Here is a 72,089-nt window from a genome sequence, read left to right as displayed (position 1 = left end):
TCTTATCTTCTTTTTTCTTTTTCTTTTTCAAAACCTTTATATTTATTACCAATCGCCATGTTATTCTGCTACAAACTTGATTTCCTTCAGGCAAATTTTGTGGGGCTAGATTATTCTTTAGACCATCATCAGCATCATCATCAACATCAGCAGCCTCGGATTGGTGAATCTTGTGGTGATAACAACAATGGGATGGTTGATTATATGTTGAATAATCCTCAACAACACCAGCATATATCATCTTCATCAGGGTTTTACACTACTCCAGCATCTTTCGATAAACTGAGCTTCGCTGATGTGATGCAATTTGCAGATTTCGGTCCTAAATTAGCTTTAAACCAAACAAGGATCCCTGAAGACGAGACTGGGATCGATCCTTCTGGTTATTTCCTAAGGTTTCCTGTTTTAAACGACAAGTTAGAGGCTGAGTCTTTAATGGTTCCTCCATCTGGGATTGAAAACGTTGAGGAATTGGTGGAAGATAAGCATGGAGAAGATGAAGCTAGGGTTTCTGATAATGCTGCGGTGCAACTTCGTTTCTTTGGAGAAGATGATGTTCATAACAAAAACCCCATAGTACCTACAGATGCTGCTAAGAACAAGAGAAAGAGGCCAAGAACGATCAAAACCAGTGAAGAAGTTGAAAGCCAGAGGATGACTCACATAGCTGTTGAAAGGAATCGAAGGAAGCAAATGAACGAGCATCTTCGAGTGTTGAGATCCCTCATGCCTGGCTCTTACGTTCAAAGGGTAATCTCAAACTCAAATCCTTTATTTCATATCAATCAATCTCTAGTACTGTTCTTCCATTGATGTTGAGGTAAAATATTAATTCAGGGAGATCAAGCCTCCATTATTGGTGGAGCCATAGAGTTTGTGAGAGAATTAGAGCAACTCCTTCAATGTCTAGAATCTCAGAAAAGAAGAAGATTGTATGGAGAAGCTTCACGGCAGATGGGAGATACATCAATGGCGGCTATTCAGCAGCAGCAGCAACAACAACAACAGCCGGTGTTTCCTCCGATGTCTACTCTCCCGAACGATCAAATGAAGGTAATGGAGTACGAAACCGGACTCCGCGAAGAAACAGCCGAAAACAAATCATGCTTGGCGGATGTTGAAGTGAAGCTTTTAGGGTTTGATGCAATGATCAAGATCTTGTGTAGGAGAAGACCAGGCCAACTGGTTAAAACCATAGCAGCTCTCGAAGATTTGCAGCTCAATATCCTTCATACCAACATCACCACCATTGAACAAACAGTTCTATATTCCTTCAACGTTAAGGTATACAATTGATCATATCTTTATCTTTCTTAATTTTTATCAAAAAAAAAAAAGAGGAGAGAGAATAAAGAGAATTATGTGGATATGCAGGTTACGGGTGAATCTGGGTTCAGCGCTGAAGACATTGCGAGCTCAGTTCAACAAATATTCAGTTTCATTCATGCAAATAGCAGCATGTAATGTAATGAAATCCAGGAAGATAAGTTGAAGGGAAATGAGTTCTCTGTTGGATCTTTTCAAATTTGAATAGCCTTTTTTTTCAACGGATTTATATATTAGATTTGCTATAGAAACATGTAAAATAGTTGTCAGTAAACTTTCAGCATAATTTACTACTTTTGATATTTAATTTCCCTTGTAAAAGTAAAAATTAACTTTAATAATTAACAAGTCTTTTATTTGAAGATTTGCTTATTTTCAATTTTTTTATATTATTACGATTTCATTTCGGAGTTTTTAAAAATTTAAATGCATAATGATATTTTTATTTTTATTTTTGTCAATTTAGCTCATACATTTGTTTTAGATAAATTTGGCTATTAATTTTTCAAAAAAAGTTAAATGGTAACTTTTTTAATGGAAATGTTGACTAAAACATTTTTTTTAATAATATTGGCATGGCAACCTCATAGTAGTCCACGTGTACTTTATGCTGACATGATAGTATTTGTTTTATACGACACGTCAACAAATAATTTAAAATTTATAAAAATATGCAAATAAATAAAATAAATTCAATTTTCAAAAAATATAAAAATTTCATAATTGTTTTTTTTAAATAGCATGGAGTAATCATGAATTGTCATGTGGGCAGCTATGTGTAAAAGTTTAATGTTTTTATCTGTATTTCAATTTAAAACAACAATTTGATTTTCTTTAAAAGGTTGATAGTCAAATTAAACTCTTCTTAAAAGGTTAAGAATCAAAATTTAACAAAATAAAAATAAAAATTAAATTGACAAAAAATATAAAAATTAACGACTTTATGCAAAGTTTAAATCATTAGTTTATTAGCAAAAATCTAATAGGATGGTATGAAGCATAACAAATCTAAAAGACAAGGGACGAATGAAAAAGAAAAGCAAGCGATAATAATAATCTAAAAAATATTAGTTGGTTTTCAATAATAGAAGACTTGAAATTTACTAAGAAAGAAGTTTGGGTATTGGTAATGATGAGCATTGGAAGCATTATGGATTATGGTTATGATTTTGATGAAGGCATGTGATATATGTAGGGATGCATGGAGCTGTTGTTGTGGAAAGGGAAAGAAGATAGAGGAAAAGTGAGACAGATTCTGAGTTGAAATTAAAATGTTTGGCAATGGTTGATGTGTACATATAATGTGTAATGGTGTATATGAAGGATGATTAAGAGGTGAGAAGGTCAACGAGGGGTCCCCTACCTTTGTTGTATTCTAGTACTTACTGGGTTGACTTGTCAGAAATCAAGATTTTGTTGTATTATTGGACTGATTACATTCATCACTTATTGCCATCCCCTTCTCGGGTCCCTCACCTTTCTAATTTTTTTTTTATCTATCTGGTTTTCTGAAAGGTTCATTTCACCTATTCCATCCCTTTTTTCTTTTGTTTTTTCTTCTTAAATTTTGATTTTCTTTTTACCTTTTTAAACTGACTTCAAACTTATAATTTTGCGCATAAATTTAGTACTTTATACGGGATTAATGTTAGATTCATGTTTTTTCTTTAAGGTGATAACATCTTCTTTCATTTAGGGATAACTCGTAACTTTCAATGGCATATAGTCCGGTGTGCCTTGTTTTCTTGCTAGTTTTCTTTTGCTACACTAGAACAAAAATGGGTATTATCAATGTTAAAAGTTGTTACTAAATATTATAGTACTGCTGCTAAAATTTTATTGTACCGATAATGGAACGCCCCAAAAATCCCTTATATATTTATTTTTGTATATTTATGACATAAATATTTGTTAGCTCTAGTGGTTATGTGTTCTGGGAGTGATTGGGAGGTCCTAAGTTCAAGTCTAGTCAATAGGCTTAAAAATAAATATTAGTAAAATATGTTAGAATGGATCTGTTGGTCTGGTAGTTAAGTGAAGTGCAATTGAGCAGGAAGTTTGGAGTTTGAGTCCTTGCGCAAACATGGGATTTATTTTTACTGCTTGTGCCATGAGGGTGTTGTAGTTTGACCGAAATTCTGAAGAGTTTGAGTGAGGTTTGAATTCGATGGTTGAGGGGATTATGGTGGACGGTTGGGGATTGTGTCGTCTGGCCTTTCTTTTCTCCTCTTTTTGTTTATTGTCGACTACTACTGAAAATTTTCTTCTCTCCCTGCTTTGGTTTTTCTAGTAGTCCATTTCCTTCTCAAATCCTTATTGCTGCAATTTGTCATCTTCGTTTTGCCTTTGCGCGTTGGTGGTAAGTTTTGTAACTGTGGTGTTATTTGGTTTATGGATTTTTGGTGATAGGTTGACTGTTTCATTGATGAAGGTTAAGACTGTTTCATTGATGAAGGTTAAGGACTAGAACGATTTGGTTAGCATTAGAGCGGTGTGGTTCTGTCGTTACTCGTTTAGTAGGTAAGGTGATTATGTTTGGTGAATTAGGGGAAGCTTTTCTATTCTTTTAAGCTTTGAAGATGTGAATTGTTGTCTTATTGGGTCTTTCAGATTTGTTAGCAGCGAATTGTGGGAGTGGTGACCTATCTCGTTTGGATCCATAGTTGGGGGTTGCTCAGTTTTGAAGGTAAGTAACGAATGGATTGAACGAATCATTGTCAATATTTTAGTTTCGAGTTAACTAGGAATTAGGACTGATTGTGGGGTTTGGTTGTTGACCATAGGTGCTGGGGATCTCGGAAGTGTTTTTACATCTCAAACAAACCAGGTGTGTAATCACATCACTGAAAACGCTAGTCGGAAAAAAAAAAGCCGAAAAATAGAATTGATGACACCACACGAGCCTGGGACCGCTCGTGTGATAGGCCGTGTGATTGAACATGGGCATGTGATCGACAAGGCTAGCCATGTGCAATTCATGGGCCAGGTCGAATTGGGTCGTATGGGGCCCACGTGCCCATGTGGCCTATACGGGTGAACCACATAGGCATGTAGAAATATTAGGCCAAGTCGTGTGGGCCACACGGATGTGTGGGCTCACATGGGCATTCAACATGGGTTGTGGGCTCATTTTTACTGTTTGACTGCTAATGTTGTACGGGTCACCCGAGTCGACTGTGGACCTACTGTAGGGTTGGTAAGCTTACTTAGACTCCTAATTGACTGAAGTGACTGTATGACTGATACAATTATGGATGTTATTAAGCATGATAATGTCTCATTGGTTTGATACTATATGCCCTGATTTTATGCATGATATTATGTTTTAGCATGTCATATATGTATATTGCATTGCATTGGGGTGGGGTTATATTGTTCGAAGGAAGTGTACTGAAAGGCCTCGAGCCGGAATTACTGGTAGCTCAGCTGCAAACTACTGTCTAGTGCCGCATTCGGTGCTACTTGGAGTGTAGGAATGGGTGGGTTGATTATATCCCCACATGGAATGTAGGGTTGGACGGAGTTAGAATGTAGAGGCTGGCTGGGTAGGATTTGATACTGCATATTTGTTACTGTACTGAGTATTGGTATTGTAATGGGCCAAGGCCTAAATGCATGACTGCTTCTGTATTGTAATGGGTTAAGGCCCTAACTGAAACTGAAACTGTTGTCGAAATAGGCTTAGGCCCAGACTATGATTGCATATTGTCTGCTTGTTTATGCAGGGATTACATACTGAGTTTTCGTAAACTCACCCTTCTAATTCATCTGTTCAGGTAATCCCCAGACTTAGGCAGATCGAAGCGGCGGAGGACTCAGCTATGGCAACACGACTCCTTTTTATTGTTTCGTATTTAATTAGGTTTGTTTTTTTAATGCTTTATTTGGGGTATTTTTCTTTATTAATGGCCGCTATGAGTTTTTGCGTAAAATTTAGATTTAATACTGTTTTATGTTTTATATCTGCTAGAGGTAGATAAAATACAGGTTTTTAAAATAAATGCATGTGTTTTAGCAAAATACCCACAAGAACACAAACTATTTTAAAAAGCTTTCGTAACGTATAACATTTTGCAAACTAACGATTGAATAAAAATCACTATTTTAGGATTAATAAAAGATAACGACAAGATCTAAACAAAAAATATTTTAAGCAAAGTTACAGTTTTTCAACACGAGCATCAGTTTTCAAACAAACTATCATGTGACATCGCCAAATTCGGCCATAACGTCTAGGCTAAGTTTATGGTGTTACATTTAGTGGTATCAAAGTCAGGTTGCAAAACTCGGTTGTGGATTTATGTTTTAAATTTAGGTTTTTAAAATACTGATTTTTGAATGATTTGAAACATTTTTACTGAATGTATGGTACACCGAGTCTCCGGCGTCGATCTTGTAAGTTCTCTGAAGCCTTTATATGTTTTAAACTAAAATTAACTTGATACTGAAACTACTATAGATAGCACAAATTGAGACTACTATAGGTAGATTGTACGGAAAACACTCAAGTTAGTGTATACTAATAGTATAGTAAAACTGATAGACACTGATAGACACTACGTTAGGCGAAAACAAACTTTACACTTCTAATACTGCCTCTTATAAGATATCTGTTAATAAATAATGAAATTGTAAACTGATGCATAAAACCGTTAATACAGATTAAACGCAAATAGACAATGAGCAAAAAAGGTACTCGCGGATTGGGTACAAGAGGCCGTGGTAGAGGCCGTAGAGGTGTTCGAGCTGGGTTTTCGTCATCTGGCAATCTACCTAATTTGGAAACTAGTGAGACACCGGCTTCACCTGTGATCGAAACTGGGTTTCATGATCGTGCGACTAGGGACGATGCACTGTCCCAAGTAATGTTAAGGATTTTAGAGAAGGTCGCTGGGCCCAATACTGGAGTTGGAGACCGTGGGTCGGTTACGGAACGACTCCGATCTAACGAAGCTGAGCTTTTTAGGGGCATTACTGGAGTTGCCCCTAATGTGGCTCAGTACTGGATAGAGGTCACAGAGAAGATTATGGATGATCTGGACTGCACTCCTGAGCAGGAATTAAAGGGTGCTGTATCGCTGCTACAAGATAAGGCATATTGGCTCTCGGTTAAGGAGGGCACTCAGCCCAATCTACTGACCTGAGAGTTCTTTAAGACCGCTTTTCAGGGGAAATATGTGGGGGCCAGTTATGTGGATGCCCGTAAGAGAGAGTTCTTGAATTTGACTTAGGGGGATAGATCGATGGCCGAGTATAAGGCCAAATTTCTGAGATTGAGTCGCTGTGTGCGAGGTATGGTGGTGACTGAGTATAAGCGATGTGTTCACTTCGAGGATGGCCTTAGGGATAATCTAGGGTCCTGATAGCTCCACAAAAGGAGGGAGACTTTGTTGTATTGGTTGATAAGCGAAGATCGCCGAGAAAGTGAAGCGCACTGAGTGCCAGAATTGTGATAGAGAGAGGTAGAAATAAGAGGGATTCAGAGCCCTTGAGTTCTATTCAGAGGCCTAAGAAAAAGGCTAAAGTTGATGGGCTGATCAGAGTTGGGGCTCCCATTGCTGCTACTAGACAGCCATTGTGTACTGGCTGTGGTAGGCACCATCAGGGCAAGTGTTGGAAAAGAACTAAGGCATGTTTGAGGTGCGGTTCTCTAGAGCACCGTATTAGAGAGTGTCCATGAAGGTCTGATGAGATGCAAGCTCTGGGTAATAATATTGCATAACCACCAATAGTAGTTCATCAGCCACCGAGAGGCCGAGGTCAGGCCAGATGTGGTAATGGTTTGGGCCGTGGTCAGAGAGCACTAGGCAGAGGTACTGGACATACTGAGGTGAGGTAGCCGGCTCTAGTTTATGTTGCGTGTCACCGAGATGATGGTGATGCTCTAGACGTCATTACGGGTACGTTCTTTATTTATAATGTACGTTATACTGCACTGATAGATATAGGATCCACTCACTCTTACATAGCTTATACTGTGTCTGGGAACTTGGGTATCCTGGTTGAGAGCACTACGAGTGAGGTTACTGTACTGAGTCCGTTGGGGTAGTCAATAAGGGTTAACAAACTGTTTAGAGATGTTCTTCTAGAGGTTCAAGGAGCTATCTTTTTGGCTGATCTGATGGAACTGCCTTTTAGATAATTTAATCTGATACTAGGAATAAACTGGTTGGTTAAACACTAAGTGAGCTTAGATTGTGCCACGAAAAAGGTTGTACTAAAAACTGCAGAAGACAGCGAGGCAGTCATAATTGGGGAGCATCGGAACTATTTATTAAATGTGATTTCTGCATTGAGGGCTGAAAAGTTGGTTCGTAAGGTATGTGAGGCGTATCTGGCTTACATCAGTGTTTCAAATTCAGGGGATTCTTCGGTTAAGGATATTAGGACAGTTAAGAAGTTTTCAGATGTTTTTCCTGAAGAGCTACCTAGGTTACCTCCGAATCGTGAAGTAGAGTTTGGGATTGAGCTCCTTCCTGGTACAACTCCGGTGTCCATCGCCCCTTATAGAATGGCACCGAAAGAGCTTGTGGAGCTTAAGGCCCAGATTCAAAAGTTACTGGATCATGGGTTCATCTATCCTAGTATGTCTCTGTGGGGAGCACCAGTACTGCTTGTGAAAAAGAATGATGGATCCATGCATATGTGTATTGACTACCGTCAACTGAACAAGCTGACCATCAAGAATAAGTATCCCCTACCAAGGATAGATGATCTGTTTGACCAGTTCCAAGGGGCTTCGATTTTCTCCAAGATTGATCTCCAATCAGGCTATCATCAGTTGAGGGTTAAGTAGAATGATGTATTCAAAAAAGTATTTAGGATTCAGTACGGTTATTACAAGTTCTTAATGATGCCATATAGGCCGATGAATGCACAAATAGCTTTTATGGATCTGATGAACCGAGTGTTCCACCCTTTCTGGATCGGTTAGTAGTGGTATTTACTGATTATATACTAGTGTATTCAAAAACTGAGGATGAACACGATGAACACCTCAGAGTGGTTCTACAGATTCTGCGAGAGAAACAATTGTACGCCAAGTTTAGTAAATGTAAGTTCTGGTTATATGAAGTAATGTTTTTGGGACATGTGGTCTCTGCTGAGGGGATTAGAGTTGATCCTCGAAAGATTGAGGCTATTTTGGATTGGAAGTAGCCTAATACTGTATCTAAGATCCGTAGTTTTCTAGGACTGGTAGGGTATTATCAACTATTTGTGGAAGGGTTTTCTCTAATTGCTATACTCTTAACTAAGTTACTACGTAAGGGTGTGCCGTTTAACTAGACTGATGCTTCACAAGAGAGCTTTGAGAAGCTCAAGACTGTACTGACAGAGGCCCTTATTCTAATACAGCTAGAGTCTGGAAAGGAGTTTACTGTGTACAGCGATGTATCACATGTCGGTTTGGGGTGTGTATTGATACAAGAGGGTAAGGTGGTAGCGTATGCGTTTTGTCAGCTTAAGACTAATGAGGCGAATTATCCAACACATGACTATGAGTTGGCCATAGTGGTATTCGCACTGAAAATCTAGAGGCATTATTTGTATGATGAGAAGTGTATCATTTACACCGATCACAAGAGCCTCAAGTACCTTCTCACTCAGAAGGAGTTGAATCTTAGGCAGCGTAGATGGATTGAGCTGCTTAAGGACTACGACTATACTATTAAATACCACCCTAGTAAGGCTAATGTGGTGGCCGACACACTGAGCCGTAGAGCTATGACTAACCTGAGGGCGATATTTGCTCGCCTCAGTTTATTTGATGATGGTAGTCTGTTGGCCAAACTTCAAGTTAAACGACGTGGATAGAGTAGATTAAGGGTAAACAGATAAAGGATGAGTTGTTAAGTCTTCGTTTCTGATAGGTTGAGAGTGGGAATACCGAGGATTTTGGATTGAATAGCAAAGGGGTGCTCTGTTTCTGTGGGAGAACCTGTGTACCGAAAGATACTGAGTTAAGGTTGTCTATACTACGAGAGGCGCATAGTAGCCCCTATGCTATGTATTCTAGCAAAAATAAGATGTACCGCGACTTTCGTTAGTTATATTGGTGGTTAGGTATTAAGCGAGAAGTTACCAAATTTGTGGCTAAGTGCCTGACTTGCCGGCAAGTTAAGGCTGAGCATCAGTTACCTTCAGGTTTTTTGCAACCAATCAAAATTCCGCTTTGGAAGTGGGAGAGAGTGACTATGGACTTCGTTAGTGGGTTACCCCTCACAGCTACTAAAAATGATTCTGTATGGGTTATTGTGGATCGATTGATCAAGTCCTCCCACTTCATACCAGTTCGTACCAACTACTCTCTGTAGCAGCTAACTAAAATTTATGTGTCTGAAATAGTGAGACTGCATGGGGTACCGATTTCGATAATATCTGATAGGGATCCTCACTTCACGCCTCGATTCTAGAAGAAGCTACATGAAGTTTTGGGTACAAGATTGGACTTCAATACTGCGTTCCATCCTCAGACTGACGGTCAGTTAGAAAAGGTGATTCAGATACTGAAGGATATGTTGAGAAGTTGTGTGATTGACTTCCGAGGCAGTTGGGAGGATTACTTGCTGCTAGAAGAATTCATTTATAACAACAGTTATCAGTCTAGCATTCAGATGGCACCCTACGAGGCATTATATGGTCGTAGGTGTCGCACACCTTTATGTTAGATTGAGTTGGGCGAGCGGCGTGTTCTAGGCCCTGAACTAGTTTCTGATACTAAGGATAAAGTTAGACTAATTCAAGACTGACTGAAAGCGGCATCTGATAGGAAGAAGTTCTAAGCCGACCTAAAGCGTCGAGAGATTGAGTATTCTGTGGGAGATTTTATTTTTCTCAAGGTGTCGCCATGGAAGAATATTGAGGTTTGGTCGTAAGGGCAAGTTGAGCCCTAGGTTTATTGGGTCTTACCGTATACTGAAACGTGTGGGACTGGTTGCCTACCAGTTGGAGTTACCTCCAAAGTTAGATTGGATTCATGACGTGTTCCACGTCTATATGTTGAGGCACTACCGCTCTAATCCCACGCATATTGTTAATGTTGAGGAGATCGAGGTTAAGCCAGATCTGACCTTTGAGGAGGAGCCAGTTCAGATTTTAAAGCGTGATGTAAAGGTTCTCAAAAGAAAGTCCATTCCACTGGTTAAGGTTCTTTGGCGAAATCATAGCTCTTAAGAGGCCACGTGGAAGCCTGAGGGTGTGATCCGACAGCAGTATCCTTATCTGTTCTGATCAGGTAAAATTTCGAAGCCAAAATTTTCATTTAGGTGGGTAGAGTTGTAACGCCCCAAAAATCCCTTATATATTTATTTTTGTATGTTTGTGACACAAATATCTATCAGCTCTAGTAGTTATGTGTTCTGGGAGTGTTTGGGAGGTCCCAAGTTCAAGCCTTAGCTTGGGCAAATTTTGGTTTTTAAATGAATAAACCTCTATCTCTAGTCAGTAGGCTTATAAATAAATATTGGTAAAATATGTTAGAATGGACCTGCTGGTTTGGTGGTTAAGTGGAGTGCAATTGAGCAGGAGGTTTGGAGTTTGAGTCCTTGCGCAAACATGGGATTTATTTTTACTACTTGTGCCATGAGGGTGTTGTAGTTTGACCGAAATTTTGAAAAGTTTGAGTGGGGTTTGAATTTGGTGGTTAAAGAGTTTGTAGTGGACGGCTGGGGAGTAAAATTAGGGATAGGGGGAGTTAATTAAAGGATTTAGGGGGTAATGGTGATTGAGTGGAATTCTGTGCTTCCTAAATTTTTACTTTTCAGAGAAAAGGTGAGCGAACGTCTCCCCTCCTCGTTTGGCCGAATCTTCTCCCTCTTTTCATCATTCCCCTTCTTTTTTTTGCTGATTCTTTTCTCTCCCTTGCAGCCGACTGTTTTTGCTCCTCTATTTTTTTCTTCCCGGCTATTATTCTTTCTGCGAATTGTGCCATTGGCCTTTCTTTTCTCCTCTTTTTGTTTGTTGTCGACTACTACTAAAAATTTCCTTCTCTCATTGCATTGGTTTTTCTAGTAGTCCATTTCCTTCTCAAATCATTGTTGCTGCAATTTGTCATCTCCGTTTTGCCTTTGCGCGTTTGTGGTAAGTTTTATAAATGTGGTGTTATTTGTTTTATGGATTTTTGGTGATAGGTCGACTGTTTCATTGATGAAGGTTAAGGACTAGAACGATTCGGTTAGCATTAGAGCTGTGTGGTTCTACTGTTACTCGTTTAGTAGGTAAGGTGATTGTGTTTGGTGAATTAGGGGAAGCTTTTCTATTTTTTTAAGCTTTGAAAATGTGAATTGCTGTCTTATTGGGTCTTTCAGATTTGTCAGCAGCGAATTGTGGGAGTGGTGACCTATCTCGTACGGATTCGTAGGTGGGGGTTGCTTAGTTTTGAAGGTAAGTAACAAATGGATTGAACGAATCATTTTTAATATTTTGGTTTCGAGTTAACTAAGAATTAGGACTGATTATAGGGTTTGGTTGTTGACCATAGGTACTGGGGATCTTGGAAGTGTTTTTACGTCAGAAACAGACCAAGTGTGTAATCATATCACTGAAAATGCTAGTCGGCGAAAAAACTAAAAAATGGGACTGACAACGCCACACGAGCATAGGACCGCTCGTGTGGTAGGTCGTATGATTGAACATGGGCGTGAGATCGACAAGGCTGGCCATGTGCAATTTTTGGGCCGGGCCGAATTGGGTCGTGTGGGCTGCACAGGTGCGTAGGCCCCACACAAGCGTGTGGGAATATTGGGTCAAGCCGTGAGATCTACACGGCCAAGGTCATTTTGGGCCGTGTGGGCCCACATGGGCATGCAACATAGGCCGTGGGCCCATTTTCACTGTTTGACTGCTAATGTTGCACGGTCACCCGAGTCGACTGTGGACCTATTGTAGGGTTGGTAAGCTTACCTAGACTCCTAATTGACTGAAGTGACTGTATGACTGATACGATTATGCATGTTATTAAGCATGATAATGTCTCACTGGTTTGATACTGTATGCCCTGATTTTATGCGTGATGTTATGTTTTAGCATGTTATATATGTATATTGCATTGCATTGGGGTGGGGTTATATTGTTCGGAGGAAGTGTACTGAAAGGCCTCGAACCTGAATTACTAGCAGCTTAGCTGCAAACTACTGTCTAGTGCCGCCTTCGATGCTACTTAGAGTGTAGGGATGGGTGGGTTGATTATATCCCCACATGGAGTGTAAGGTTGGACGGAGTTGGAGTGTAGAGGCTGGTTGGGTAGGATTTGATACTGCATATCTGTTACTGTACTGAGTATTGATACTGTAATGGGTCAAGGCCTAAATGCATGACTGCTTCTATATTGTAATGGGCTAAGGCCCTAATTGAAACTGAAACTAAAATTGTTGCCGAAATGGGCTTAGGCCTAAACTATGATTCATACTGTCTGCTTGTTTATGCGGGGATTACACATTGAGTTTTCGTAAGCTCACCCTCCTGATTCATCTGTTCAGGTAATCCCCAGACTTAGGCGGATCGGAGCGGCGGAGGACTCAGTTGTGCCCACACAACTCCTTTTTACTGTTTTGTATTTAATTAGGTTTATTTTTTTTAAAGCTTTATTTGGGGTATTTTTCTGTAATAATGGCTGCTATGAGTTTTTGCTTAAAATTTGGATTTTATACTGCTTTATGTTTTATATCTGCTAGAGGTAGATAAAACACAAGTTTTTAAAAGAAATGCATGTGTTTTAGCAAAATACCCACAAGAATACAAACTGTTTTAAAAATCTTCTGCAACGTATAACATTTTGCAAACTAACGATTGAATAAAAATCTCTATTTTAGGATTAATAAAAGATAACGACGAGATCTAAATGAAAAATGTTTTAAGCAAAGTTACGGTTTTTCAACACGAGCATCTATTTTCAAATACACTATCTTGTGACATCGTCAGATTCGGCCGTAACGTCCAGGCCGGGTTTGGGGTGTTACAAATAAAAAGTCGTAGTGAAGTTATTGTGTATATCTCTATTATTTAAAATATATGTAATAACTTTAAAAATTAAAAAGTTGTTTTTAATTATATCAATGATTTTTTATTTTTAAATATACTTTTTTTTAGTCACGACTTAATTTATTTGTATAAAAATGTTTTAATTACAATAAAATTGGTTACGAAATTTATAAATTAACGAAAATATTCAGTTACAAAAATTAGACAACAATATATTGGTTGCAAAATAGAGTTCGTAAATATATTGGTTGCAAAATAGAGTTTATAACAATGTAAATTTAGATGTTAAATCTTTTACGTAAATATAATATAATGGTTGCCAAATATTACTTTGTGACGACATTTTAGTTGGTTGTGTATTACATTACGACTAAATGTCATTTCCAAAAAATTGTTTTAACAATCATAAGATATGATTGCCAAATTGTTTACGTAACAACAATACTATTCGTTGTCAAATAGTAATGATATTTTAATTGGTTGTGTATGAAATTATGAAATGGCTATATATCATTGTTGGACAAAACACGTTAGCGAACAAAATAATTAAATAAAAATAAACACATATAAAATAAAATATGAACAAAATTATTTATAATTAATTTATCAAATATGAAAATCAAATAAAACCATAATAAACGCTGAGGCCCATGAAACACAATTTCCTTAAGACAGATTCGGGCCGCTCCTACGGTACTTGGAGCAACGTTGGTCGAAAGTCTCCCAGGATACAACACCAGCAGTGATTGAAGTAGTAGCACCTCTACCATGATCAATCGAACGAACAATGTCTTAGAGAGTATGAGAGTGCAAAAAAACCCTTCAAAATCATGGCTTTTTATAGGCATGGAGAGTATTGTAATTATGGAAAAATATCCCCAAAATTTGCCATTAAATAAGCTGAGGATATAAATTTGTGTTGTACTAAAATATTTGCAAGCCCATTTTGGGCCGAAATATTTTGTACCACCTACGTAGTGCAGGCGCACCCCAACCTTATTAAGTTTAGACCTGCACCCCCTATGCATAAGGCAAGATTACAAGCCTAGTCATTCAATTATTTTTTAAAAGAGTTCACATATATAAACTCATCCCACACTTGGTATTTAACCAATATGGGATCTAAGCCTTTTATTTTTCCTCAACGTTATTTCCAAGTAGCTTACTTTGAGCATCAATTTCTCATTCATCACTCAACCATTTTGAGCATATGATATACCGTTGTAAAGGTCTCGTGGAGTAGAATATGAAACCATAAAATTATGATTCAACTCTCCACCTTTACCTATTGAGAATATGCCTTAAAGTTACCATAAAAAGTAATTTTTCCAACAATTGTAAAAAAAATTATTTTAACAATCATAAAACATGGTTGTCAAATAATTTACGCAATAATAATATAGTTATTAATACTTTTACGTAATGATATTTATATAACTGTGAAATATTAATTTGCAACCACAATCTTAATTTATTTAGAAACAATATTATTTATTTTTATTTAAATTAAATTAAAATTTACATAAATTAAATAAATTTATAAGAAATATTGTAATAAAAATAATTCCACAACTAAAATTGAAATAACCCATAAAATTTAAAGTCAGAAAATTGTTTACTTATATATATATATATATTGTATCATAATAAAAACATAACTAGACTAAAATCATTAACAAACAACGTATTAATAAAAATTGATTGCAAGAAAAATAAAGGTTTACATCATCTAAACAGTATCAAAGTTTGAAATTTGAACCAATGTACATGCAATTAGTTTTTCATTAGTTAAACTTTATCCTATAATTGGAAAATTATACAATAAAGATTAGAATTTTGATCAATATTATATTATTTTTATAATAAAATATTATATTTTTAAATTTTTATTATGAATTTGTGAATAATACTAAAAATAATATTACTGAAGATTGTGACTCTGTTGAATGAAATATAGGAAAACTCATATGGGAATGCATCAACATTTGTCATATTTCTTTTGCTACTTGTTGTCTGATTTCCCTCTGAATACATTCTTTTTGTTCTACTTGATTTGCTTCAACATTTTCAAGGATCTTTGTGTGAATTCTCTCTTCAATCTATCCTCAGTCTGATGGTCAATCAGAGCGAGTAATTCAAGTGTTCGAAGATATGCTACGAGTCTGCGTTATTGAATTTGTATCTGGCTAGGAACGTTATTTACCATTAGTTGAATTTGTGAATAATGATAGTTTCCAATCGAGCATTCAAATGGCTTCGTATGAAGCATTATATGGTCGATGGTGTAGAACGCACTAATTGAGTGAGAAAAATACCATTGGGCTGAAATTGATTCAGGAAGTAGAAGATATGGTTAAGTTGATCAAAGACAAATTGAAGGTGGCCTCAGATAAACAGAAATCTTATGTTAATCTGAAATAGAAGAGTATCGAATATGTTATAGGTGATAAGGTATTCCTGAAGGTTTCTCCATGGAAAAAGATCCTAGGCTTTCGTTGCAAGAGAAAGTTGAGTCTCATCTGTCATATGAAGAAAAACTAGTTGACATCTTAGCTGGAGAGGTGAAAGAGTTGAGAAATAAGCGTGTGTCATTGGTGAAAGTCCTATGGCGTAGTCATAGCACTGAAGAGGTGACCTAGGAACTGAAAGGAGCAATGGAATCCCAATATCCCCATCTCTTTCTAGGTAAATTTTGAGGACTAAATTTCTTAATGAGGAATTGTAACGATCCAATTTTTAGTGGTGTCAGAAAATGGGATTTTGGAACCCCATTTCTATAATTGAGCCCGTAAATATTAACTAGGGATATTTATGGATTTATTATATTAATATACTAAAATTTGGTTAAGTAATTTAGTAAAAAATGTGGTTAATTAAGGCATAGGGACTAAATTGTAAAAGTTTAATCGCTATAAATTTTTAGTTAGGAAGAGGCTTTAGGACTTAGATTTCAATTATTCAAATGACTAAAATAGTTAATAAATAAATTTTAAATAAATAATAGTGGAATTTGATGGTGGATGCCATTAGTTTAAGTTAATTAAAGATTAGTGTTTACTTAATTAAGATTAAACTAATAAATTATGTTTAACTACAACTAAACCATACTGTATAAGCCAACGGTTAGTGGAGAAGATATCATCTTCTCCAAATTCATATCGTCCACCATTGAAGAGCTAAAGAGAAAAGCTTTAAAAACCTTTATACAATCTATCATCATTTACAAGTAAGTTCCTAGCCATCATTTACAAGTAAGTCATTTATGCGCCAGGATGCACCTCATGTGCCAAGATGCACTTCATGCTCTAGATTGCATTTTGTGTGCCAGTATGCGCTTTGTGCGCCAGGATGCACTTTATGTGCCAATATGCGCTATATGTGCTAGTTTCCCTAACTTCGATTTATCTGATGATGTACTTTGGTGCCAATTGGTGTGTTGGTTGGAAGATCCATGTATACGTCTGAATCCAAGTCATGTTAACAGGGATTATAAATGGTAAAGTTGGTAAATGGTATCAGAATGAAATGGTTTAATGATATGGACTCACTTGTGTGCATATGTGAATTGAGATAGAGAAAACATATAATCTATTGTGCAAATCAATTAAAAACAAGCTTTGGGGGCCGAAACGAGTGCGAATAAGTCAATAGACTCTAGAAAAGGATTGAATGGTGTAAGTAAAAAGGAGAATTATATGGTTTGATCATGGAATTTGGATGATGTAATATCAATGATAAGTATGTATAAATGTTGTATTCATGATTGATAATAAATGTCAAATAGCTTAATGATAAACTAATGGGAAAAAGAATTGAATTGGTTAAATATGATGCCATATTGAGTAGTTTGAATTGACATATTTATAAGTAGGTTCAAATCTATATAATATGATAAATTGAGTTGCATTATGAGATGTGTATTGGTAGATATTGAGAATATGCGCATAATGTCATATAACTAATGTGTATGATATGATATCTTGAATCATTAAAGTACCGTTAAGCTTTATCGCTCAACCTATGGTTTGTTTACCCCGTGCTGTGGTATAGGTGATCCTCGAAGCACCGGGAAGTGAAGTCAACATCTAGCCGTCGTTTTCGACTCAACTAAGTTTGTAAAACTTTTTCCATTTTGATCAAATGGCATATACCTAAGATTACCTTATTAAATGTTGCAAATGGTCAAGTTTGTGTAAATAAGTTGTGAATATATGAAAATGGATTTGGTAATGCATGGAAATGATTACAATGGTTTGACAATTGTATATCGATCATGTTTATTAATGTTGAATGGGTTCTTAAAGCCAAACATTGTTGTTTCATGCTAAGTTGATGTCAAGGGAAATGGGAACTTAGTGGACTATTCGTGGAGTTGTGACTTCACACCCTAAATATCGCAACATCAAGTTATCACGTCTCGGTGTCCCCTGTTTGAGGTCGTGAGTCGACTCTATTATGTTATGAAAACTTTATACATTGATCCTCAGGTTGGGAAGCTTGGCTACTGCCTTTAAAGTCGCGACACCCATATGAGATATTTTGAAAACTTTACAGTTTAGTCTGTATTCGACCCCTAAATATTACTAAGCTTTCATAAGCTCGTATTTGACCCAGGAATGATTGTATATCGTGTTTTATGCATGAAATGCTCATATTTGAATGTTGAATTATGAAATTTGCATATAGTTGATCGTAGTTGCTCCAACAACGAATGTGATACTCCGTAGCTCGAACCTGGTGATCGGATCGGGTAAGGGGTGTCACATTTCTTCATCATGTTCTTCATCAAAATTTGATACATTTATCAGTGCATGTATCTCTTCTGCTACTTCAGAAGGAACCGTGTCTCCAACAATGTCAAGCCTTTGCAATATTTTGATTAGAATCATATCATCCAATGATAGTTGGGTATTCCCTAAATCCTTACAAGCTTGTTGTTGGTAAATTTAATGTTGTTAATATTCTAATGTTTAACAACTTGTTTTATCGTTGCAAACTTTATTAAGAATTCGCAATGACTACTTGTGTTGTTGTGATCAATAAGCAGAGAATTAAAATATACAACGACATTTTAGGGTTGTTGATAATATTTTAATGTTTAACAAAAACTCATTTTTTTCATTATAACTTTTATTAATAATTCACAACGATAAATCGCGTCATATCTATTAATAAGTATAAAAATAAATTATGTAGTGACATTTTAAGATTGTTAATATTTTTGGGTTTAACAACAACTTACTTTATTGTTACAAATTTTATTAAGAATTCGTACTGACAAATCGTGCGATGAATAAGTATAAAACTAAATTACGTAACGATATTATAAGGTTGTTGCTGGTAATTTAATGTTTAGCAACAATTTATTTTCCCGTTGCGCATTTTATTAAAACTTTGCAACGACAAATTGTGTTGTTACAATTAATAGACAAAAAATTAAATTATGTACCAACATTTTAAAGTCGTCACTAATATTATAATATTTAGCAATAGTTTATTTTATCATTATGTATAAAATTAAAAATTCACAATAACAAACCTAATTGTTATGATTAGAATCTTAAAAATTAAATTTAACAACAACAAAACCATTGCAAATCCACTTTTACACAATAACATTTTACACTAGAAGTGCTCATGGGCCGGGCTGGGTTCAACTAAAATTTTAGGCCCATTTACTAGGCCGGGCTAGCCCCGACCCAAAAAATAGGCCTAAAATTTTGCTCAAGCCCGACCTGGATAAAAATGCTAAAACTCGGGCCCGACCTGGCCCACCCGTATTAATTTTTTATATTATTTTTATATAATTTTTAAACATATATAATACATCAAATATACTAAAAACATCAAAATAAATATTTCCCAACAAATTAAAAATAAATTTTTAAAAAAATATGTAAATTTAAATAACACTAAGATAAATGCAACTTAATAAGCAAATGTCTCTAAAATAATAACAAAATTAGCAAATGCCTTTAAAATAATAACAAAAATAATAAAATAAGTTTTATACAATATTCAAACAACAACAACAAAATAGTAGCAATATAATAGTAAAATTGTAGCAAAATAGGGAGAAAACAACAAGAAAATAACATTCAAAAACAACAAAAAAAAGAGCAGATTTTTTTGTCCTTTAGTGAATTTGGGACGGGTCGAGCCGGGCCCAGGCCAAAAATGCCTTACCCAAGGCTCGGCCCGTTTTTTAAACTGGTCTTTTTTGTTTAAGCTCATTTTTCGGGCCTATATTTTTGCCCAAACCCTCCCACATTTCGAGCGAGCCTTCGGGCTTGGCCGGGTGGCCCGACCCATGATCAAGTCTAATTTACACCATGTTTGGTTGGGGGAATGAAATAGCATTCCCCCCTTATTGAATGGTGAACCATTCATTTGTGTGGTTGAATGTAATACACATTCAATGGAATGACCATTGCTTCCTTATTACTTATCTTCCCGTAATAGTTATTTTTTGGTATCACCAAAAAATAGCTATTCCATGCAACCATAAATAACAAAAAAAAATTAATATCCAGATTAGTCCTTTAAAATTTTGACTTAGAAAATATAAAAACAAAATATTTAAAATATTTAAATATAATTTAATATAAAAATAATTAGATTAAAAATGTAATTAAATTATATTTTATTATTTTTATTAAATTAAATTTAATAATAATTATATTAAAATGTGATTACATTATTTATTATTTATTATTAAATTATTCTAATAATAATCCTATTAAAATTTAATAACAATAACAATAATTATCTACTTAAAAAAATTCTACAGGATACTTGGTCATTTTAATTTTTTCCTTATGCTATTACAACATCTATTTCATTCAACCAAACACAAGAATACAATTAGAGTTCTATTCAATTCCATTCAATTCCAATAACCAAACCTATCATTAATATTATTGTATTACACAACAAATGAAATATCTTTGTGAAATTTGGCTACTAACCCATTTTTCTTGTATTGCTACCTTCTAGCATTAATCCCTCTAATTTTTTAATAAAATTTTGGGTTACCAATAAAAATCCATTTATGATATTAAATATCACAATCAATATCATTTTGTAAGGTATTTTGTACCTCTATTAAACCCTACAATTTTATTCACAAAACACATCTTATATATTAAAAATGAATAGAGACAAATCTAAGGAGGCTGAGAGTGTATTTACCCCTCCCTAAAAGAATGTTAAGAAATTATAAAATTATTTAAAAATTTATAATTGAAATTTGGAGAAATTTAAAAATGATATCAGTAGTTGAAAATCCCAATACCGATTGTATGAACCACAATCTTTAGGTTAAATTTGGCCATGCATTTTTGTTTTTAAATTTTAAATTTTATAATTTGTACTAGCTAGTTAATTTATTATGAGACTAGGCATGTGGGGTTTTGCTAAATAAAGTCCTCAAATCTCTGTGTCTTTCAAATGAGTAGCTTGAGAGTTGGAAATTGAAGGTCAACGTGACTCCACAGACAAACACTTCCCAAAAAGACAAACTTCTTTAAACACACATATATTGCTTAATTTATGGTATGATTGTGATATTTTTTACCATAATATTAGTATAAGTTATGTTGTTGGTAAATAATGTGATTCCTCAATCTTATTTCTCATATATATAATTATACTTGAGACAAACAATCCATCATGAGTTTTTTAGCAATTGTTCAAGTAATTATTAGTTTTATGGAAGTCATTGTTTAATCTCAATAATGAATTGTAAGGGTTTTTTTAGGGAGCTTCTGCCTCATTTTTTTATATAGAATTTTCCATTAAATTATACTATATTTTTATTTTAGTATATAATTTTTTTATTAAAAGTGGTATTAAATTAATTTTCTTTTTCAATTTAATACATCCATTAATCAACCCTAATTAACTATAATTAATGCTGATATGATCCAATCATCAAGTGGCACATAATAAAAAATCACATAAACAATGTCAAATCATTGTTCAGGTGAAATAATTCCAAAAATAAGAAAAAATAGAAAAAATTAATTATGAAATTTTTATAATATAATATATAATTAGAAAATAAGAAAACTATTTTTTTTCTTTCCTTTATTTTTTCTATTTATTTATGTTCTAATATCATCATCATATATATTTCTTTTCTAACTCTTAAAGAGAATGGATATAAATCTAATAACTATACATGAATTATGATTCAATATGTAATTGTATACACATTTTTTATTTTGTGTAATTTTATACATGAAATTTTGATTAATTCGGTTCTTGTAAATTATTAATATAATTGTTGATATAACATTATTTTATATTATATATTGCATACATAAATAATTATATTATTTAATATAAAAATAAATTGATGTATTTATTTTTTAAAATGTGTATGATTAAATTAAAATTAAAGTTTCAAGTATACATTTGAACCATAACTAGAATTTCACGTGTATAATTACACCAAATTAAAATTTATGTATATATTATAATTATACACTAAATTAGAGGTGCTCAAGGGCCAACTCGGGTTCAACTAAAATTTTAGGCCCATTTACTGGCCTGGCCCGAAAAATGGGCCTAAAATTTTGCCAAAGCTCAACCTGGATAAAAATGCTACAACCTGGGCCCAACCCGGCCCGCCCGTATTAATTTTTTATATTATTTTTATATTATTTTTAAATATATATAATACATCAAAAATACTAAAAACATCAAAATAAATATTTCCCAACAAATTGAAAATAAATTTTAAAAAAATGTAGACTTAAATAACACTAAGATAAATGCAACTTATCAAGCAAATGTCTCTAAAATAATAACAAAATTAACAAATGCCTTTAAAATAATAACAAAATTAACAATAAAATAAGTTTTATATAATATCCAAACGATAACAACAAAATAATAGTAACAATAGTAAAATGGTAGCAAAATAGGGAGAAAATAACAAGAAAATAACATTTAAAAATAAAAAAAAAGAGCAAATTCTTTTTGTCCTTTAGTGAATTCGAGCTGGGCTGAGCCGGACCCGAGCTAAAAATGTCTTATCCAAGGCTCGGCCCGTTTTTTAAATGAGCCTTATTTTTTTGTCTAATTCCATTTTTCGGGACTATATTTTTGTCTAAACCCTCTCACATTTCAAACGAGCTTTCGGGCCAAGTCACTAGACTGAGTGACCTGACCCATGACCCATGACCCATGATCAAGTCTACGCTAAATTAAATTCATATATAATTTTAAGATTTATCTAACAAAATGAAACCTATAGCATCTTATGTAGAGGTTTGGGTAAGGAATTCATACTCCTCTAGTGCACCTTAAACTTTTGTCTCATTACCATCTTCTTTTGAAATTTATTCATCCAAACGCTTCATCACCATCATTTATCCAAACAACCCAGAACCTCAAAATTAAACTTTCTTAATATTCAATCAGAACCCCAAAATCAGAAAATTTATTTATGAGCACTTAGTCAATTCTGCAAAATTTTAGGAACTATCCCAAATCTATTAAATAAAATTTTTCTTTGTTGAACACTCATCCATTCCACACTGATGCTCAGCCCCATGAGTTCACCACCATATTCCCATTCCTCCATCGTTAGTCCAAGAAAGGAAGAAGGGAAAAGCCCCCCAAAATAATGTTAGAAAGTCTCCTTGTACAGTTCTGTCCTATCTCTCTAACTTTCAAAATTTCTCCAATTGATCCGCTCTCCTGATATGGATGAAAGTTTGAGAACAACGAGAGTGGCGGCTCATGTCAACAGCGGCGGCGGCGGCGGCGATGGGGTTTTTGATAGAAGAAGAAAGAAAAAGAAAAGAAAAAGAGAGAGACGGGAAAGAGAGAAGAGGGAAAGAAAGAAAGAAGGGAAGGAGAACGTGAAAAAAATGAAAGGGTAAAAAAAAGAAATTGAAAAAATTGAAGGAAAGAAAAAATTAAAAATAATTATTTTCATTTTCTAATTGTACATTATATAATAAAAAATTCAATAAATTTATTTTATTTAAATTTTATATTTTTCTTCTAATTTTTAATTTATTTTTTAAAAATTATTCTATAAAATTAATGATGTGGCATTGTTATTTTTTTACCATGTGTCACTTGGTGAATGGGCCACATTATCATTGACTATAGTTCACTAATAGTTGATGGACCAAAGTACCAATCTCGAAAAAATAATTTATATCTCTTTTGACCAAAAAAAAATTTATGTACCAAAATAGAAAACATGTATAGTTTAGGAAGCAATTTTATATTAAGCAATTAAAAATTATCATATACAATTATGTTGATCAGTTTAATGATTAGATTGTTAAAACTAATTGTATGAAAATTTATTGAATTGTGTAAATTTACTTTACTTTTATACTAGTGTAAGTAAATTCATCTTTTACACATTTGTGTAACTTTTTGTAAAATTAATATTTTATCAATCAGATCGTAATACACATTGGCCAATTTATACATGTCAAGTTTCGAGTAAAATTATAATGTCTTAACTATTTGGTTTATTTATATATATATTAACAAAGACAATATTTCAAATCGATGTGATAAAAAATCATATCGATTCGAAAATTTACATGCATAACAAGTAATTGATAAATTCAATAGTTGGATTGGGGAGGGATCAATGTATTAATTTATTAATCTAATCGTGGAATCCTAAATGTGATCTTTTGTAATGTTGTACTAGTATATATTTAATGATAGGGATGATATAAATTTTGACCCTCGAATTTGGCAACTTAATTCACTTTGATACCTATATAATTTTTTATCCACTCTGGCACTTGAACTTGACAATTAGGTTCATTTTGATTCCAAACCTTGAAAAATATAAAAGTTTGGTGATGTGACACTCTGAAATTATGCCACATTATCACTTGAAAATTTAATGGTTTAATAACTAGACCATTGGTTAAACAGGTCAGACCGTCGAACCAACAATAATTAATTAAATAATTAAAAATTTATAAAAAAATTATTAAACTGGTTCAACTTGTTCAACTATATATTTTTGTCCCAATTTTTTTATTTTTATCAAATTCAAGTAGTTCTTGAGTGAATCGGTTCAATCCCTTCGTTCAAATTGTTATATCGATTAATTTTCGGTCTGTCCGATTTGGTCTTGTTCTAGTAACACTAGTCACATCATTTTGTTCGAACTGTTATATCGATAAATTCTCAATTCATCCGATCTAGTCTTGTTTCAGTAACACTAATCACATCATCACATCTTGACAGAATCCAAGTTTAAGGACCAAAATGAATCTAATTGTAAAGTTCAATGACCAAAGTGGATAAAAAAAAGTACTGGTACCAAAGTGGACCTATTTGTCAAGTTCAAGTTCAAAGGCCTTAGGTTAGTGTAATATATATAAGTGAAGAAATATTAAAGTGTGTGTGTTGAGAGTAAAAGAAAATAACAAGCGTGTGTCTAATAAAAGACTAGCAACAATTGATATAGAGAGAAAGAAATTTTATTTGTATTGTGTAATATTTGTGTACGATAAAATTATTTTTAGGTATTAATTGTCCACACGTTCCAACAAATGGTATCAAAGCTAGGTTCGTGTTGACATCATAATGACAAACATGATTCAACCGCAGATTTTGAAATTAACAAAGACAAAATATGGCAATTGAGCATTCAAATGAAAGCTTTGCTCGACTTTCAAGATTGTTGGGAAATTGTTGAAGAAGGCTATGTCAAGCTCAAAAATACAATTGTAGAAGCGACTTTGACAAACAAGGAGAAAAGAGCATTAAAAAAAGTTCACAAAAAAGATAAAAGGGTGTTATTCTTTATTTTCCAAGGAGTTAACGGATCAACCTTTGAAAAAATTTTAGATACGAAGACATCAAAGGAAACATGGGGAATTTTGCAAAAACCCCTTTAATGAGTCGAAAAGGCAAAAAAGTACGCTTACAAGCGCTTAGAGTCCAATTTGAGACGTTGAAAATGAAAGTTTCAAAAAGTATTGATGATTATGTCACTCGAGTGAAAGCAGTGATAAATAAAATGAAAAGAATTTACAGTCATTAACACACAAAATTGAGTATGTACTTGTTTCCATCGAAGAATCAAAAGGTCTATAACAAATATCTATCAACGAACTTGTGGGTTCTCTCCAAGCTCATGAGCATAAAATGAAGCAAAATTATGATACTAGAAATTTGGAGTAAGTCTTGCAAAGCAAGTTGTCATTCAACAAAATTTAAGCTAGCAATAGTTTTGGACATGGTAGAAGCAATCATGTAAGATACTGTGAAAGATACATAGGCAGAAATAGAGGTGGATGAGGAACACATGGACAAGGCAATCAATCATATGGTAGAGGTCAAACAAGTGAAGAGTATCAAACATCAAGTCATGGACGAGGAGTTCGAGGCCGAGGTAGAGATAGATGTCAACAAGGAAATAAATCTCAAATACAATGTTATAGCTGTAACATCCCAATATAGGGCCTAGAAGTTTGAGCCTGGTGAACAGAAGTCGCCAACTTCTTTGGAGAAACAGGGTTCGCAAGTAGATTTGGTGAACTGTGATCGCCAGTAGGCTTGGCGAGCTGGAGTTCGCCAGTAGGCTTGGCGAGCTGGAGTTCGCCAATAGGTCTAGCGAGATGGTATAAACCAAAAAGACTGGCGTAATGGTGTACACCAATAGGATTGGCGAGCTAGTGTTCGATAGTTAGTCTGGTGAGTAGGTGTTCTCTAGTAGGCTTGGCGAAGCAAGGATCACCAGTAGGCCTAGCGAATTGGGATCGCCAGTGGGCTTGGCAAACTGTGATAGTTATTTTGGGCTGAGTGTAATGGCCCAAATTCAAGGTTATCGGAATAGTAGTTTCGTAACCACAAATCTGATTTAAAGATAAATTTATTTTAATATTTTTGCATGAATATTGATATGATAGGAAAATCATATGAAAATATAGATAGAAGAATTTTACCAATTTAGTGGTTAGTTAGAAAAAGAAATTATTGAAGAAATTGGGTAAAAATAAGGTATCGAGACCTCGATCTCGTAAAATCGAGTCAAAATATTTTTTATAAATATTTATGAAGTGTTAGTAATATGGAATTAAAATTTCGTTAGAAAATTTTAATGTTTGGGTAGTCAATTAAGTGAAAAGGACTAAATTGAAAAAGGTGTAAAAGTTACTAGAAGGATTAAATAGCTCAATTGTTAAATGAGGAGGGACATAAATTGCAAATAAGCCCAAAATAAGATATTTTGGGCGGTATACGCTGAGAAAAATCAGGAGAATTGAAGAATTAAGGGTAAAATTGGAATATTGTAAAATTTACTTTAAAAGTTAGGACTAAAGTGGAATATCTAGAATTCTCTTTATTTTTCTGCATTCTCATCAGCCAAAAAATGTCCTAAGGGTTTCTTCAAGCTGGTTTTTCATAATTTTTGCACCAAGTGAGTTAATCCTTGCCTTTTTTCTTGTAATTTTTGTGTTTCTAAGACTTTTACAACTAGGTCCTATTACTAAATTCATTAGTTTTTGATTTTATGAATGAATTTGAAAGGTTATATGAATATGTGCTGGAATTTTATGATGAAATAGGATGAAGTTGAAGCTTTAGTTTGTTTATGAGATGATTTTATTAGGTAATTTCAACAGAAATTGATTTGTAGGACTTAATTGTGAAAATGTTTGGAATTAAAGTCTAGTGCTAAAATTCTGATTTCCAAAGGTTATAAAGTAGTTTAAAGTGATAGAATAAAGTTTTGGTTGAGAAAAATCAGCTCAATTGAGAGGTTAATTGAGCAGGGATGGAATTATCATTTATTGAAAGCTTAGGGAAAGAATGGTAATTAACATTATGCACAAAAACAGTTTTGGACAACAGCAGTAGTATAACTTTTAAAAATCACCAAAAATTGTAGAGATCTAATTAGAGGATTAATAAAATATGGAATTAAATCTTATTGAGTCTAGTTTTTTATAAAAGAAACGGTGTAAGCAATGGAATTGTAAATCATGAGATATAATAGATTTTGTGAGACAAGGTCAGAATGAATTCGGGTTCCCCTGTTCTGACTTTGGAAAATCATTAAAAATTGTAAAAAAATGATTATGAGTTATAATTTATATGGTTAGAATCCTTAATGAGTCTATTTTCAGAAGAAACAAATGTAAATATCATCCAAATTCTGTACAATTAGATAATTAATTTTTATTGAAGAGAGGTCGGAACTATCAAACAGTGAACTAGGGGAAACTTTAAAGAATAAACTGTACTTATTGGCTAAACTAAAAATTCTGAAAATTTTATGGTAAGAAGATATATGAGTCTTTTGGGAAAAATTAGCGGATCTTAATTTGGAGTTTTGTAGCTCAATATATAAATAATTTAGTGACTATGACTCAGTGAGACAGCTTTGACTGCACTATAAATAATAATGGAATTATAGAGAATGTTACATATGAACATGAAAAGTATTAGATTAATGATTAAATTTATTTATTTAGATCCGGAAAATTAAAATATGAAGCAATATCGAGGAAAAGAAAAAGTTCGGGATTAGTAGATTTTTGGTTACGAACAAGTGTCGAGGTAAGTTCGTGTAACTTGAATTATATTCTTAAATGCTTGAAATATATTTTTCTTGATATGAATATGATTTAGATGTTTATTGTATGATAATTGATGAATTATTGATATTCTTGATGAAAAGAGAAAATAAATCCCGGTTGAATGAAAGGAAAATTCGATGGATCTCTGAAAAGGAATTGACGGTAAAAAGGATCTAGCCCGGACAGGTGATCCTATTCTGATATAGCCCTCCCGAAGAATATGTGGCAAATGGATTTAGCCTGGACGGGTAATCCGAATTAGGGTCTGAATTTAGCCTGGACTGGTAATTCAGATCCAAGCTCATTAGAGTAATTGTCGTTGCAGGGGATTTAGCCTGAACTGGTAATCCCGACAATACTCTATGAGTTTATATTACAGGGGATTTAGCCTGGACTGGTAATCCCGCTGTAAGGATGAGGTTCGCGGGAGTGTGCTCTCTGAAATAGAAATGTGCGCACATGAATATGAATTGACGGACCCGAATTTGTAACTAAAGTGTACATCTGAAATTTCATCGAAATTTCGGGAAATTCAACGGGATAAATATGGAAAAATAACAAGGGAATGGAAAATATGGAATTGACGAGCTCATCAATCATTTGTCTTTGTAATGAATTTATATGATGTTTACTTAACTAATGAAAAGGTTGAGTTTGTATGTGATAGGTATATGTTTATGTGAATTGGATGTGTGCTTGTGTTATTAAATGATAGGTGTATAATATGGTAAGTATAATTCTTGTTGCATGAACTTACTAAGCACAATGTGCTTACCCCGTTCTCTTTTTCCCTATTTTGTAGTGCTCGGGAGCTCGAAGGTTGGAGATTAGTCGGAGCTTTATCACACTATCAACCCATATCTTTTGGTATTTGAAAATGACTTATTTTGAAAGAATGGCATGTATAGACTAAATACCAATATTACATAGAAATAAATGTTTGTAACTTAGCTGTTGGTATGGCTAGAGTAAGTATAACTTTGAGATTTTGCGAAAAATTTCTTATGGCTTCGATTTAATATCAGTTTAGTCCCGATGTATGTTTTGGGCTTCAGAGGCCCATCCAAGGGACGTCATGACATGATTCGATAAATGAATAGTAATTAAACTCGTAATAACAGAAAAATTAATTCAGTAAAATCTGGTAATGCCTTGTATCCTATTCCAGCGACGGAAACGGGTAGGGGGTATTACACTGAGAGTCAAAACTAGGAGTAGTTGAAAGATAACTAATCCAAAATTAGGAAGGCAACTTATTTTACAACATCATTCATGCACGTAACTTCTTTTCTACTTCTGCTGCAACTAGGGTATTCTAAGAGCATTAGACCACTCAGTGCCTATTAATTAAGCCCTCTCCATTAGAAATTTCATATTTTTTAAGCAACAAACTCTCTCAAATTCATCATTGACTATTCTGTTATCAAGTTTTAAGAACTCAACACTTAACTCTTAGGATCTAAGGTAAGACTTTGTTTCCCTGTCATGTTTAGAAGTAATTAAGGAAAGGTTCGCAAACAAAGGAAACTAGGTTCGCCAAAAGATTGGTATGTGCGAACCTAGGATCGTTTGTAATTATGTATGATTTTTCATGTGTTTTGTCTATTAGTGACTTTTTTATATTTGTAGAATTGAGAAACTGACAGAACCATCTACAAGCAAGGACAAGGGAAAGACAAAATTTGTCTAATGTTTTCAGCAAATCGGTGAGTGTTTAAGGATTGCCACTTGGATATGTGAACTGTAGTGTTAACCAGGAGCTTAGGGTTTTAACTAGGGGTGAGCATTCGATCAAATCGAATCAAATCAAATTGAAAATTTTTGAGTTAATCGAGTTTTTGAATCTCATTTTATCATCCTAACTTTATTTGAAGTTTTATCAAATCGACTCGAGTGAGATGAAATTTGAATTGAATCGAATCGAATATATTTGTTTGAGTTAAATTTAAAAAAAATAGTGTTGTTTATTTTTATGTAATTTTTCAAAAAATAATTTTCTTTAAAGTTTTTAAACATGATCATACAACAAAAAATTGAAGTAAATAAGTGAATAAATAAAAGCATCACAACATCAACCCAAATAAACGACATGATTCCAAATAAACAACAAAAATAATACAACAAGATTATAATAAAAAAACATAAGTAAAAGTCCAAGTAAATAGCATGAGTCGAAATAAACAACAACATTATAATTAAAAAAGAAGAAGCAAAAGTCCAAAATACAATAGAAACCTACACCAAAAGAACACAACAAAAGTCCAGTTAACCAACAATAATAACACATCAGTTCAAAAACCATTATAGAAATGTTTAAGTTTTTTCTTGTGCTTCAAACACCGTTGATAATCTTGAAACATCTAGTAAAAGTATTGACTGAGTTAGTTAAATAATAAAAAATTTTGCAAAAATAAATTAAATAAACATTTAACTTTATAAACTAATGCTAAGTATGTTACCTTCTTGATCTTCGGGTATTTTGGATAAGTCTAGCAAATTTTAAAAAAAAAGTGTTAGTTAAATTATGGGAATGCTTACTAATATAAAGAAAACAAAAGCTTATTTTATAAATTAAAATTTATATAGTATCATCTTCCATGGTTTGAAGTTCATCAACATAAATCTTCAAGATTGATGGCATCATTAGATTTCCGAAGCCAATCTTGTGTGCAAACCAAATCTTCGACCATGAGAGGAGTTAGAGAGCTTCTAAAACTATCGAGAACACGTCCACCCGTGCTAAATGCACTTTCTGAGGCAACTATTGAGATAGGAATAGCAAGAATATCTCGAGCTATTTGTGCAAGAATGGGGAATCTAGGATTGTTCATTTTCCACCACAATAGTAAATCAAATGAACTTGAATTTTTTACTTCTTCATCCTCACCCAAATATCTATCCAACTCAAATTTGCTTTCTAATCCAACTTGTTTCTTCTTCTTAAGGTATTTTTGTTTGGCCAAGCCCGTTTTCATTTCTGACTGATCTATTTCCATTGAACTGCAAAGATTTGTTGAAGAACTAGATCTACCTTCAAACAATTCAATTATCCCAGCATTAGAAGAATACTCATTGAACAAGCAATGCAAATCTTTATCAATCATTTTCATAATGTCATTAGCAACATTAGGAAAAAGCAAGTTGACCCCAAAGTCCAAAAAACTCATTTTACATCGCGGATCAAAGATGACCGCCAAGTAAACTAGCAAGTTGATCTTGTTTCCTTCACCGCAATACTTATTATATTTCTCTCTCATTTTGGAAGTCATAGAAATTATGTCTAGATCTCCACAATCTTGCCACCCATAAAAAAGACAATGCACATCCGTCAATACTTCAAAAAGTGAATGAGAGGTAACATGCAAAGATCCGGACACCTTCAATGTAAGATGATAAAAAGGCTTTAATACTTTTATAACTCTTCGAACAATTTCCCAATCATCAAATGTAGGAACTCCATCTCCAGTAGTAAGGTCAAGAAAAAAATTATGGTCATCACGTACATATGATTCAAATGCACGCTCATATTTTTCGGCACCTTTAACATCATATATGTTGAGTTCCATCTAGTAGGCACATCTAAACACAATTGAGTCTTACTATCTATCATTTCTTCTTTTACTCGTTGGTTGAATTTTGTCAACCTCGATGGTGATGCTCTTATATACCTCACAACACCTCTAACTCGATCCACAGACATAGAAGCATCTTTAATACCGTATTGCACAATGAGATTAAGAATGTGTGCAACACATCTCATATGAATAAATTTTCCATTTGTAACATAAGCATTTCGATGATTCAATTTCTTTCTTAAATATTCAATGGCAACACTATTGGCAGATGCATTATCAACTGTAATAGTGAAGACCCTCTCAATCCCTCAATCTCGAAGATATTTTTCAATGGCTTGACCTATGCTTTCACCTCTATGAGCGGATATTGGGCAAAAATTTATAATCCTTTTTTGCAACCTCCACTCATCATCCACCCAATGTGCTGTTAAAACCATATAAGATATCATCTGCAATGAAGTCCAATTGTTTGTCGTCAAACAAACTCTACTTATATCTTTTTCAAAACAATTCTTCATCACACTCTTCATGGAGTTAAATAAATCAAGACAATCCCTTCTAATTGTCCAACGAGATGGAAGACTAAACCGTGGGTATGCTATAGAAAGAAAGTATTTGAAACCCTCTCCCTCTACAATTTTAAAAGGTAGTTCATCCATAATTATCATACGAACCAATGCTTTTCTAACAGCATCTTTATCAAACACCAAGTTAATAAATCCGTTGTTTCTTGGCTAACCTTCACAAATGTTAATTCTGATTGCTTCGGATTAGAAGTATTACTTCGAGGTCTTTTTAGGATGCTTTCAAATGGTTATTCAAATTCGTTGTAGAACCCGAAGTTGATTCCATTGTGTAAGTAACATCACATGCATTGCACATTGCTCTCTTCTCCCCCTCTTCAGTCACAAATTTGGTGAAATGGTTCCAACAAGCTGCCCTTGGAGTAATCTTTTTTCGAACATTTTCCTTGGTTGTTGTTTGATCATCTCTACTTGCGGAAGAATTTTGTGAACTTTGAGTTGAACCATCTCGCTTTGGATCACTCATCTACAAGTAAACATTTTTTGCAATCATTAACCATGACCAAAAATTGGTTTAAAATCAAACTTAATAAATCGATTAAATTAAAAATTAATTAATATAATAGTACGGCAGCATAAATTAAACAAAAAAAAGTATGTTAAACTACATTTTAAACTTTAAAGTTATTTAATTGAAGCCTAAATTAATATAATAGTACAATTGCATAAATTAAAAAAAAAGTCTGTTAAGTTATCATTTAAACTTTAAAGTTAGTTAATTGAAGCCTAAATTAATATAATAGTACAAGTACAACCGTGTAAATTAAACAAAAAAAAGTATATTAAACTATACTTTAAACTTTAAAGTTAGTTAATTGAAACCTAAATTAATATAATAGTACAATAGCATAAATTAAACAAAAAAAAGTCTATTAAACCATAGTTTAAACTTTAAAGTTAGTTAATTGAAGCCTAAATTAGTATAATAGTACAACAGCATAAATTAATTAATTGAAGTCTAGTTTTCTTTATATCTAACTTGCCAAAAAGATTTATTATTAAAAGATTTAGGTGTCTATTAAACTACAGTTTAAACTTTAAAATTAGTTAACATGGTATTTAAAAAAAGTCTGGTGGAGTGTTATTTTATTTATAAGGTCTGGTATTTAATATTTAATATTTTAATTTTTATTTATAATTTAAATATGATAATCTAATATTTTATTCATCATTTAATGTTATTTTATCGACTTGTATTAGCAAGCTGCAAAATCCTTTAAAAAGAAGTACATTTTATGCTTTTTTTCTCTATTAATATTACGTTATTACTAATATTATATTATTACTAATATTACATTATTACTTTGAGAAATTAATTGGCTAACATTTTTTCTCTATTAATATTACATTATTACTAATATTATATATTTATATTAGGTTGTGCTTCCTGCTTAGTTATTAATAATAAAAAAAGAATTTTACATCTTCCAAAACAAAAAAAGACAAACATCAATTAAAGGTTTCATTTTTAATTATTTTAACAATGTAACTAAAGGTTTCATTTGAGTGGGGAGGTATCATTTATAATTATTTTAAAGCCAAAAATGGCTTTACTAAGAGATTCCAGCAGCTGCACTTAAAGTCTCAAATAAAATAAGTTAAATTCTTTTATTTTAAAAAATTAGCCCAATGATGATTGTGATGTGCCAGTGTGCCCCGTTCTAAAATAGCAAACAAGTAAGTGGAGAAGGAAAATAGAGCGAAAATCATTCAATAGAGCGAAACAGATGCAAATAGAGCTAAAATCATTCAATAATTCAAAGATATTTCAATACAAACTTTAAAGATGCAAAAAATTCGAGCTTACAATAGAAGAGAACAAACTGCCTCGATCAGAAGGAACAACAACTCGATTTGGAGGTAAGGATTTTGATTTGAATGTTTATTTTAAGAAGAAGAAGAAGAAGGAAGAAGAAGAAGGGTTTATTTTAGGGGTTTTTGAGAAAAATAAATTTTAGGGTTTGAACTTTGAATGGAATGGAAACAGAGAGAAGAAGAAAAATAAATGGGGGTTTGGACGATGGAATTTGCTGGGGATTTGGGGGGAGGAATTGGGATTTGGGAAAATAAATCTTTGGGGCATGGGTAGATGGGCTTGGGGGAATTTGAGTTGATTCGATTAACTCGATTAACTTGATTCGAATAATTCGAAATTTAAAATTTTTTTCAATTTTTTCGAATCGAATCGAATTTTGCTCACCCTTAGTTTTAACCTAAGTTCTTAGAATAAGCCTTCTCTAGAACCCTGATTTTGTGTTTAAGTTATGAATAGGTGTTTTTATGAACATTGACATGTGAACTCCTTATTGGCAGCTCAACATAAACAATACTCTGCGAGCTCCTCATAATGTACGAGTTCTATGTTTTAAGTACATGTTTTGAGAAATATGTTTTTCTAAAACCGTTGGATATAATGACATGCCATATAATTGTGATTTTGATTTGGGTGAGAGGCCTTGGAATAAGTTGGAGAGATAAGGGAACGTCGAGCTAAGCTCCATTCACTGAGACATATTGGTGTACTGGAGAGTGTTTAGCTTCATACTACACTTATGGGACATGTTGAGACTCATTGAGTCATTCTGAGGCATTATAAGGAGACTCGCTTATCTAATAGGAAAATAAGTTTATGTTTTCTAAAATAACGTGTTTTACTATTTTTAAGCTATCTGATAGTAGGTATTCGCAAACCAGACTTTGCGTAAGTATGACGAACTGTGTTCTCAAGTTCTGTAACTTTGCCAAAGATTTTGTTTAACTTATGTTTTTGCTATGTGGTTATTCTTTCTTATATATTCAATGAGTTCACAAGAACTCACCCACTCCCTTCCATTCACTACAAATAGCTAGATTACAACGTGCGCAGTGGCAAGGTGAGTGATCTAGATGAAGTATACATGCTGTAAAAATAGTACAAGTGAACTTTGGATTAAAGGAAATGTAGGAATTCTACTTGGTCTTAGTGACATAATTCTATTGACTTCGTCGAATGTTTAGGACTTAGTTTTCTATGCTTTCTTATGTTTTTCTTTATGTTTATAATTGCAAACTGGTAATGTTTTATAATCACATTTGAATTTTAAATATAGTCCAAAGTTTGTTTGATGTTCTCTTACATATACAAGTCCACTCTTATGTATTAATTTATAACATAGTGTTCGCCACAAGCAATAACATGAAGTATTCAAACTTATAATCTATGTAGAGTACGCCAAAATTGCTACGAAGTAATAGGGTTACAAATTATATTAAGTGCGAAACTTGCATTTAGTGAATTGGTATTTGCAAACCCCTAATAACTTTTAAAACACGAGAAACTCTACGAACTGTGGGTAATTTGCGAGACCTACTCTGTCATAAAAACTTACTCCATGAGGGTCTTAGATTGTGCAAGATAGTAAGGGTGCGAATCCCAATGTCAGAACTACTGTGCTCCGTTAGGTACTTTGATTTGCAAAATTTAGGGTTTGTATGTTTTTAATTCCTTTCTTCAAATATTTATTACATTAGGTAAAGAGAAATCTTAGTATTTTCAAGCGAAGTAGGTTCGCAAAATATTTCTGCTGCATATCATGAATCAAGCAAGGCGAGTTCGCAAATTTGTGCTTCCTTATATTTACATATGCTTTATGTTTTGACTTGTGGTGTGTTGGATGTTAGATTGGGTGTTAATGTAGAGTCACTTAAGTGGTTAATGTGACATTCCATAACTCGGGTTCGGCAACGAACCGAGTATGGGGTGTTATAATAATTGCAATAAATATGGTTATTTTAGCTGAGTGTAGATCAACTCCTAAGGTTAGCGGAGAGAAATCATGTAGCAGTGTATTCATTTCTTACAAAAGAAAGTGAAAAATCAAAGAAAAATATTTGATGTTTTGATAATTATGCCAACAATCACATGTGTGGCCGAAAAGACTTGTTTTCAGAGTTGGACGAGAACATTCATGGACAGGTAATGTCTAGAGATGAATTGCATGCCATGATCAGAGGTAAAGCAAAGTTACAATTATACAAAAGAATGAAGAGAAGAAGTACATATCAGATGTTTATTATGTAATAGCTTTGAAAAGTAACATCATCAGCCTCAGACAGCTTCTAGAAAAAAAGGATATGAATTGCATATGAAGGATCGCACGCTTACCTTAAAAAATAATAGTGGTCAATTAATTTCCCAAGTTGATATGACACGTAATCGTCTGTTCACTATTGACATTGAATATGAAGAAGTGAAGTGTATGAAGAATGCGATCAAAGATAATTCATGGTTGTGGAATTTAAGGTTCGAACATATTGGATTTTCTGGCCTGAAGCTATTGTCAAAAGCAAAGATGGTGAATGGGTTGCCAGAAATTAATCCTTCTAATCAACTGTGTGAAGCTTGCACTAAAGGAAAACAAGATAGACAAAGTTTTGAAGTTGGAAAATCTCGATGAGCCAAGAGACCATCAGAGATTGTGCACTTTGACATAACAGGTCCTTTTAATATACCATTACTTGGAAAAAATAGGTATTATCTTAATTTTATTGATGATTTTAGTAGAAAAAAGTTGGATATATCTTCTTAAAACAAAATCAAAAGCACTTGACAAGTTTATCAAGTTCAAAGCTATAGTAGAAAAATAGAGTGAACATTATATTAAGACACTCAGATTTGATAGAGGAGGTGAGTATATGTCAAAGCTATTTGAAAGTTCTACAAGCAGCACAAAATCATTCACTTGTTGACAGTTGCATACATGCCACGACAAAATGGAGTTGCTAAAAGAAAGAACCGCATTATTCTTGATATGATAAGAAGTATGGTTAGAGTTAAGCATTTACGAAAAACTTTCTAGCTTGAAGTTGTTCAATATGTTGTTTATTTGTTGAACCAGAGTCCAATAAAAAGTGTGAAGTACAAGACGCCAAATGAAGCCTGGAGCAGTCAAAAGCCAGGAGATGGACACCTCAAGATTTTTGGATGCCTCACATATGCTCATGTTCCTGAATAGACAAGAAAGAAGCTCGATGGCAATAGAGTGAATTGCATTTTCATTAGTTATGATAAAATAAGCAAGGAATATAGACTAGACAACCCTCTTACCAAAAAAGTTATTATTTCAAGAGATGTTGAATTCAATGAAGTTGATTACTGGAGATGGAGTGAAGGTGAAAAGAAAATTGAAAGATTAATTTTCAGTGATGATAAATATGATGACTTCATCAATTAAGATGAACAAAGTGATCATTAAAGCCCTCCACCGAGTCATGTTGCAAAAACTCCTACAACAGTGTCATCACCAAATAGCAGTATTAGCAGTTGCTCATAGGACACACCTGTAAAAATGTGTAGTTTACACGATATTTATGATATCAAAGAACCCATAGAAAAAACACTTGATTATTCCTTATTCTATTTAATGACAGAACGTGATCCAATAACATATGAAGAAGAAATGGAAGATGTCAAATTGGAAAAAGCAACGAATGAAGAAATTGTAGCAATAAGAAAAAAAATGAGTGGCGACTAGAGGGTTTAATTAAAAAGGAAGGAAATAAAAACAAAAGAGAAAGACAAGAATGAGAAAAAGGGATGAGCGATAGTATTGGCTAGGGAATTAGGCTACAAAAATCTAGCAATAGCAACAATAAAAGGGGCAGCTACTGGGGTTTGTGGGAAGAGAAGAAGAAAGAAGAGAAAGCGAGAAGAATAAATAATGAAAATTAAAAAAATTCTAAAAAAGAAAAACTAAAGAAAATTGAAAAATAAAGAAGTGAAAATTCCATGTCATCATTTCGTTACCATTTAACAGTGGAGTGACTAGTTTGATCAATTTTTTTGATGGTAGCAACAAAATTAACAAAAAAAAATTAGTGTAACAATAGAGCATCGGTAATGACAACATATCGCAAAGAAAATAGAAATAAAAATAAAGAACACACAGATTTTTACGTGGAAACCCTTTCAGGAAAAAACCACGGGCAAAGGAGAAGAAAATTCACTATGTCGAATTCGAATGATTTACAAGAGGAGTTTCGACTACATCTATTTATAGGTTAAAAAAAATCTAATTCTAATCAAAGTCAAATATATTATGTTAATAAATGCTAAATATATTATACTCATAAATACTAAATCTTCTAGAAAGAATATATATATTTTGCTTAACTTGACTTGCAAGCAATCTCTTAAAATTTGGGTCACACAACTCTAACAATCTCCACCTTGACACGAATTCTCAACGAACAAGTTTTTCACCTCTTCTATAAAATCCCTTAAGGGTTTAATTTCAACAATGAACACTAACCAAGTCTAAGAAATGCTCAAACTTGGTTATAGAAAGTGACTTAGTCATCATATCTGTAGGATTTTCATTAGTACTAATTTTGCTCACAACAACATCACCACGAGTAATAATATCACGAATAAAATGACACCGAACATCAATATGTTTTGTTCTTTAATGAAACATTTGATCTTTTGTAAGGGAGATGACACTCTGACTGTCACAAAATACTGTACTGATTTGAAGGTCTTTATTGAGTTCACTAAATAGTCCCTTCAACCAAATAGTTTCTTTACAAGCCTTAGTAATCGCCATGTACTCAGCTTCAGTGGTAGACAAAGTGAATGTAGTTTGCAAAGTGACTTTCCAACTGATTGCACAACCTCCGATTGTAAAGACATAACCTGTGAGAGATCTTCTTCTATCAAGGTCTCCAGCAAAATCAGCATCAACATACCCAATGACTCCGTCTCTAGTTCTTCCAAATTGTTAGAAAACATCAGTAGTACCTCGTAAGTATCTTAAAATCCACTGAACTATTTTCCAATGTTCTTTATCGGGATTTGCCATGTATCTGCTAACTGCACTGACTGCATATGATAAATCTAGACATGAACAAACCATAGCATACATGAGAGATCCCACTGCACTAGAGTATGGAACATGTGACATGTACTCAATCTCTTTATTTGATTGTGGAGACAAAGCCAATGAAAGTCTGAAATAGGCTGCTAAAGGAGTACTAACAAGCTTAGCACTCTGCATATTGAACCTGTAAAGAACTTTTTCAATGTACCCCTTCTGACTTAGGTACAATTTACTTGCTTTTCTATCTCTGAGAATCTTCATACCAAGTATCTTCTTTGCTGGAACCAAATCTTTCATCTCAAATTCTTCACTTAGTTAGGCTTTGACCTTTCTTATCTCTCATTTATCTTTTGCTGCTATCAACATGTCATCAACATAAAGGAGTAGATACACAAAAGAACCATCACTGTTTTTCTTAAAGTAAACACAACTGTCAAAACTACTTCTTTTGAAATCATAATAAGTCATAAAGGAATCAAACCTCTTGTACCACTATCTTGGTGACTGTTTCAAACCGTAAAAGGACTTTTTCAGCAAGCAAACATAGTCCTCTTTTTCTGAGACTGTAAAATCCTCAAGTTGTTACATATGAATATCCTCTTCAAGTTTTCCATGCAAAAATACAATTTTTACATCTAACTGCTCAAGCTCCAAATCATGCTTGCCCAAAATTCAAGCAAAGCTCAAATCGAACTATGCTTCACAATTGGGGAGAACACATCTGTGAAGTCCACTCCTAGAATTTGACTGTAACCCTTTGTAACAAGCCTTGCTTTATATCTGGGTTCTTCAACTCCTAGAGTCCCTTCTTTCTTTTTAAACACCCATTTACAACGAACAACCTTTTTACCTTTAGGAAGTTTCACAAGATCCCATGTTATGTTTTTGTAGAGTGATTCCTTCTCCTCTTGCATAGCAAACATCCACTTTTTTGAGTCTTCACAGCTAACCGCCTCAAAATAATTAGATGGCTCTTGGTTTGCACCTATATCTTCAACCAGATTTAAAGCATAAGCAACTAGATTAGCCTCGACATACCTCTTTGGAGGTTTAATTTCTCTTCTAGTTTTGTTTTTGGCGATAGAGTATTGTGGTAAAGAAGCAACTCTATTCTGAATTTTTGTACTGGCTTAAGGAGTCGACTTTGTTGTAGATTCTAGATTAATCTGATGCTCCACCTGCTTTTGGTTTTCTTTATTGGAAAAGTCTTTAAGAGATAAGTTAGGTAGCATAGCAGTTTTATCAAAAACAACATCTCTGCTAATCACAACTTTTCTATTTTCAGGAAACCATAACCTATACCCTTTTACACTATCTTTATAACCAAGAAAAACACATTTAATGGATCTTGGTTCCAATTTTCCATTATCAACATGAGCATACGCAGGACACCGAAAGATCTTTAAATCAGAATAGTCAGTAGGATTACCAGACCATACCTCTTGTGAAGCCTTTTTCTCAATGGCAACAAATGGAGATCGGTTGATAAAAAATGCAGTAGAGGCTGCTTCTACCCAAAACGACTTTGGTAAGTTGGCATTTGACAACATGCATCGAACCTTCTCCATGATCGTTCTATTCATTCGTTCTACAATGCCGTTTTGTTGTGGATTATGACGAACTGTCAAGTGTCTCACGATCTCTTCTGACTTGTATAGTTTATTAAACTCATCAGAGCAGAACTTTAAGCCATTATCTATGCGGAGGTATTTTATTTGTTTTCTCGTCTGTTTTTCAATAATAGTTTTCCAAGACTCAAATGCAGAAAACACATTACTTTTCTGCTTCAGGAAGAATGCCCAAACTTTTCTGGAAAAATCATCAAGAAAAGTTAGCATATAATTAGCTCCACCTCTCGAAGGCACTCTAGATGACCCCCACAGATCAGAATAAATATACTCCAACGTTTACTTCATGTTATGGATTCCTCTAGTGAATAGAACTCTCTTTTGCTTCCCAAAAACGTAGTGCTCACGAAACTTTAGTTTGCAAATTCCTTGCCCATCAAGAAGTCCTCTTTTGCTCAATTTTGTCATTCTACTCTCACTCATATGCCTTAGGCGCATATGCCAAATTTTAGTAATATCATCATCTGATAAAAAAGAGGAAGCGACAACTGCATCACCAGTAACCGTAGATTCCTACAAAAACATATAACTTGGCAGTCTTTCTCTGCCCTTTCATCACAATGAGGGAACCTTTGGAAATCTTCAAAACCTTATTTTCAGCTGTGTATCTGTACCCTTTTAAATCAAGAGTACTCAACGAAATTAAATTTCTCTTCAATTCTGGAACTTGTCGCACGTCACTAAGTGTTTTGACAACTCCGTCAAAAATCTTAACTTTAATCATTCCAACACCTGCAATTTTACACGAAACATTATTTCCCATCAAAACACCTTCAAACACTTTTTCGTAAGTTATAAACCAATCCCGATTGGGACTCATGTGGAAGGTGTAGCCTGAATTAAAGATTCACTCCTCGCTTACTTTAGAATTGTTGACAGAAGCGATTAGAAGTTCACCATCGCTGTAGTCTCCTACAACATCAGCTTCACCAAAACTTTATGATTGTTTTCCTTTTTGATTCGCAGCCTACATTTTGATCTTGTTCTGTAGCTTATAGCACTCAAATTTAATGTGCCTTTTCTTCTTGTAGAAGTTATAAGTTTTACCTCTGTTTAAAGACTTCGGTTTACTCTTAGATTTACCGCAGGGATTCCGTTCTTGTGTCCTTCCACAATCATCATCAACATTCCAATCTTGTCTCCCACGAATAATGAGACCATCTCCCTTAGAGTCGGGTTTAACCACAAGATGCTTCATCTTATCATACGATGTCAAAGAATAATAAACCTCATCAATTGTGAGAGACTCGCGGCTATATAAAATCGTATCTCTAAAGGTTTAATAAGACGAGGGCAACGAACAAAGTAGAATCAACCCTAGATCTTCCTTATCATACTGAACCTCTATGGCCTCCAAGTTTGAAAGAATTTCTTTAAACACTGTTAAGTGTTCGTGCATAGACGCACCTTCCTCCAAACGATGAGCATAAAGACGCTGCTTCATATGCAACTTGCTGGTTAGAGTTTTCGACATACATATTTGTTCCAGCCTCTTCCATAATGCAGTGGAGGTCTTTTCCTTTATCACATCCTGCAAAATTTCGTTAGACAAATGCAGATGTAATTGTGTTAACGTCTTTCGATCCTTACGCTTCTTCTCTTTATCCGTTAATATCGAAGGTATCTTATCTATCCCTAGCAGGGCATCCTCCAAATCCATCTGCTCAAGAACTGCTTGCATCTTAATCTGTCACAATACAAATCTGGTGTTGCGATCCAACAGCGAAATTTCATACTTCAAAGACACCATTACCTTAATCGAAATGAACAACCCAAAAGCTCTAATACAACTTTGTAAAAATAGAACATTGATAATGACAATATATCACAAAGAAAAGAGAAATAAAAATAAAGACACACGGATTTTTACGTGAAAACCCTTTCGGGAAAAAACCATGGGCAGAGGAGAAGAAAATTCACTCTGTCGAATTTGAATGATTTACAAGAGGAATTTCGACTACATCTGTTTATAGGTTGAAAAAACCTAATTCTAATTAAAGTTAAATATATTATGTTAATAAATGCTAAATATATTATACTCATAAATACTAAGGGCACGTTTGGTTCGCTGTATTGGATTAGAGGTGTATTGGATTAGAGGTGTAATGGATTAGAGGTGTAATGAAATAGAGGTGTAATAGCAAATCAACTGTTTGGTTGAATGTAATGGAATAGAGGCGTAATAGTAATCTTGTGTTTGGTTGAATGGAATAGAGGTGTAATAGCATAATGGAAAAAACTAAAATGACTAGAATACCCTTACCATAAATTTGTTTTGGTAAATGATTATTGTTATTGTTATTTAAATTTTAATAAGATTATTAATATCAATAATAAATAATTTAATCATATTTAAACATAATAATTATTAAATATATTATAATTAAAATATATAATTTAATAAAATTCTTAATAATCAATATTCTTATATGAATTTACTCAAATCATAATATATGATACTATAAAATATAAATTAACATAATTATTATTAAATATATTATAATTAAAATATATAATTTAATAAAATTATTAATAATCAATATTCTTATATGAATTTACTCAAATCATAATATATGATACTATAAAATATAATTTATCATAATTATTATTAAATATAATTTAATAAAAATATATAATTTAATAAAATTCTTAATATTAAATATTCTTATATGAATTTAATAAAATCATAATATATAATACTATATAATATAATTTAAAATAATTATTATTAAATATAATTTAATAAAAATATATAATTTAATAAAATTCTTAATATTAAATATTCTTATATGAATTTAATAAAATCATAATATATAATACTATATAATATAGATTAATAATGTAGATACTTGCTAAGAAAACTTGGATTAAACAAATGTCAAGCATAGGCTTCTTCCAAAAAAAATTTTCTATGAACAATCACATAGGCATAAAGCAACCATGGTAAACTATAAAAAAAAAGATCTATCTGTTATCAAGCTGCAAATCTGTGTTTGTAACTTCTAATATATAAGTTCTGCATGCATATTCAAGAAAAACAACTAGTATACAAATCACTTACCATACAAAAGTTAAACTATAAAGCAGTAAACAGAGTGACATTAAAGTGAACTTGAAACAACCAACATGACTCATAAAACAGATTCTTAAGCCTTAGCAACAGCTTTCTAGTGACATTTACATGCAATCACAGGCTTTGAGAAATGATGTAGACTAGGGTCATTTTCTCATTTACAAACATTATGGACAAACATTGCAAGTATTGACAGGTTTTCTATCCACACTTTATTTCATCAAAAACATTGCAAGTATCTCTTCATCAGTCGAGTACAAATTATCAAAATCTGACTCGAACTCTTCATCATCCACATCGTGGTTGCACCTCCAATTCATCATCGGTCTCCTCATGCTTCCCAGCTAACTTTCTCCACAAAATGGCCTCAAGAACTGAAGGGAGTGCCTCTTCATCCCCTTCAAAGTACTTCTTGATTTGGGTTTTCAACTCTGGCACCAAATAACTAAGTTAAACAACATAACAAAAAAACAAACTATCATGATTTATCCAAACAAATATATACATATATCATGATTTAGTTTCCCTTCCTTTCTCAACAACCAAACAAATAATTTCCAAATAAAAAAAGTAAATTCCAGCAAAGAAGAAGCACCGATTAAAAAAAAAGTAATTTCATCTTATTCAACTCCTAGAAGAAATCATATAAAATTTAGTTTTAGCCTTAAGTTTTACACCAGTAGCATCAGTTGACACATTATACACATAGGCAAATTCAAAGTACTAAGAAAGAGCTAAACATTGTAGTAACCGATTAACTTTCTGATATATTAATGAGTCATCCATTTCAACATCACCAACTACACATATAAATAAGAGTACCATAGAGTCGCATTTGCAAGCTATGCTACTCGTACTCGAGTATGTTCAGTTTTTTAAGTTTTTGAGACATCTTCAAACTCGTATCCGGAGATATACCAAAAAAAGGCCAGCCATGAATACTTCAGGAAAAGAAATAAAAGTTGCAAGTCTAGAATTCCAAGCAACTACGGTTCTAGATGAAAAGGGCATATCAAAGCTCCTTTTCAAAAGCATAGGCAATTTTCCAACTAATGACAGCAAACTAATTCTAGAATAAGAGCTAAACTATATACATATATAACTCAAATATATGTGCTACAATGAAAAACAATCGGCTTTATCACCTTTCTCAACATGGTCTACTGTGTTATTAATTTTATGAATTTAAGCAATGAGAAATGCTACCAGAGACACCGATCACCTCTCCTTAGGTAATGCCAATTTTTTATCTTTAGCTACAACATTCGGAGCAAACAACAGCAGATATGAACATCATATTTGAAATGAATGGATGGTCCAGTGGAAGGCAAGTTATAATAGTAGTCCCATGTCCTACCAACTGTATTGATGCAAGTAATATCAATGCTATTAACTAATTTAAGGGAGGCATCCAACAACAGAAGGCGGAGTTGGTCCATCTAAAGAAAAGACAAAAAGAAGCTGGAGTCGAAACACCATAGTTGAAGCAGGAAAATCATCTAAACAAAAGGCTTTGCACGTCCAGAACCAGAATGCAGGCATATTATAGCCTTGTGACAAGTATTATAACAAAAAAAAACAGCCAAACCTCTTGTCCAGCATCAGTTGAAATGATTGAAGTCGGTGAGAAATCTTCCAATTCAGCAGCCTTTGCTCTTGCAAGAGCAACAACACTTTCAGGAAAATTGGCAAATTCTGCCACATGAATACCAAAACTTTCAGGATAAACAGGTATATTTCAGAAGCTATAAATCATGAATAAAGCCTTAGTGCAACACATAAAGCAAATAACCTATCAAATAATTACAGTTCTTCACAGCTTGCAGACCTTAGCAGCAATAAGTCTACTGATTTGAGCCATATCACAAAGCAAAACAGCACCACACTTATCCGCAATCTGTCGAAACCTTCCGTAATCCCATTCCCTCGAATACGAACTACCACCACAAATCAATATCTTAGGCCTAAAATCAAGCGCCCTCTCTTCCAACTTCTCATAATCTATATACCCAGTTTGTGGATTCACTTTATATGGCAAACTCTCAAAGAAAATTGAAGCAGAAGATACTTTTCTACCATGTGGGGTATAATACCCATGACTGGTATTCCCTCCTGATGGAGTATCCAATCCCATGATCCTATCTCCGGGCAATAGTAACCCAGTATAGACTGCGGCGAAGATGAAACTAACCCTAAAGAGAGCGTTGATGAAGTGTCAGCCGATTGAGATAACAAATCCATGGAACAAAAGCTTGCATTCAAACAAAACCCAAACGAAAAAAACCAATAAAGGAGAGAAAAATTAAAATAGAGAAAGCCGAAGACAATGTTGAAGCAAAGATTCATACCTGAAATCGGCCTCCGATGAAACAATGTTGAGGATTTGTTATGAAAGCAGAAGAAATGAGGATAGATCTGCAATGCCGATGGAAGAAGAAGCAGAAATCTATGAGGGCGGAAAAAGGAAACGAAAATAAGAAATGGGTAAGGATTCTCTAATCGGCACTGGATGGGGGGAATAGCTATTACGGGACCGGGTGCATTAGGGAAGGAACAGATTTGGGACGTAATGGTAATACAACCAACCAAACAACAGATTAAATGGGGATTAAGTGGGGCCCACCGATTAGGGGTGTATTGACTATGCCAATACACCCAACCAAACATGCTGTAAATCTTCTGGAAAGAAGATATATTTTGTTCAACTTGACTTGCAATCAATCTATTAGAATTTAGGTCACACAACTCTAACAATTAGGGTGACCTAAATAGGAATGACCCTATTTAGAGTGATTAACGAGGTAGTTTTACTTTTTAAAAATATATCATATAAAATAACATCTCAAATAGATCATATACATATTATAAAAATCTACCCAAAAATAAATATAAAACAATTTAAGAATACATCATTTAAAACTAAAATAATGTTAAAATTAAATTTAAAATTTAAAATAAAAATAATGAAAATTAAAATAATAATAATAATAGGAAAAGACTTAAATGACATTCTTATATTGGTAGAGATAATAGATAGAGAAAAATATTTTTTTAAAAGAAACTCTCTTGGTGATCGTGCGATAAAAATATCATTATAATAGATCTAAATTTAATATAGAATTTTAATGGTGTTAATAATTATTAGAAGTCACGTTAGCATTTTAATTAGAATAAAGTATGTAGATTAACTAATCATATTACAAATATTAGGGCAGCAAATTATGTTAAAAATTAAAGTGTAAAGATTAAGGGCTCGTTTAATTGTGTTTTTGAAAAGCATTTTGACTTTAAAGCTATGCTAAATAAACACCTTTTGCTTAAAAGTTTTTTGCTTTTGAAAGAAACTTTTGCTCAAATGGAGAAACTAAAAATTTTAGCTTTTCTTAAGCTAAAAGCACTTCTGAAAATTAATTTACTTTTTCATCTCTCCATTTTTTTTCTCCCCAAAACACACAATACTTTCATTTTCATTTTCTTTTTCTCTTTCAAAGCTGAAGTTCTCTTGTTCTCCCTTCTTTTCTATGTTCTTTGCTTTTTCCATTTTCTTCAAGGTTTTTACTATTCTCTCTTCTTTCTACTCTCATAATCTATCTTCTCATTTCAACTACCCATTTAATTTTTCGTTTTTCTCCCATTTCAGGTTAAACTTTTTTTAGTTGCTACTGAGTTTAGTTAATTTCCATTTTGAAGTTAACTTTTTCATTTCACCTGTGGTTTTTTTAGGTTTTCTATTTGGTTGTTGATTTTAATTCTTCTGCTGTTTTTTTCATTTAACTTTGATGCTTTTGCTGTTTTTTTCGCCTTTGATTTACTCCATTTCGTTCAAACTTGTGTTGATTTTCCAAAGCTTTATAATTAATATTACATAATGGATATTAGAATTGTTGTATTTATGGGGGGAATTTCAATAATGTTGAAAGGATTTGCTTTATTTTATTCAATTATGTTGGTTTAATATGAGAGGGAAATGATGTGGGAATCTGATGCCATTTCCCCTCATGATATTATGGCTAATATGATTATTTTGATGTGAAATGAGAGGGTTACAGTAATGTTCTAGTTGTAAAGAAGTAGATTCTTAAAGTCTAATTTGGATTCCATGAGAATCATTTAGCCTAAAGAACATTAATGGTTAGGGGTTGCAGTACCTTGAAGTTAGAATTATGAATTGAAGTATTTGCTTTATGCTCTGTTCAGTTGCTGAAACATGGGCTCCAAGATTAAAGTTCGACATCTTGTTCTTTTGAACTTAGGAATTCCAAATTTTTTAGCTTAATTTGGAGATTTTTCAATAATAATGGGCACAAGTTATGTATTATCTATGCTTAAATCATTAACATATTGTTTATGATTCATCAATCCTTGCATTTCTCATAGTGTATGTTCTGGTTGCGGCATTTAGAAGTGAATAGTCTCGAACTTTGCCCCTCTTTATTATATTTAAAAACCTTCAAATTTCTTTGTCTTTTTATCTTTATAATTTTTAAAATTTGTGTTTTTGCATATTTACAATATTACAGTTCATTTATTTTGATCAAATTATGTAATATTTACAATATTACCGTTTGTGTTTTTAAAGTGGGTAAAAAACATGTTATTGAAATGATGCAAATTTTATGGAATACGAAAATATTAACAGGACATATGAGAATATTATTGATTCATAAGATGTGCATGATGGTGAAACTGATGATAATGATGATGATGGTGAATCAAACAATTCAAGTGGTTTTGAAATGGAATTAACAAGAAATATTATAGCTTCTAGTTTAATGAATTCACTTTAAATTATAAATGCTAATGTAAGATTTTTAATATTTATATTTGGTATATATATAAATATTACCCCTTTTTGAAACTTTAAGCTAAATACATATAATATTTTAATTTGTTAGGTTTATGTTATCTATGTTATGTTAATATCCAATATGATTATATATTCAAATTACATTTTAAAATAAAATTATTAATTAAAAAATATTTCTTAAAATAATACAAATGTGTTAATATCTAATTTTATAAATAATTAATATTAATTATTTAAAAATATTTAATTTATATTTCATATATTAAAATATTAACATGTTATAATAAATTATTTTTTATATTCTTGTAAAAATATCATAATATTAACTAATTTGAACATTATTTAAATGTATATTTGTTACTTTATAATACCATATGTAAAATAGACATTTTATTTCTTAAAAATACTTTTTGACAGTAATACTATATACTTAAATATTAAACCAAACTTTTTAAAAGTATTTCTCAAAAGCACTTCTCAAAAACAATTTTTTACAAACACTTCTTAAAAGTACTTTTTCACAACACTTTTTAAAAACAATGCTAAACTAGCCCTAAATCTTAAATTTAAACGTAGTATTGAGACTAAATTTATAATTTGACTCTTTTTATATGACCTAACAAATAAAGAGATCAAAATTAAAATTTTACCATTAAATTTTTTGGATATAGAAATTTAATACCTAAATTTGAGTTTAATATATTACATAATTTTTAATATTATATTAATTATTACGAGATTAAATAAAAATATATATCATACAAATTAAAATATATTATTAAAAATATAAAAATAATCAAAATCTAATTGAAGTTTAAAAAATACATGATTAGTTATAAATTTTAAAGAGGGGAATTTCGGTAATTTTCTAGGAAAGTTGAAACTCTTCCAATCTCGTGGGGTTCAGATTATTTTGCTATTGAATATGCAAAGGGTTGGCAAAGGGTTGTAAATTTAGGTCAGAGTAGTTGGGCCTGAGTTAACCAAAGTCCATTCCTTTTCTCTTACATCATGTCTTTTTGTTTCTTAACCCAAAAACCAACCCTAAAAAAGAGCCTGTTAAAAACCCTAGAGGCTGCAACCAACATAATTTTGTTGGAAGGGCGGCAGCGGCAGCAGCAGCAGCAGCAGCTGGGCTAAGCTATCAAGCAAAGAAGAAGAGGAAAAGATGGTTTCAGGCTCAGGGATCTGCGCGAAGAGGGTGGTGGTGGATGCTAGGCATCACATGCTAGGAAGGCTGGCATCGATATTGGCCAAGGAGTTGTTGAATGGGCAGAAAGTAGTGGTGGTGAGATGTGAGGAAATTTGCATTTCGGGTGGATTGGTGAGGCAGAAGATGAAGTACATGAGGTTCTTGAGGAAGCGTATGAACACTAAGCCTTCTCATGGTCCCATCCACTTTCGTGCTCCTGCTAAGATCCTCTGGCGTACCATTCGTTGGTATGTTTCTGTTTTCATTTTATGATGGATATTTGGTTTATTGATTTCAAGTTTTTTGTATATGTTGTTGGAAAATCTTGCAAAGAATGAAGAGGAAGTTGCGTGCTGTTTATGTTTGATAATAAAAAGTTCAGATGGATTTTCTGATTCCTCATTATTCATTTAAGAAATGGAAAGTACGAATGTGCTTGAGGTTATTATCTGTGAGTTAAGAGAATACAGCTGTGAAGATCTATGGATCTTATGGTGCAAAGGGTGTTTTGATTCATTATATATGAAGTTTACACTCACTGCATTTTCAGTTGTGATGTAGTTTTGTTAAGTGTTGTGAATGGTGCATGAAGTATGGTGTGATGGTTGCTCACTTTGTCCCTTAATCATGTGGTTGAGTTCAATTCTTGCTTATGGAAATCAAGCACATTTCATGGTCAGCTGTTTACCTCTTCAGAGAGCATTCGTGATGAGGGGATTAGTCACTACTGTTAGCGGTGGATACTCTGGGTCAGAACAAAAAAAATGGTACATTAGCTATGTTTAGGTGTTAGAACCTTTATATCGTGCAAGATGCTAAAAAGTGCTTGCTTGACTGAAAGGAGCTCATTGAATATTTGCGTATATACAATTCTGATAATAAACTCCGAAGAGTAGTTTAGTTTATCCTACAATGCTTGCAGAGTTTTCTTTTTCCTTTGTGGTCAATATACATTATTTCTTTATGGTTCACATATATTGTTGAGTACTTGAATATTGAGAAGTAGATAGTTCATTTATTCCTTTTCTTACTAGTAAAAGTATGGTGAATGGAATAAATTAAATATGAAGGTGCACACCTTAACTATGCTGCTTATGATTATTTATATTTGTTTTTTATTGCAGTATGATTCCTCACAAGACTAAACGTGGAGCAGCAGCTCTTGCTCGCTTGAAGACTTATGAGGGGATTCCTGCACCTTATGATAAGATGAAGAGGATGGTTATTCCTGATGCTCTCAAGTGAGTTTTTGGTGGTCAATTTCTTATCCGCAAATTAGATTTCCTTCACTTGCATTGATCACTGACTAGTTATGTACAATGATTTAAAATTCTTCTTGGTTTTTAAATTAGGGTTTTGAGGCTTCAGAAAGGACACGAGTACTGCTTGTTGGGCAAGCTCTCATCTGAGGTTGGATGGAATCACTATGACACTATCAAGGTGAAGACTGATATTTGGCTTGTTTTCATTTAAAGTTCATCAACATAGAACGTTGTTTATTACATTGTTATAACCTAAAAGCTTTTTTGCTGAACGCTTTAATCCTAGTAAACTCCAAGAAGGTTTTTATAGAACGAGATCTTACATGCAAGCAAGAGAACATCACTTTTTGTTTTGTACTCATCCTATGTTGCTCAGTCTCTGGTTTGAAGGTTGGGATCTGATTTGAGCATGCATGCTCGACTTTTCCCAACTTTTTTTACCATGTATTGCTGACTGCTCAATTCTTTTATTGAGTGTTGTTTACTTGGATGAAATACTCTTATTTTGGTATTTGATATTGTACAGTTCTTCATCTTTTTGTTATACACACAACTACTAAACCTTGGGAGTTGATAACATCTGTTGATTTCCTGATTCCTTGTTTCTTCCCTCCAGGAGCTCGAGAGGAAGAGGAAAGAGAGAGCTCAAGTGGCATACGAGAGACGGAAGCAACTCGTTAAGCTTAGGGTTAAAGCTGAGAAGGTGGCGGAGGAGAAGCTTGGTGCGCAGTTGGAAGTTATTGCTCCCATCAAATATTGATTCATAGACCAAGGTGTGTTGAAACAATTTGGTTAAGTTCAATGCATTTTGATAGTCTTTTTTTGAGTGACTCATAATCTTATTGTCCTCGTATCTTTTGAAGTAGATGATGTTATGCTTATATACATTTTGTATGGTACTCTGGTTTTTTTGTCCTCCCAATATTTGCTTCAGAGTCATTTTCCTTCACTCTTGGATTATATGGCTTATTTTATATACGATGTGTCTCATCACATAAATTATTATATTATATTTGACCAATATTATAAGTATTTCAAACCTAAAATTTATAGGCATATTCTAACATTTGTGTTTCATTTAATTTTTAATTTTTGAATTTGTAGTTTTTGTCAAATCATTTCAAAATTAATGAAAATTTAATTTTTTTAACTTTGTTGATGTAATATATACATGAATTATCATGTGGATGATAAGTCAGTATTTAATTAATTTTTAAAATTTTTTGAAGTTATTGTTTTTAAATTTTTAAAATTTAAAAATTAATTAAATGTTAATATGTGATTTATATGTATGTGAAGCAAAATTAAAGAAAAAGTTAATCTTTTCATTCATGATCTAATAAAGAAAAACATAAGTTTAAGAATTAAAAAGAAGCAAATGAAATCTATATATATTAAAGCAATTGAAACTATGGAGCTTAAGCACACTATGTTCATAAAATGATTAATTTGTGAATGGGGCTTCAATATTTAATACTTATATTCGACTTTATCTATTTTCTAATTTTATTTATATGTTATGTATTTATATCATATAAAAATAAATATAATATTATATTTTAAATAGTAGAAAAAAATATGTTAAGCTAAAATTTTAAGAAAAGAAATATATAAAATCAATAAATTTAAAAAGTAAAAAAGAATCATATGGCCAGATTAAATAAGATTGAATTAATCGATAATATTATAAAACGGCCTTGCAATTTACAATTAAATATGAAATGATGCACCATAATTCACCCTTGCTATGTGCCACTACATGACGATTGCATGTATTTAAAAAAAAAAAGTTTTCTTTTAATGAAAAAATTTGAAGCATGAAATATTTTCTAAATATTAACAGTAAAATGTAACATATGACGCCACACAAAAATATGTAATGATTTATGCGTATAAAAAAATTATCATTTTTATTTTTGAAAAACATGCAAATTGATTGGTGAGAATTGAGATGTCACATTTTAAAATAATATAATTATTTTAAAATTAAATATAACTCTTTTTGGCAAAATGAAACTTTTTTTTTTCTTCCTTCTAAAATTTTCTTATGTTGGCGAAATGTTTTCTTTTCTTTTCAAAAATTTGAAAATTTTAAATAATTGTTTCAAAATGCTGATTTTTTTTTTAATTTTTGTAAAGCATATTTTTTTCACAATTTTAAGTACTTTAAAATATTATTAAATTTTTTAAAAATATTTTTTATACACGAAAAATTTTTAATTTAATAATTTAGATATTTTTAACATTTCAAAAATTAGATATTAATGATGTTATATTTTTTCTATAGTTAAAAAATATTTTATCCCCTCATATTTTAAAATTAATTCAAACTCATATTTTTACCATTATTAATTGTTTTTCAATTTTATTTTCACATAGCATCATTGTATATTGCCTCATGTCAGTTCTAATATTAAAATTAAAAAAGAAAAAGAAAAAACGTTCTTCAAGATGTAATAAGTGTCACTCCATTTCATATTTAAGGGTGTTAATGACACACGTATCATATTAAATATTCAAATATAGTTATTCATGATATTATTTTTTACAAATATGAATGAATTTGAACAAATTTTGAAGTCTTCATTTTATTCTAAGTCTTGAGTAAATATGAATGATATAAAATCAACTTCACCCATAAATACATTTGTTATCATTACCCCCCCTCTCTCTATACATGTTGATATTAAAAAGTGGCATAGAGATTGAAGTCAATTCATCCTATTTAGGCTGAAAGCTATATAAGGTGTGGACAAAGAAGTTGAGTTGAGAAGAAAGAGGAGCTTGGAAGAGAGGATGAAGGGGTAAGTTTGGAGCCTAAAAGAGAGTCTGTGTTTAAAGAGCCCTTGGCTCAAGGATGAGTGAGACGTAAATATGGATTGACTTCCCTTGCCACATGCTAGCTCCTATTGTTGCTAATAGAGTCATTGTTCATAAAAAGTTGTGCTAACATTTTCATATTTTCTTGCATAAGTGTAAATTGTTGTGAATCAGAGTCTAGATTTTGTGAAGTTTGGCCACCATGGGGGCGTTGGGATTGCCCTAAGAGGGTGGTGGGTTGGTTTGTTGGTTCGGGTATCGAGGATAATACTTGGGTAGGTGTAGTGTGTGTAACTTATATGAAATAGATAATGGGGCCATACAAGTTGCGTTGTGATTGTTGTTAAGGATATTGTTGCCTCCTGTTAATCTGGAACTAATTTTGAATCATCTGAGGTTGTGTCTAGGCTTGTCATCTGATTCTCGTTCTTCTTTATTTGATGGAACACCTAAGGCAAAGTGAGCCATGTTGTTTCACACTCACCACACCAATTGTTATACTAGAAAGTAGCGCAGAGATTAGAGTTGATCTGTAACACCCCTAACCCGTATCCATTACTGAAATAGGGTTATGGAACATTACCGAAGTTTTCAAATCAAATAGACTTAAATTTCAAACTATTCAAATCATATCAATAAACACATTAAAACCAATTCAAAACATATATATTGCCTCTTAAACGAGCCCTCGAGGCCCAAATTACGCGTTAGAAACAAATCGAGACTAAATTGAAAACTCAAAGAATTTTTCAGAAAGTAGTAAAAATTTTCAAAACTGCAGGGGTCACATGGCCGTGTGGCCAGGTCGTGTGGGCATTCGAAGTAGGGACACACGGTCGTGTCCCAGCTCGTGTCCGTGCCCATATAACTCACTGAATTGGGTCACATGGCCAAGCCACATGCCCGTGTGCCAGACCGTGTACCCTTCGAAATAACCCCACACGCCTGTGTGCCAAACCGTGTGCTAGGCCGTGTAACAACCTGACTTGCAACCCTTCAAAAGCTATAGAGGACACACGGTCGTGTCATTTTACAAGCCATTTTTCTCACCCAAACTAGCATGTACCTATAACCAAAATGCACATATACACAAGCCTTTATAAGGTACCAAAATCAAGCATAAACAAATCATATACATATGGTATAACATCATACAACCAATATGCCCTTAGGCACCTCAAACGACAAAATATAAACATGTTCAATCAAGTGTTCAATTTGGCCAAAATGACTAGCTAACTTTCAACTAAACTTGCATTAACTCAAAATATTGAATTAACTTACCATAGCCTATCACATGGTACAAAATATGCCATTCATCCACTAATACTAATAGACATATATATATACCTTTCTTATCAAGATACCAAACAACAAGAAGTTACAAGACTTATACAATATGTATATTCATCTATCACAATTCAAAACTATTAAGCCAAACATCGACCATAGTAAGGTTAATTTCTGCATACCATAAACTAAGCTCATATCAACATCAAAATGCTAAATCACAAGCCAAACCAAATGGCTATTCCAACAACCAAAACATATGACCAACATTAGCCATAATACCTATACATGCCATTATAACCAAAATTAAACATCCAAAAGTATCGAAAGAGCTGATAGATAGTGTGATAGATCTCCGACGACTTTCCAACCAGAACGAGCTTCCAACAACTACAAACACAAAAAAATAACACGAAGTAAGCATGTCATGCTTAGTAAGTTCATAACCAATATATTCTAAATCTGTCAAAACATTAAACAACCACAAAACATGTATATCCCAATTCAACATGAGCACAACTAGTTTGAAAACTCATATATATACATTCTTAATTTTAATTTCAACAAAGGTACAGATTACCTACCTTTCATCATATTAATGTAATTTACATTGAAAACTCTTACCGAAGCTCACACGAGGTAATAATACGATGGTTGACAATCCCTTTTCGTAATTCGATAACAGAAGTTATCCCTTTTCATAGTTCGATAGCTGAAGCTATCCATTTTCATAATTTGATGGTCCTCACAATCCCTTTTCATTGTTCAATGGTCGTCACCATCCCTTTTCATAGATCGATAGCCGAAGCCATCCCTTTTCATAGTTCAATGGTCATCACCATTCCTTTTCATTGTTGATGGTCATCACCATCCTTTTTCATAGTCAATAGTCGAAGCAATCTGTTTTCGTATTCAATAGCCGAAACTATCCCTTTTCATTTGTCGATGATCGACGTTACGCCGTTGGATTTTTTCGTCAACACTCAATTTAATATTATACAATAATAGCATTCAATTCATAAAATAAAAACGAAACTTAAACGTACTAACTTACCTCGACGATAAACGTAGAAAAATGAAGTCGACTAATCCAAAATTTTTTCTTTGCCTCGATCTAGAGCCGTACGTGGTTTATCTTGATCTAAATGAATAAATTCGGCTCAATTCAATAATCATTCTATTCTATTTAACTCAATTTCACATTTTAGCAAAATATAACTTTTCCCCTATACTTTTGATTTCTTTACAATTTAGTCCTTAGGCTCGTAAAATGAAATTCATGCAATTTCACCCCTACTCAAGCCTAGATGAATATTATACAAGCTTATAGCATCCCACACATTTCATTAATTCAGAAATTACACCATGAATATTTCACAATTTTCAATTTAACCCCTAATTAACAAATTTATCAAAAATCACTTAACAAAAGTTATTTATCTAACAACAAGGATTCATTTTCTTCCATTAAACATCACCAATAACTAAAATGCATTCATGGTAAAACCCTAGAAATTCAACAATTTTACAAATTAGTCCCTAGGCTAGCTAGATTAAGCTACAACGACTCCAAAAACGTAAAAATCATTAAAAACGTGGGATGAAATACACTTACATGCAAGAGACTTGAGTAGCCAAAAGTTCAAGCTCCTTTAATGGAGTTTTCTACCCTAATTTTCGGTTGAAAGGATGAGTATAACAAGATGATGGCTTTGTTTTTAGCCATTTTACTATTGTGCATTTATTAAATTACCAAATTAACCTTAATTAAAAACCTTTAAAAACACATATAAAATGTCCATAATTGTCCACTCATGATACCAATAGTTTAATTACAACATAAACCCTCAAACCATTTAATAGCATAACCATTAGATTCTTTTAACTTATAGAACTCAAGTTTTGCACTTATTGCATTTTAGTCTTTTTTATCGAATTAAGCATGCAAACGGTAAAATTTCTTAACAACATTTTTAAACAGTACTACTATCATGCTGTAGACAATAAAATAATAAAATATATATCTCAACGTTTGATTTGTGGTCTCGAAATCACTAATCCGATTTCACTGAAAACGAGCTGTTACATGATTCACCCTAGTTAAGCAAAGAGCTATAAGGTGTGAATGGAGGAATTAAGTTGAGAAGAGAGAAGGGTCAGGAAGAGAGGATAAAGGGATGACTTTGGAGCCTAAAAAAGAGTATGTTTGAGATGAATTTGAACACACTATCAATCTTGTGAGTGAGAACGAAAGTAACAACCATATGGAGATGAAGCCTCGGGCCAAACTATTCCGTGAGGTTTCCAAGTTTTATATTGTGTTGTTCGGTCGACAACAATGCAATCAAACTTTGGGAGAAAATTTAAGTCTTCCATAGTGTTAACACATACATGTTACATCAAGAGCATCGAAGCATTATAATCACTTGGCTCTACCAAGCATGTCTCATTTGTCAAAGATAAATTTTAGTTAAATCACTCGCAAACCAAACTATATAAGTCATTTCGTCAAGACACTCATCACTTATCAACTATATACCTTGCAATCTGATTATCTAATACCACGTCACCAACCTAACAAGGAACCAAGAAACGACTGATCGACCTATCAAGAGGCAATGGAAGTGAATCCATTTTTATGTCCCACTCTGTCCCCGAACAAAGTGCACTTTAGACTCCAAATTCACCCTTCAGGCTCCTCTTCCAACTCGCCTCCTCCATCTACACTTCACGAGAACCGATACCAATCTCTACGCTACTTTATATTGAAAGGGTTATATCAACTTTGACAATTAGTAAACATTTTAGTTCATTATTAATTTCAATTTTTTTAGGGCATGCTTTTATAAATTTTCTCGTAACCTTTTTGTACCGTAATAAAAAATTTGCCAGCGAAAGTATTTCAGTTTTGTAGCAAGACTGCAAATGATACAGTGGCATCTTAACAGGAAGCAAAATGCGTTGGGTTTTGACTTTTGAGTAAGCATATCAGGCAAGCTCGATTCTTCATTAATGCCCCCCCTTCCCTCCCCCACCCCCCCCCCCCGAAAAAAAGAAAAGAAAAGAAAAGAAAAGAAAAGAATCTGTCCAAGTAATTTATTATCCTCCTTTCTCTATGGGAAAAAAAGTAATATTTCTACAGCTGAAATAAATAAGGGAAAAAAAAAAGTTGACTCTGTAACTACGTAAATGAATGTCAAGCCAGTCTCCTGGACTCCACTTGCCTGACTGCTTTGCTTCCAATAATCTGTGAACTTTAATAGCATAACAATATTACTATGAAAATGGAAACACTGACTCAGACCACCAAACTACTCAGATTCCATCAACAATGACCTTGAGGTATTATAAACCTGTTACTTCTGAAAGTCAAAGGGGCCGGCATTTCCGCATTTTCACTGTTGATAACTTAATTGATATTATGTGTGGGAACGCTGAGGTAGAATTTAGTGTTCTTGAAGTCATCCAGAAGAGGGTTGTATCCGTCTTTTGTTCTTGTCTTGGATGGCAAGCCAAACTCTTCCATGAATGAAGATGTATCGATCTACAAATATAGGAAAGAGGAAATGGTTAGTGACAGTGAATTTGCTGAAAAGTAACTACTTTTACTAGTAGAATATAGTGTGCTGTCAACAATATTAGGGATTCCCTGGAGATTTTTGAAATCCAAGGACTAAAACCCTCTTCTGGGATACGAATGACAGATTTAAACGATAACAATGCTGTCAGCAAAGGTCTAGCTGCACTGATATTTATAATTGGTTGAGTTATTACACTCCATATTCATAAAAGCAGTTAGACTAACACATTGCTATCACTATATTTTCATCGGTGCAAATTGGAAACTTGTCCCAAAAGTTGTCCGAATGCATTTTTTGCCTCTTATATTGCAGAGGCTCTTAAGGTTATAAGATTAACACGTTTTAACAAACCAGACTTGCTATATTTATATTTGGTTCCCCAGAGAATTATTGGTAAGATTGGTCTCATGCCATGATACTGTTTTGGAAATATACCCTTCCATGGTTTTGAAATTTCACAATAACCAGGAGAGACAGCCAGCCAATATTTTATATAGTTTTCTCCTAAATTACTCTTTTTATTAGAAATAGAAATCCCACATCATAAAAGAAGTGAACTTACTGTGATAGTTCGCCTCTTTTTCCCCTGCAGGGATGATTTATCCTTTTGCAGTTTCAGCCATCCAGAACAGTAATGATCAATGCGTTCCAAAAGCCAAAAGTCAGTAGGAAAGAAGATGTCAGCATCTCCCTGTCGAAGAAAGTACCACAAAAACAGATCTTGCATAATGATGCTTGAGGCTCATAGATAAGGAAAGATGTAAACTAGCCCTCATATCTCAGTTTGTAGAGTTCGTCACTAGGAATATGGGAAAGGTTGTGGCTCTTCGTTAAAGCTGAAGAGCTTCACCAAGAATTTTCCACAAAATCTCAGTCTTCAGCATCATTTGGAGATATATTTAGTTAAATAATTTTATAGTCCATTGATAACCTAGTACTACTTTTCCTAGTTGTTGAGCTTTATCCAGCCAGACAAAGCTAACACTACTATAAACAGTATGTACAATGTCATTTACATAAATTTCATTTAAATTTAGCATTACCAAATGAAAGAAAACAAAACAAAACAAAACAAAAAAAGCACCTTTGCGTAAAGAAAATTGCTGTAGTCTGAGCTATGGCCATCTTTCTGCAGGAAATAAAAAAGGTGCACAGGTTAGACAAGATTGCGGAACCAGTGTCAAACGTAAAATCTTCATCGGGAGGCTTTCTTTCTGCAGTTTCCAGGAAACAAATAAAGAATAAGACCTTGAAAACCATACAAATATCTAACCATGCTTCTAAGCACTCTCATTCATATGGGAAAGTGAAGACCCTGATATTAGAGTAATTACACAATGTATCTCAGGCAACTATAAACCACAAAATAATACTAATAAAGCATTAGAAGGATTATGGCTATTTGCCGGTTAGATAAACTGGCTCTTCTGAACAACCGTCATCCACAGTAAGCTTTATGCTATGTTACTTGGACACGAGTAAGGTTTTCATGTATTTGGGAGATTCTTGGATGTGAAATCCCCACATCCATGAGTCGAACACAAGTATTGGACACAGGTACTTCAACAAAAATGAAGAGCCGGAGAAACATAGTTTACATGCACCTTGACAAATTTGTAGTTTTAGAAAATGTCACAGCTAAGATACAATCAGCAGCAGAATAAGCAATGTTGAGAATAAGATTCAAATTTGACGAATTTAGGACAACTTCCTTTTGGAATTTTATTTATTTTGAAGCAATGTCAATGCAGTACTGAAGAAATATCAGCATAGTTAAAATCACAATTTGCTCTAATCATAATAATGAAGATCTTCATAACAGACATTGCGAATTTTTATTCATTCTCTATAATAGTTAAATGAATAATTTAGTCAGAACTAGCAGCAACAAAATTCATCTTCATTGGTGAAGAACTCCTCTCTTGAACAGCTTTAGGCACTAGTTTAAGGAAATCAATCTTAAAATTATACCTATATGTATATCTGAGAGTAAAAAGTAAAGAAACCCTGGCTATGCTCTTCACTACCAAAGGCTGATTCAGGGATCAAACCCTAACAACTTCAACTAAAATAAATAAAGAAATAAAGAAAAGATAAAGAAACTACCTTGGTTGAAACTAGTGGAGCTCTTTCACCAGGTACCTTCACATCAGGTAGGAAACTGAAGTCTGAAGCAATCAAAGACATTTTTGGTAATGCTGCATGTAAAACTTCAAGAAGTTTCTGCATACATCAAAAGAAATATTATAGCAAAGAGTAGTTTGCACTTTGAACCAAAAACAAACCTTTTAAAAAGTTCTCTAACCATGCAACCAGTTGGAAGCCAACATCTTCGTGGTTTTGGAAACAATTTAGACCAAGCTTTTGACACAATGCTACTTTGCTTGGTATCGTTTTTATCTAGTTCCAGAATTTCGACACAACGTTTAATTAATGAGTCATGTAAAGGTTTATATAGTTCTGATAGTCCTTCCCTGCAAAAGAAGGAAAATGAGGGTGTTGGCAGAAGATCATTGAAACCATCACACATCTAACAATGTACTAAAGATATTAATTCTTTGCAATGTCAGTAGCTTTGCTAAAACTCTAAAGATATGTCCCTTCACTATAGAACTAAAAATAAGTAGGCATAAAGGAGTTCTTTGAGTAGAGTAGGATGTTTCTTTTTCAACTTTAGAATCTAATAAACGAGCAGAGTATGCCTGAAGTCAACAAATAGTTAAAATTGTTAAAGCATACTGCATGGAAGTTATAACTTCGACAATCATTTGCTAGAGATCAGGAGATATTTTACCAACACCTTTAAGGTGAACACTCTGCCCATGAGAAGAAGTAGATAACAATAAAGACTAAATGTCTATTTCACCACAATGCATTAGTGACAAAATTCAATGAAGTCTCATAGCCATTTTCTGGATAGAAAATTAATAAAAAATAATGGAACGTTGATGACTTATTTACGAACATAATATCATTGTTAAGTTGTGGGGATCTCACATTGGCTCAGTCTGAAGTACGTGTGCCTTTATATAGGTAGGCCATCTCCACCCATTCCCAATTTTTCTAAGTTGGATGCTTAACACAGTTTTCAGTTGGTAGTAAACAAGGTATTAGAACTCAATTTGGTTTCCCTTTTGCAATTTTGTTTTTTGTTATTCTGTAGTTGTCCACACGGTAGATCAGTCTGTATTAGGTTTTTTTACAGTAAGCCAAAATGTGAAGGGAAAGCTTAAAAAGCTATGATGTAATACATAATACATAAAAGCTGTAAATTATAGCATAGTGGTGAATACCTGTCCAGCTGTTTTTCAACCCATACTTCCATCCATGGGGAAACTTGACTTTCAGAATAGATAAGATCATGTGGAAGATTATCAAGCACCTGTGAAAAATCAATCACATAAATTTGGTTTGGTACACAGGACCTAAAATGACCTGCTAGAACCTAAAAGAAGCTTGCCCAGAGACTACTTTTATTTAGAAGGTAAAAATATTTTTATTATTCATGAATATAGCTGACAGGGTTAGAATCTAGAGTCTTTTCACATGGCACAGCAAAAATTTGTTCCCATCAATTTATCATCAGCTGGTCTTACCATCAGCTCTGAAAGAGAATCATCATATCAACTGCCAGTTACATAAAGCAATTCCCATCTCTATCACTCTAACCAAAACCTACATTCATATATTCATATTGATAACCTTTTGGGAAGAGAAATTTAAAGAAGCTCATTCCCAATTATTTGTTTGATCTTTTTACACTTGACCCATTTGTTTATTTGCTTTGATGTGTTGCAATAAATGTGCAAACTGAACTGGTTACATGGATGACAAAGGATAAAGTTGAGGTAAAGCACACCTCAAGCATTATTACCCAACATGGCTGTTGCTCCACATCTCCTGTTAAAAACAAGAACTGGTTTAATTTCTTTCTTCATGATTGCTAATTCAAGACAAGACCAAGCTAATAAGATACACATATCACCTAAGAATAATTTAAGGTAACAAGGATAAGAAACAAACATAGATGCCACAAACTTGATTCTCACAAGGATAAGAAACAAACATAGATGCCACAAACTTGATTCTCTTTCTTTTGCTAATAAAGCATGCGAACTACAGAATAGTGAAAATGTACCAGCCACGAGAGAGAGAGAGAGAGAGAGAGAGAGAAAGAACACAATGCTTTTTCTGCCTATCTGTTTTGCCCAGAAAACTGTACTTATATATTCACATACATGAAGATCAATATGATCATTCATTTCTACATGTTCAGAGGCTAGAAAGAACAAAAGAAACACTAGAAAATAACATCACTCAGAATCTTGGTAGAATAGCATAACAATAAAACATGGAATACCATTCTTGAATATCGTGTATATATAGTTCAAGTAGAAATTACGAAAATAAAACTAAAAAAGGTTCAATATTGAAGAAGGCCTACCCCATCCACTCCTGTCCATGGCATCCCGGTGTTCTACTTTAAATTTTGAAAGGTGACTATGAACTTCTCCTACAGTTTGTTTTTGTATCTCAGCCAATGTAGGACTGATTTCCACTGAGCTGCACAAAATAGAGAACTTTCAGGTACAAGAATGTTCGGTGTAAAAATTGGATTCCAAACAGGCCTCTTCATATTTAGAGATGCCAATCAACGGCAGTTAAAGTCAGTAAGATATGCCTCAACAACAAGAAAATTCTCTTACGTTATGCTTGTGAAGATGAATTCAAGAGAGTGGGTTTGGATTTAGTTGGCTATATAAATTATGAGAATGAAATGCGCACGCACTGAGCAAAAATTAGTTAAGATTTAATATACACCTATATATTTAAAAGGGCACAAATAGATGAATTTCAAATTCACTACTAAATAGGCATCCACCAAAATTTGAAAATAATCATGATGGTCATGTTTAAATGAGCTTTATCACACAATTTATCCTAAACTTGAAATTTTAATTACCAAATGCAACCTTAGGTACTTTTAATTGGTGTAAGCTAAATAGTGAAATTTGAAATACTGGCAGTCTCAACTGCAAATTTTGAGTATTAAAGCTATGTAAAAGCATGCTACTATCTGCAGAAAAGACCTTGAGGACATTGAAGGTAACATCAAAAACCAGTTTCTTTCCCAGACTACATAACTTTATTTGAATGATACCTTCAATCATGAATCAGTTTCATTCCCATGCCACATACCTTTGTTCAACTGATACCTTTTATGAAGTTATGATCTCGGCTAAACTGGGAATTTTATTTATTTGCTTCTAGACAGAACATGGACCCTTTTCTCTCAAATTTTAAAACAATGTAAAATTGCTTTAGCGATGGAATTTTTTAAAGGTGCAGTGTCTTGACATGTTTATTGTGTCCTTACAGAATACATATATTCATAAGTAATGCAAAATGGGATGACGGGATATGATAGCACATTATTTCATCCTAAATAAAGGATTAGCTAACATACATACGTGTATGTCATATTGTTGTAAATTCTTGGAGGCGCATTCAACATTATGTAATCCAGTATGCCCTTTGCACATGTACCAGATCCACCGCCAATTTCATATATCTGAGCACACAGCACAAACAGAATTAATTCAAAAATTAGGTTTATATCCATACAATGATCCCAAGATTTACCACCATTCATGATGGTTTGGGATAAAGATGACTATCAACGTAAAAAGACAATCTAACACTCTTTGTCTACATCTTGTAGAGTTTAAACTGAAACGAGGCAGCAGTTATGTAAACAAACATAGAGGATACTTGTCTTGAAAAGCATGTCTCAAAGTACAATGAGATAAAAACATAAATAACCATACAGAACCTTTTCGAACATAGTTTAACCCTCCAATACCAGATAACCACTGATCAGCTGAACAACAGATATAAAAGTGACAAAAATTCATCTTTCAATTTCCAAATATAGATTTTTCCCTTATATACCTGTGATCCTACACCTCCAAGTCTCCAACAGTGGAAAAATTTGTATTCACCTATTACTGTAATCCTAGCGTAGTTGTGTCTTAGTAAATTAAGTGAAAGTATTACTTCCCAGACTCTAAAGATGACCATTGTGCTTAAAAAACACAAGCAGTTTGAATTCTATAGTCTATAAAATACACAAAAGGAAGAACATTTGATTATTTTTGCATATTAGGATCTTGAACGATGAATTGGTTCCCACAAGATAGGCATCTTCTGGCTATTGCCAAATGAAAGTATGAAGGAGGCAAGTCGCTGTTTTGCATCTAATTATTAACTCAAGAGGATTCAAAAGGAAAATAGAAGCGAACCAAGAGTTCCAAAGCATACATTCTAACATTTGCACCGCAAATTTAGAAATTTTACTTTCCAACACAGAATATCCATGCTAGTAGCACGGAATTAAACATTGTAACAAATTGTACTATGAAGAATCATTACAATGCCTATGAACTATTAAGTTTTCTTGTAAGTTCTAGCTGGAGTGAGAAAATTATCAAAACCATATTCCCCTAAAAAGTAGAGCAGTTTTTTCTAGAAAAAGAGAGATTGAAAAGGTCAAATTGATTTTAAAAATATAGAAGCTAGAAAATTATAAGTTGACAGCTTGTATGATTTTTAATATAAAGAGAATGAGGGAACTTACTTTTAGTGGAACTGAAAGGTTAGCTGTACGCAATATGGCTTCAGCAATTCCCTGGGCATACCATGGCTACAAGGAAGGTAAAGCTCATAGAAATCACGTCAATAAAGCTCACTACAGGGAAAAGGAGTTAAACTGTTTTGCTATATATGAAGCTCGGTTCAATAGTTTAATGGCCATGGAAAGGAATAAGATATCAAGAAGACACACAAGGTTATACAAATTCAGACATTCAACAACAGCCCCCACCGACACAGAAGCATGATTACATGCACTTATATATGTGTGTATTTATACAAAGATAGAGAGAATAATCAGCTATAACCACCTTGCAAGGTGCAGAGAAAAACAAATAAAACATATGTCAACGTTTTTCCTGCTCATACTACTACGGCCACCTTAAACAAAAGAAAAAGAAAAAAGAAATTCAATGTCTAGCTGCAAAACCATCTCATAATATGAAGGCACAGTAAATGGCCCTCGCAGGTTAAAGCCAAATGGTTAATAACATGACAAGCCTGAAGCAGAAACCTATGTAACTCTTCCATGACATAAACCAAATGGTTAATAACATGACAAGCCTGAAGCAGAAACCTATGTAACTCTTCCATAACATAGTTGGAGTAAAAAAAAGGACAAAAGGAAAAACCCTAAATCAGAAAATGAAACAAAGAAACCAAAGGAAAAGGGGGAGCAATAGAAATCAATTACATAACCAGAGGACAGGTCTTCTTGAAGTAAGGGAACAGAGAGAAAATCAGTTTCCTAAATCTTTTACTAAAACAGCCATTCTTAATAACATCAGTTAGTGAACTTTAAAGGCACAACAAAAAGATATCATAGCCTTCAAGTATTTTTAATCTCAATAATTTAAAACAACACAAAAAAACAAAGTTAAAAAGTACATAAATAACCATAAAAACCGTACTTGCTGCATTAACAGGAAGAGTGGCATGAGCAATGTCACACCAAAATACATGCTAAGATACTGTGAACAATAAACTTCTTTTTAAAAAAATTGAATAAATAGATCTTTGCTCAAGTGCCAGTAATGTTATGGTTGTGAAGTCTGCTAGAGCATTACCTTAAAAAGCTCCACGGGGGTGAACCATGCAATGCCACTCTGCTTATAAATCTTATCCAAGTGTTTCATGTATGCTTTCCTTCCTAAAACATGCCAAAAGATTGGTGCTACCCTTAGCAATATAGTCTACAATAGAAGACCATCCAGCACCCACAAATGAAGCTTTTAAGGGCCACATCTACTAAATTTATACTTAGTTCTTGCATTTCAAAGAAAAAATAGTTTTAAACATAAAAGCACAACACAGATTCTATGAGCATAGATTCGAGGTCACACAAAAGAAACGCAACTAAATCAAGCTAGTAAGTGATCAATATTGAAGGTTTTGAAGCTACCTAAATATCAACTTCTTTGATGCATAGCTTATATTTATATATATATATCTGTGCGTGTATGTGTTTGGTACTGGTAAGTTAACCATCCTCATTATTTTTTATTCAAAATCTATCACCAATCCACATGAAAAAGTACAAACACATTACAGAGCTTACAAATAACAAAATCCAAAAACTTCTAACAATACCTTCAAGTTGGTTGAACTTTATGCTCCTCTCGAGCACACCAACAGCACCTGACCTCTGAGAGAAGTACCCATGGTTAGGATCATATAAAGCCGAATGTATGAAATCCCTAACCTGGAATGAAAAAATAGAAATCCAACCCATCAATCAAAGTTGCATGAAATTACAAGGATGCATATCAAATGAACAAGCCTTCAAATCTAAACCAGCGCAAAGCAACCAAGTAAAGAAAATCACAATAAATAATCCAATAAACAATGAAATGAAAAACAGACAAAAAAATGAATGTAGCCAGAATAATGCAATGATATTAACAAATATAAAAAAAATGAGAAAGAAAAGGGAAAACCCAAGAATTAAAAGTGGAAAGAAGTTAAAATGACATACAAGAATGGGTTTTTCTCCAACAATGCGGGTGGAGAAGAAAGCTTGAAATGATGGAGCAAATGGCTCATTTGGGGTAACTTCAGTGACATAAGTGAATGAATAAATAAAACATTTAAATCAATTAAGAGAGTGAGAAAGAGAGAAAGAGACAGAGAGAACCTTTAAGCTTGTTAAAGATAAATGGAAAAAGCTTTCCACTGGAATTAGAACGAGGGAGCATGACCTGAACCTGTGTTAGATTCTTTCTTGAAGGACCTGGCTTTTTTTTTCCTTCTGATGAGGGAGAGGGACTCCTTAAACCCTTGTTCCCTTTTCCCTCTTAGTTTTCTTGGTTTACAACATCATTGCCTAACTGGAATGGATTAGGGCTATATTAGAATGTAACAGATTGACGAATATATTTTTTAATATATTTTTTATATCAATTTAATATTAAAGAATAATATTTATCAAAAGAATAATATTTAAATATAAAATATTATTTAAATATTTTATATTAAATTGTATTAAATAAAAAAGTGATAATATTAGTATGGCATAAAAGTGATCATGGGTCGGGCTGGACCCAGATAAAATTTTAGGCCCGTTTTTTAGGCTCGGCCCGACCCGAAATATGGGCTTAAAAATTTATCCAAGCCCTGCCCGAAAGAAAATTGCTAAGCCCGAGCCCAACCCATATTAAATATATCTATTTAATTTATATAAAATATATATTTTTGATTAAAAATAAAAATATATATTTACTATATAATTCGGGTCGGGCCGGGCTGGAACCGAGTAAAAAAAATTTTTACCCGAGGCTCAGCCCGTTTTCTAAGCGGGTCTCATTTTTTTGCCCAAACCCATATTTCGGGCTTATATTTTCACCCGAACCCTCCCATTTTTTGGGCTGTGCCGGGTAGGCCAACCTATGATCACCTCTAGTATGGCATACTTCCAAGTCAATATCCTATAATTATATACAAAAAGTTATACTACTCTACCACCACACTTATTTACACATACAAAAAGTGACAATCTGCAATTACATACAATTTTCTCACCCATGCTAATCGCATAGAAGGTGGTAGACTTGGGGCCCATTTGGATAGATGTTTACCTTCAGTGTAGTGCATTTAGCTTTATTTTTATCTCACGCTACAATACTGCTACGATATCTAACCTCACCGCCACCACTATTTTTACACTAATCATAGGTAAACGCACCGCTCATCTAAAGGGGTCCTTAGGAAAACGACCATTTGCGTTGGATGATTAAGAATTTGAATAAAAAGAGAAAGAAATAAAGAAGAAGCCTTTGTAAAAGCCAATCTTCATGAAATTCAACCTTTGAACCAGGACTTCAAAGGAGCAAAACAATAGGAAGTTGGATACTTTTTTACTAACTTCATTTTGGCATCTTATTTTGATTGAAGTTTAAAGACTCCATCCATATTAGCTCTTTTATATCTTCTTCGTTCAAGGTTGATCAACTGTTTAACGTCACAGCAATAATGTGCAAGCGTACACTATCGATGTAAGTATAGTAGACAGATGTGAGTCTGTCCGATATCAATCCCACAGGGATGGTTGTCTTTTGTCTATTAATGCCGGTGCAATAACTAGACAGAAACGAGATAAATTGTGAGGATAGTTGTCAGAGCAACAACTTGAAAATAATAAAATAAAATATGGTAATGATAAATTGGGATCCCCAACATGAATCTTCAACAAAATACTAAGTGCTCACAATGTATAAAAGGATAGGTGATTTTCGAGGCAATAAATTTCAATGTATATCTTACCATGCGTCACTCCTTTATTTAATCTGAGACTTAACATGCACATTAACCCCACCTTCTGATGATGGCAATATGGCACTATTAAGAACAAGTGGACTAAATTCCTCTAATCCTCACTCAACTTCCGTTGTAATGCTTGTTGGCTCGAACTGTCACTGCACTTTCCAGTGTTAGTGACTGCAATAACACTTTCTTGTTAAGAAACATTCAAACCCCAAGATTAAACAATAAAAATAAGATTGAATAAGATAATATTTAACCAAGAATTCATGTGTACTGCCATACAAATAAAAAATAGAGAGTAATCACCAGTATTTAGAAAGAAATAAGAAAGAATTGAGTGGAGAATACTATTCCTAGACAACTCGACTGAATCTCTCTGTTCCCTCTTGTCTCGCACTTAGGTCTCCTCATCAAAAGCTAATTTGCATCAATTTTCACATTGGTTCAACTGTGAGAGGCTTAAGCTACCATAGCCACAAGCTTCAAGGTAGGATGAAGAAGATGGTGGTCAAGAAAAAGCTCTCCTCCTTTATTTTTCTTCTCACGTTAACCTTTTATGCTCTTTCCCAACAGTACATGTGTCCTTTCCTTAGAATTATTCTGTCCTTGTACGTATAGGTTGGTTATACCAGACTGGACAGCTCATGCATTTTTAATTCTTATTTGGATAGCTATCAGGTGCGGCGACAATTCTAGACGCAATCTAAAATTAACTCATGCAACGACATTAATGCAAAAAGATAGCAAAATTAAGATAAAATAGGCTAAGATTCACTGAGTTATAAAATGCAATTTACTAAACTGAAAATGCTAAAATATATGCTAAGGATAACTAAATGGGAACAATTTAACCAATAAGTAAGGAGGAAAACCTATGTTCTTTCTAGTGCTATCACACTCCTAAACTTGAGTTTTTATTTGTCCTTAAGTAAAACAAAAACTAGCAAGGCTACAAAAATTTTACTAAGGCAAATGATCATTCTAGCAACTTGAACCTTTTAAACTCCCAATGAATGAATCACATTTAGATGAAAGAATATTGCATCGACAATACATAAGCGTGAATGAATAAGGTTGCAACTTTATCAATGCTTGCATCATACTTCAAACCCTAAGTTCTATCTGCCAATACAACATTTATTGTATAATACTAAGTATTTATATATTATATATATATTTTTGGAATAAGGGATATCATTGTATTATTGTTCCCTTGTTCCTGAAAAGTAACGATGGAGTGCAACAAACCCATAGGGAGTACGTAATTGCTCCGACACACACTCATGCAGCGATAGCCTTTAGCCAGATTGATTTTTCTAACGCTTGTATTGGAGTGTTCCCTCTTTAACATTCCATACTACACCCACTTTAGAGTGTCTCTAATTTATAACTATATATATAAGTAGTTATAAAAAGTAGATTCATTCAAGATTTTAGGAATGATAGTAGTCATCCATTACTAATGCAACTTAATCCATTCATCAAAGAATTAAAGCTATAACCTTCTGTCAAATTTATCCAATTCATTCATTGATAATTCACATGATTTAAGAATTAATCATCAAATGTAACAAAATTTTTTGAACAATTTTCATTAACTATAATTAAACCTTGCATGCTTCATTACCGAGAAAAATTTAAAATGTGGGTGCATTTCCAAGCCCCATGTGCATTCCCCCAAACTTAAAGTTTGCATTGTCCCCAACGCACTAACATAAAAATGTAATGACAATAAGTACTTATCAAAATAAAACTTAGTATTGTGCTGACATCAATCTTTCTGCCCTTGACGATGGAATGTATCTGACACATTCTATCGAGGGTGACGGTGATGCTGTGAGTAGAGGGCTTTAGCCTGCAGTTGACAAAATGAAACCAGATTTTGCTTTACAGCGTCAGGAAGCGACGGTGCATCGTATAATTCTTTTGATGGGAACCTGTCCACAATGCTCCTTCGACACACAAGTCTTTCACCAACAGGTCTCGTTTTTCATCTGTGATATCCTCAATGAACTCGAAGTGTTTGTCTACATCTACCTTGGTGTTGTATAGCTCGTTGATTTTTTTATCGTCTCATGGTATTAAGCCTTCTCGAACAAAAATGAACTCTAACTCATGATCATAAAGGTTAAGCATAAAACTCACGTACCAGTGAAGGAGAATAGCTTCCAGGATACGTGCAAAAAGTTTCCCACTTCAACTTTGAGATGGTTTTGTAGACTTGCTTACCCAAGTCTTGTTGTTGCGAAAGGGAAATGCCCTGTTCGAGGTGGAAGTTTCACATCAACATGTTGTCTTGAAATTGTTCTTTTGCCGCTTTATTCAAAAAGATTACTGGCTTCTTTTTCTACACGGGCCTAGGGGATTCCGATTCACGAACTGCGATAGTAGAGGATGCATGTTCTTCAGCAGATTTGGTGGCTTTCTTGACTAAGCCTCTCATTTTTGACATCTTTTGTTAAGGGAAAACTGTTTAAAGTTGAAAAGATATGATCTTGAGAAGAGAAAGGAAATAAAAATGGTTGCTTGAATGTGTTACAGTCGATATAGTGGAGGAGGATTTATAGTGAGTGAAAATGGAGAAGCATGTTGTTTTGTGGAGAGATATGAAGTTGCCGGGAATAGTTGTGTCCAATAGAAATTGTGCCCACTCAAAAGGATCAAACTGATGAGTGATTTTTGATCCAACGGTGGAATCTGAATTTCTCTGAATTCTAATGAGTTATAAATGGTAGTACAAAATTACGGAATGCGTTGACAACAAAATTTCAATGCGTCGACAAATGTACCTAATTATTCTAAAAAAAGGAAGGAAAACAAACTTTAACAAAGCATAAATAAAATAAACTAAAATCAATGAGTAGTAATTAAAAATTAAAACTGTTCGACCAATTTAATGGTCTCTGCCTGCTTTTGATCACTGTTGCCAAAATAGTGTTTCAGCCTCTGTCCATTTACTTTGAACTGGTGTCCATCACGTAAATCTCAAATTGTGATTGCACCATGAGGAAATATGTCGACAACTTCAAAAGGTCCATGCCAACGTGCACGCAATTTACTAGGGTGCAAATTAAGTTGAGAATTGAATAACAAAACCCGTTGACTCGTGATAAATTGTTG

At 33.3% G+C, this 72,089-nt stretch overlaps 3 protein-coding genes across 8 annotated transcripts in view; 2 read left to right on the top strand and 1 right to left on the bottom strand.

Moving 5' to 3' along the window:
* LOC107914834 (transcription factor FAMA) overlaps positions 1-1,688 on the top strand; it is a 2,211-nt gene extending 523 nt beyond the window's left edge. The window contains exons 3-5 of one of the 2 annotated variants that reach the window (XM_016843878.2): positions 91-750; positions 838-1,284; positions 1,375-1,688. In XM_016843878.2, the coding sequence (XP_016699367.2) occupies positions 91-750; positions 838-1,284; positions 1,375-1,464 (1,197 nt within the window). In that variant the 3' untranslated portion in view covers positions 1,465-1,688. Of the gene's footprint in view, positions 751-837; positions 1,285-1,374 lie in introns of both variants that reach the window. The other variant, XM_016843877.2, reaches the window with a different exon arrangement.
* A 47,688-nt stretch (positions 1,689-49,376) lies between these two features.
* Positions 49,377-51,817, top strand: LOC107915460 (60S ribosomal protein L13a-4). 2 transcript variants are annotated; one of them, XM_016844618.2, is made up of 4 exons: positions 49,377-49,854; positions 50,731-50,847; positions 50,959-51,046; positions 51,485-51,817. In XM_016844618.2, the coding sequence occupies exons 1-4, from the start codon at positions 49,583-49,585 to the stop codon at positions 51,626-51,628; spliced, it is 621 nt and encodes a 206-aa protein (XP_016700107.2). In that variant the 5' UTR covers positions 49,377-49,582; the 3' UTR covers positions 51,629-51,817. The 2 variants fall into 2 exon arrangements, with proteins under 2 accessions (XP_016700107.2, XP_040958252.1); XM_041102318.1 differs by having other exon boundaries at positions 49,478-50,373.
* Positions 51,818-58,062: 6,245 nt separating this feature from the next.
* Positions 58,063-67,537, bottom strand: LOC107914831 (protein arginine methyltransferase NDUFAF7 homolog, mitochondrial). 4 transcript variants are annotated; one of them, XM_016843874.2, is made up of 14 exons: positions 67,345-67,537; positions 67,186-67,262; positions 66,801-66,855; positions 66,278-66,360; positions 65,197-65,262; positions 64,031-64,131; positions 63,004-63,122; positions 62,419-62,459; positions 61,853-61,941; positions 60,865-61,033; positions 60,666-60,782; positions 59,644-59,688; positions 59,122-59,250; positions 58,063-58,522 (listed from the first exon to the last, which is right to left on the bottom strand). In XM_016843874.2, exons 1-14 carry the CDS (start codon positions 67,403-67,405, stop codon positions 58,388-58,390), a joined length of 1,287 nt encoding a protein of 428 aa, XP_016699363.1. In that variant the 5' UTR covers positions 67,406-67,537; the 3' UTR covers positions 58,063-58,387. The 4 variants fall into 4 exon arrangements, with proteins under 4 accessions (XP_016699363.1, XP_016699362.1, XP_016699364.1 ...); XM_016843873.2 differs by having other exon boundaries at positions 66,801-66,912; positions 67,345-67,536; XM_016843875.2 differs by lacking the exon at positions 67,186-67,262 and having other exon boundaries at positions 66,801-66,912; positions 67,345-67,529.
* Positions 67,538-72,089: the final 4,552 nt, after the last annotated feature.

The sequence above is a fragment of the Gossypium hirsutum genome, chromosome D10, assembly GCF_007990345.1.
Source record: "Gossypium hirsutum isolate 1008001.06 chromosome D10, Gossypium_hirsutum_v2.1, whole genome shotgun sequence".
NCBI classification, from domain to species: Eukaryota; Viridiplantae; Streptophyta; class Magnoliopsida; order Malvales; family Malvaceae; genus Gossypium; species Gossypium hirsutum.
This window is presented reverse-complemented; position numbering and strand designations above follow the sequence as displayed.

Coding starts and splice junctions, on each gene's coding strand:
- LOC107915460 (XM_016844618.2), top strand. CDS start 49,583: ATGGTTTCAGGCTCAGGGATCTGCGCGAAGAGGGTGGTGGTGGATGCT. Junction 49,855..50,730: donor CTCTGGCGTACCATTCGTTG/GTATGTTTCTGT, acceptor TTTTTATTGCAG/TATGATTCCTCACAAGACTA. Junction 50,848..50,958: donor GTTATTCCTGATGCTCTCAA/GTGAGTTTTTGG, acceptor TTTTTAAATTAG/GGTTTTGAGGCTTCAGAAAG.
- LOC107914831 (XM_016843873.2), bottom strand. CDS start 67,405: ATGCTCCCTCGTTCTAATTCCAGTGGAAAGCTTTTTCCATTTATCTTT. Junction 63,123..64,030: donor TACAACAATATGACATACAC/GTATGTATGTTA, acceptor TATTTTGTGCAG/CTCAGTGGAAATCAGTCCTA. Junction 60,783..60,864: donor GGCTTCCAACTGGTTGCATG/GTTAGAGAACTT, acceptor TGATGTATGCAG/AAACTTCTTGAAGTTTTACA.